At 43.8% G+C, this 72,089-nt stretch overlaps 1 protein-coding gene across 1 annotated transcript; it reads right to left on the bottom strand.

Annotated features, from left to right (window-relative positions):
* Window positions 1-21,961: 21,961 nt before the first annotated feature.
* On the bottom strand, window positions 21,962-50,609 carry HAS2 (hyaluronan synthase 2). Its single transcript, XM_075549315.1, has 4 exons — window positions 50,028-50,609; window positions 37,100-37,726; window positions 26,919-27,020; window positions 21,962-25,099 (listed from the first exon to the last, which is right to left on the bottom strand). The coding sequence occupies exons 2-4, from the start codon at window positions 37,724-37,726 to the stop codon at window positions 24,170-24,172; spliced, it is 1,659 nt and encodes a 552-aa protein (XP_075405430.1). The 5' UTR covers window positions 50,028-50,609; the 3' UTR covers window positions 21,962-24,169.
* Window positions 50,610-72,089: the final 21,480 nt, after the last annotated feature.

Here is a 72,089-nt window from a genome sequence, read left to right as displayed (position 1 = left end):
GTCATTTCTTGTTTTGTTTTGTATGCCTTTCTGTGTATGAAATCCAGGAGAGGTGAATCCATAGAGACAGTAACTAGGTTAACAATGACCAAAGGGGCCTGGTGGGGGATGGTGGCGGGAGAGGGGGCAGGGGGACGGGGTGGGCGGAGGGAAAAGGGAGCTGTCAACAGTGAGTAAGGAAAAGAAGAAAATGTTCTGAAATTGAGTATTTTGGTGATGGTGGCACCACTCTTCTTAATATGATTGGATAATTACATTGTACGATAGGTGAATTATATACCAATAAAGCTAATTTTTTATTTTAAAAAGTATTTTAAAACAAGGATAACAGTCCTATATACATTGTAATCTAAATATTATTATAAAAAAAATAAAAAGAGCAATTCTCTGTCTGAAGTGTCAGAGGCAACTCAGATAGTACGGGCTGCATCGCAGAGATTATGAAACAGAGACATAGGGCCACACTGAGAGCAATGGAGTACAGTGGACCCCACCCAGAGTACCCAACAAAGTAGAAGCCAAGGGACCACATGGTTAAGAGGCCAATAACCAGGGAGCAAGAGGGGGCGGGGGTGAGAAGAGGGTGCTGCACTGGACAAAAGAATTTAATTGAATCCTGATTTTTTTTTTTAAATCCTGACTTGTGATGATAAGCTGATAAAGTCCCTAATAAACCCCCATGATCGTGAGTGTTGTCTGTGAGTTGTTTGAAGCCCTTGCAGTAGATTATGGAGCCCAGCAGAAAAGCAGTCTGGGCAAAGGTCAGGCCATACGAGGGAGGCCTGGTGTCAGAACAATGCAGAGAGGACAGTGGAGCCATAACTAAGCGCTGCCTTATGGCAAATGGCTTTGGGTTGCTATGAAGTTGGAGTCTTCTTTGTTTAGGCAAAGGAGGTCAGGTGTGAGCCCACTGCCATCTCCTCAGGGATACTGTGCCTCAGGAGAGATTTGTGCAGGAGGCATTTTGCTCGCCGGGTGTGCTGTGTTGGCAGCCCCCTGCGCACACAAAACGTCCGTGAGAGGAGACCCAGCAGTGGTTGTGAAGGGCCTCTAGCAGACCCCAAGGTTCTGTCCTAAAGATATTCTATTGAAGGATACAGAGAGCTAGGTTTGGGGAGAGGTTTTTAAAATGATATCATAATGCAGTATCTTGAGGAAAGGAAAGAAACCTGCGACTGAGAAATAAGCAATTTAGGCACGATGGAAAAGGCCTTTGACTTACGAACTTACAAGGGTCTGTAGCTTGCGGAAATCATGGGGCCAATGTAAGGAAGGCTACAAGGCGTAGTTCTGCCGTACACAGGAAATCCTGATTTGGGATGTGGGTTTCAGAAAGGAAGACGGTAAAAGAGTGCCTTTCAGGCGAGGGGTTAGCTTTGTTATTTGGCAGAGTAGTTTTTACCAAAATATAGCCTGTTGCTGGGGTTTATGCAGAAGTACAGGATACTAGAATCCACCTAGGATCTTATCGCTCAGAAGTAACACTAAGCCTCTCAGGATCTGCACTTTCGATCAGCATGGCACAGATGTCGGAGCCCTGGTGGCGCTGTGAGCTAAGCATTTGGGCTGTTGACCACAGGTTTGTGATTCAAACCTACTAGCTACTTTGCTGGGGAGTAGGGGTGGGGGCTGGATATAAGCCTGTTGTTTCCATAAAAAATGTTGTCTTAGAAACCCAAATTTCAGGCATACTCTGTACTGTAGGCTTGCTATGCGTTGGAATCGAGGTGATAGCAAGGGTTTGGCTTTAGAGTTTAGGTAGTAGTTGGAATGCCTATCTCCCTGCTTAGATGCCTATATCCCCCACTCCCCCCTATGACGGCCAATCATGTTGGCTTATAATTAAATCACTCCTCAGGAATTTTCCTAGGCTGAAGGGAGCTAACTTGTCCCAAATTGAGTCGTCCCATCTGTAATAGTCTACAACACGGGTGGCTCTATATCCAATTACTGGCCAATGTAGGCATAGAGTCTATATTAAAGAATAATATATCTCATGCTACATGACTAAAAATAAAGACTACAAGTGTCATGAGAAAGAAGGACGGAATCACTAGCTCTTTATGATCCTAGAGAGACTTTACAGAGGACATTTATATTTTGGGTAGACCTTTCACGATGAAACAAAGTGAGGAAAGTTAAAGATGTTCATTAGCCATGGGCACATGGATAGGAACTCGTTGAGAGAAATTATCAACTCCTTTGCATTTTTCTACGTCTCTTTCCTCCATACCATTCACATCTGACATCTTTGGGGTTGAGGGTTGGGGATTCACTTTGTCAACGGATTTAGAGTAAACTCATCATGTTCGCATGTTCTCAGGGACCCTGGTCAAAGCAAACAAGAAAATGCAGATGGCTTCAATATAATGGCCTCGCTCCAGAAGCTCAGCTGTCTCAAATACACTCTGCAGAGTCAAACTTCCATGCACTGATTATCACCTAATCATTGGACTGCAGTCTGTCATCTGATTTACGAAGAAAGTGATTCAATTATGTGAAGAAAATATGGAAAATACCTATGGCATCATTGGATCTGTTCCTTGCCAGACAGTATCATGTCTATGGAGAGACATTCTAAATTGGATCTCTTCCAGGCTGGACTTCTAGCCACCCAGGGAGACAGCAACTCTACAGGCCCAGAAGGCAAGTTCTGAACAATTTGGAAGAAGGACATTTTTCAGAGTCACCACAAAAAGCAGCCTTAGTTTTAGGAGTACGTTCCTGGGGAGCAACAGGGCCCCAGCCTTCTTTGCAATTCTTAATTGCCTGCTGTATTTCTTTGGCCAAAATCGCTACTTAGATACTGACCTTATTCAGTATCCCATGTCAAGATTCTTGGCATCCTTGCTGGGACTCCTGGGTGGGGCTGAACATCGGGCCAGCTATAACTGTGAATATTAGTACAGACAAAATCAGTGTATTCCTCTTCCTTATGCTTTCTTTTCCACATGCTCAGATGCGAAAAACATTAATAGCTATCAAAGAGAGTTCGTTGTTTAAATAAAACCCTAGCCTATCTGCTTAAGTACATGTCCATACAGTATCAACCAAAGCAAACACAGAACGACAAATAGAAGGGAAGAAGGAGAGAGAGAAAGAAGGAAGTGTTGAAGAAGTAATCTAACTCTACAGTCAATACAGGACCAAGCCGATAGAGTTTTATTAATTTTGGGGGGTGTGGGGTTAAGTTATAGGGATGAGTACTTGGTCTGTAGCATAAGCAGAGTAGAAGGAAGATAAACATCTCTTTATTTGTAAAAAATAAAAAATGTTATTACCCTGCCAAATCTTGATGCCCAAATGGCCTGTTTTATTCCTTGATTTTGTTTTTGGTTTTTGAGATTTGGGATTATTCTTTTTAAAATTATTGTGAATTTGATGACAGTTTACACCGTGAATTATCAGTTTCTATTGTTCAAGACAAACTGATGTGTCTTACAAGAAGTAAGGCCAGAGTGCTCCCTAGAAACAAGGATGGCAAGACTTGCATACTTAGGACACGTTGTCAGGAGAGACCAGACTCTAGATAATGGCATCATGCCTGGTAAGGTGGAGGGGCACCAAAATAACAGGAAGACCCTCAAGGGAATGGATTAGCACTGCAGAGGAACAATTATAAGAATGGTGCAGGACCATGCAGTGTTGTGTTCTGTGATGCATAGACGTACTATGGGTTAGCAGCAACTCGATGGCATCTAACAACAACAACAACATTGTTCAGTTTGGGTAGTCCATCCAAGATATATACCATGATCTTATACTGTCATGTATTCAGCCATGTATACTAAGCACTTCCATATGTCGAGCGTGTCTCTAGGCTCTGAGATATAGACTAATTCCCTGGCTTATTCAGATGCTGGGGCAACCACCAAGTGACCTGATGAATAAATCTTATCATTCCCAGTAATGATCAATGCTTCAGAGGGAATGATGTCCTTCTGCACAGGAAGGTTGGGGTAAGAAAGGCCTCTAACTTCATAGAAGAGAGTGTTTCAGGCCAGTGAAGTGTTATTAGTTTTTAAATATAAATCTGGATGTTTGTTATCAATACATTTTCATAGTTTAATCATATAAAAGTAACACGCAGGTTTTACTACAAATATTTCCATTCTCTCTCTCTCTCTCTCTCTCTCTCTCTCTCTCTCTCTCTCTCTCTCTCTCTCTCTCTCTCTCCCCTTCCCCTTCCTTCATCCTATCTTTTCTTCTTGTATCATTTGAAGTGGGTTTCTGTAGATTTCTTTTTCTTTTTCTCTTTCAAACCATGTTTTTAGAACCTAATCCTGACATCACACCTACCATTCCACAGCTCAGTCATATCAAGTAGGGGTGTACAATCATTACTACAATTCATTTTTAAACATGTTCTTCCTTCGCTTACTCTTTGAGATCAGGTCCCTCTTACCGTGCCATCTCTCCTGCCGTACACCTCAGGGACCCATATTCTTGTTACTACCTTTGCAGACCGATCCACATGGATTTCACATACCAAAACACATAGAAAAATGCACAACCAAGAGTCAAAAAGGCTACCAACAATGACAAAATACAATGGAAGTAAGCCCCAATGTGAAAAAATGCACAGAAAATATTAATAATGAGATCAAGCACAACGTGTATCAAAAGAGAGATCAAATGTCAGGGATTTAACCACTCAAGTCCCATTTATCATTTTAATCTATTAGAATCATCTCTACATTACTCTGATCACCAGGTTATTCCCTTGCCTCAATTATGGTTAGAGGGAAATCGCCATTCGCTTCTTCCCTGTGTGGTTCTGCAGATGGATTTTAGATTTCCGCTGTCATTCATAGTCTTCTGCACACCGCCAGCATCTCATAATTTAAGCTCTGACACAATTCCGTTCTTCGGAGTTGGATTATATAATTTATAATCCTTGGATCACAAATGTCGGTGGGCTTCTCCTATTTGGGCTTACTTGACATTTTACTTCGATGGCTGCTTGTTTGAACAAGGCTTTGTAGTGAAGAAATTAGACAGTCCCCAGCTATCAGAAAGAATAACATCTGGGGCTTTAAAGACTTGCTTTCAAAGTGTGTTTTGAGGCAAGGTACTTTAATCATCATCCCAATACATCAAGCTCATTGTTGAGAAATGATCCCTAGTGGCGCAATGATTAAGAGCTTGGCTAATAATCAGAAAAGGTTAGCAGTTGAAACGCACCCAGTGGCTCTGTAGAAGAAAGACCTGGTGAACTTGTCCCAGAAAGATTACAACCTAGAAAACCCTACGAGGCAGGTCTACTCTGTCACATGGGAATGCTATGGTCTAAAGTCAAGTAAGTGGCTCCTACCAACGCCTCGGGCAGGGAAGCAGCCCAGAAACTGCACACTGAAGCTTGTCGGTGTTATACAGCAGGGCCAGCATATCTAATTGAACAGTGATGGGATTCCCATAATTTCACAATCAGTTCGCTGCCCTAATGACCATTTTGAGAATAACGAAGATATACTGAGAGGTCGTTTATTATTTCATACAGTTAAATAAGAACGATAAAAGAGGTGCACAAACTAGATTTTTGTAAGAAAGAGTTTTAAAATATTAATGAAAAATATTAATACCTGACAAAAATAATAAAACTATTATTTAAGATATTTCCAACTCTTCCACCCTCTTCTCACGGCTTGCTGTGCCACTCTGTGCCACATTGCCATGCCTTGCAAAATTGAAGGGATCAAGGACTTTCTGCCCACAGCCTGGTGAAAGGATGCAAAATCTGTCAAGATCAAGAAGAACAAGGATGGCATGAAGTTCAAGGTTTAAGGCAGCAGGTACCCCTATATCCTGGTCATCACTGACAGGGAGAAAGCTGAGACACAGTGAAGAAGCTGAAATAAACTCAGCTTGCTGGGGATAGCTCTAATACAGTAGTTTAAACCACCTTTTAAAAAGATAGTTCCATAATTCTTCTTGATTGGTGCCCTCACTTGAAATATGTTTCCCTTTTATCCATGCCTCCTTGGACGTGTAATTTATCCATCCATCTTTCCACTGCAGGAGGAGGATCCCGTTCCTTTAGGGGTAGGCCAGTTAGACATGTTTGATAGATTACCAACAGGCGACTTCTCTCCTCTGGACATATTATGCTCATCTTTGAGAATCCCCTTCCTTCCTCTTCTGAATGTACAGCAATTGTTGTGACCATATGTTTAGTTCTTTGAACACGTTCAGGAAGCGCGTGGTTCAGTCGTACTATCTGGTGGGAATCTGGGGCACAAGACAAAACTGAAATGAGTGGCAGCCTGTCACCTTCTGGTTCGGCACTTTTTATTTTCTGTTAGACGCTTGTTTGCTGAAGCTACAAACACAAGGAGATAAAAATGTAGTATTTCATCAAGATGGAACACAGTTCTACCTAATTTTTATATTTTATACTGATTGACAGAATGAATATTATTTTTTTCATTTCTGAATAAAATTTATTTATTTATTTATTTTTAAATCATTTTATTGGGGGCTCATACAACTCTTATCACAATCCATCCATACATCCATTGTGTCAAACACATTTGTACATTTGTTGCCATCATCATTCTCAAAACATTTGCTTTCCACTTGGGCCTATGGTATCAGCTCCTCATTTTCCCCCTCCCTCTCCACTCGCCCCTCCCTCACTGACTCTTGATTTATTATTACTTTGTCATATCTCTCTTATTTTAGGCATTTATTTTTTTAATTGGGCTCATACAACTCTTATCACAAGCTATATGTACATTAATTGTGTAAAGCACATTTATACATTCGTTGCCCTCATCATTCTCAAAATTCGTTTTCCGTTTGGGTTCCTGGAATCAGCTCCTCATTTTCCTTTTTTCCCTCCCCTTCCCTCCCCAGAGCCCCCTCCCTAATGAACCTCTAATAATTTATAAATTATTATTTTACCTCATCTAGCACTGCCCGGCTTCTCCCTTCACCCACTATTCTGTCGCCCATCCCCTAGAGAGGAGGTTATATGTAGATCCTTGTGACTGGTTCCCCCTTTCTACCCCCCTTCCCTCCCAGTATCACCACTCTCAGTGTTGGTCCTGAGGGGTTCATCTGTCCTAGATTCCCTGTGTTTCCAGTTCCCATCTATACCGCTGTGCATCCTCTGGTCTAACCAGGTTTGCAAGGTAGAATTGGGATCATGAGATTTGGGAAGAGGAAGCGTTTAAGAACTAGAGGAAGGTTGTGAGTTTCATTGTTGCTACACTGAACCCTGAGTGACTCGATGTCCAGTTGTCTACAGATGGGAATTGGGTCCCCAGCACAAGCTCCCCTCATTCACAATGATATGATTTTTTTCCCTCCGCCTTTGGTGCTTGAAACCTGGTCCCTTCCGCCCTTCATGATCACACATGTTGGTGTGCTGCTTCCATGTGGGCTTTGTTGCTTCTGGGCTAGATGGCCGCTTATTTACTTTCAAGCCTTTGAGTCCCCAAATGCTATATCTATCCATAGCTGGGCACCATCAGTTTTCTTTACCACACTTATTTATGCACACATCATCTTCAGTGTTTATGTGGGGAAGGTGATCACACAATGATGGTTTTTGTCCTTTGGTGTCTGCTACCTGATCCCTTCAACACCTCGTGTTCACACAGGCTTGTGCATGTCTTCTCTTTGGGCTTTGTTGCTTCTGAACTAGGTGGCCGCTTGTGTGCCTTCAAGCCTTTAAGACCCCAGATGCTATATCGTTTGATAACTGGGCACCATCAGCTTTCTTCACCATGTTTGCTTATGCACACGTGTCTTCAGCAATCATGTAGAGAAGGTGGGTTTCATGAAATGGCCATTTAGCTGGGTAAGATTCTCATGTATTAAGGGAATGCATGCGAGGAGGCCCAATGTCCACCTGCTACCCTACTACTAAACCTATAATTATATGCACATAGGTCTTTTCCCCCATAGTCATAAATATATTTACATATGTACATGTCTGTATTTAGGCTTCTCTGTATGCCCTTTGCTTCCTACTCCTTTCCTCTATTTCCTTAAGCTTTCCTCCCATCCCACTACCATGTTCAGCCTTCATTCTGGTTTCAGTCATTCCTCTCAGTTACCTTGCCCTTGGTCACTCCCTACCAGTCCTCCCAGCCCCGTCCTGCCACTGGTTTTGAACAACTCATTGTGCCCTTGTCCCTGGGCCAACACCTCCTCCCTTCCCCCACCTCCCACACTCTCATGTCCCTCTGGGACCGTTGGTCCCATTATTTTCTTCTCACATTGTTTGTCAGCCTATCTTATCTTGGTGGACCTGTAGATATAGTAATATGTGCATAAAACTGCGGATGGCTTTGACAGCACCAAAGTGGCACATAAGAACATGGTGATGACAGCAGCAACACCGACAAGTAAACAAACAAAAAAGCCACCAACATACAAAATGTAAAAGAAGAGAAAAAAACAACAAAAAGAAAGAAAGAAAAGCCTGTTAATAGTTCAAGGTCTGTTTGTTGACCTTTAGGAGTGTTTTCCGGATGTGTCTGATGAGGTGCCATGTCCTGGCCCCAGATTCCATCCTTTATACTCCCTCGGGACCTCCTTGCTCTACTTCCACCACCGCTCCATTACACACCCCAAGTGTTTTGCCTCAGTGTGGTGGGGTCGGCTCAGTCGCACATCCCACATTGTGTCTCCAGTGCTGTCCTCTGTAGGGCCTTAGTTCAGTGCAGGCTTTCACATCTTGCTGTGGGGCCGGCTATATGGCTTCCTTCTGGGTGTGGTGTGGTAGGTCAGTTCCCTTCTCACACCAGACGATCTATTTTCATTTTCTGTGATACTCCCTTCCATGGTGGGGGTTGGGATAATTCTGGTTAGGGCCCGAATATGGTCCAGTCTTTTTGTGGATTCCTACGTTGCCCTCCTGGTTTGGAGTGTCATCTAGGGGTCTGTATGCGCATTCCAGTTCTGTGGGGACTCAACCAATACTCTCTCCCTGGGTGGGTTAGTTCCCTGTCCCCCTGTGGCATCAACTCAGTTTCTCCCCACCCAGCTTCTCCCTCCACCTGCCCACTCCCCCTTCTTTACGTTGGGCTCTCATGTACCTCCCTAGGTGTATGGTCTGCCCTCCCTCCAACTATCTATGCTTCCACCCGTTTATTGTGAGATAGGTGTTTATTCTTCTATTCCTGGCGTGCTGATTGTACTTACCTCAGGGGACTCTTGTTATACCTGTCATTTTGAGTTTGGCTTACCTCGCTTAACATGATTCCTTCCAGCTATTCCCACAAAATGACATGATTCGTGTGATACTCTGTGCTTTTCAGTGCTGCATAGTACTCCATCATGTGTATGTACCAGAGTTTACTAATCCACTCATCTATCGATGGAAACTTAGGCTGTTTCCAAGACTTTGCAATTGTGAATTGTGCCACAATAAACATTGGAGCACAGATGGCTCCAATTTGTTGCTCCCACTGGGTATATGCCCAGTAGAGGAATGACTGGGTCATAAGCTAGATCAATTTCCATTTTCTTTAAGTATCAGCAGATTGCTTTCCACAGTGGCTGTACAAATCTACATGACCACCAGCAGAGGAGGAGGGTTCCCTACTTCGCCACAGCCCCTCTGATTTCCTGATGTGGGCTAGCCTCAGGGGTGTTAGGTGGCATCTCATGGTTGTTTTGACTTGCATTTCTCTTATGGCTAATGACCTGGAACACTTTCTCATATGCTTATTGGCCATATGGGTCTCCCCCCTAGTGAAAGTTCTTTTGCCCACTTCCTTAGGGGGTTCACTGTTTTCCTCTTTTTGCAGGTCATGAGGGTGTTGTAGATTTTAGTAATAAGCCCTTTGTTCGATGTGTCATTACTAAAAATCCTCTCCCAGTCTGTGGGTTGTCTTGTCACTCTCTTGGTGAAGTCTTTCGAGGTGGACAGGTACTTTATTCTTATTAAATCCCATTTGTCAATTTCCAGTTCACCTGTGTGTGTCCCCTTCCCTGTTGCAGTGAGCCTATGAGCTCTTGTCAATTTCCAGTTCTCCTGTGTGTGTCCCCTTCCCTGTTGCAGTGAGCCTATGAGCTCCCTGGGCCAGTGCTCTGAGGTTAGTCCCAATTCCCTCCTTGAGGTCCTGGTGGTTTGGGGTTTAACTTAAAGGTCTGTAGTCCACCTTGAGTTTATTCTTCTGCATGGCATGAGGTAAACGTCTTGTTTCAACTTTCTACATGTGGATATCCATTGTTTCCAGCACCACTTGTTTAAAAGGGCATCCGCTGCCCACTTGATGGTTTGGGGACCCTTGTCAAAGATCAGTTGTCTATATGCTGATGGTTTTATTCTCGGGCTTTCTATTCTTTTCCAGTGGTCTGAGTGTCTGTCATTGTGCCAGTACCATGCTGTTTTGATCACTGTAGCTGTGTAATAGGCATTAAAATTGGATAAAGAGAGTCCTCCAACTGTGTCCTTCTTCTTGAGGAGTTCTCTGCTAATTCTGGGTTTCTTCCCTCTCCATATGAAATTGGTGATCAGTTTTTCAAATTCTTTGAAGAAGGTTGATGGTAGAGCATTGAACTTGTAAAGTGCTTTAGGTAAGATTGTCACATTTACTATGTTAAGTCTTCCAATCCATGAGCAGGGGGTGTGCTTCCATTTGTGGAGGTCACTTCTGATTTCCTGTAGTAGGGGCTTATAGTTTTCCTTGCATAGGTCTTTAGTATTTTTTGTAAATATATTCCTAGGCATTTCAGTTTGTTCTTAGCTACTGTGAAGACCACTTCCTTCATAATCCCCTCTTCCATGGTCCTTTCCGATGTGTATAGAAAACCTACTGACTTCTGTTTATTGATCTTGTATCCTGCCACACTTCCATACTCCTCTATCGCTGTAACTACTCCAGCTATGGAACTTTGGGGCTTTTCAATATTCAGAACCATGTCGTCTGCAAATAGCGACAGTTTCACCTCCTCCTCTCCCATTTGGATCCCTTCGATGTCCTTCCACAGTCTTATGTTGTTAGCCAGAATCTCCAAAACGATATTGAATAGAAGTGGGGACAGGGGTCATCCTTGTCTTATAGCCTTTTTCAGTGGGATTGTTTTTGTCTTTTCTCCATTGACTATGATGTTGGCCATTGACCTTTCATAGATAGCTTGTATCAGCTTGAGGAACTTACCTTCCAATCCTATCTTCATGAGTGGAATGGGTGTGGGATGTTGTCAAATGCTTTTTCTGCATCTATGGATATTATCTTAAGGTTTTTAACATTTTTCTTCTCAATGTGGTGTGTAATATTGATGGATTTTCAGATGTTAAACCATCCTTGCGTCCCTGGGATGAATCCTACCTGGTCGTGGTGGATGGTATGTTTTATATACTTTTGTATTCCATTGGCCCATATTTTGTTAAGGATTTTTGCATATATGTTCATTAGAGATATTGGTATGTAATTCTCTATACCTGTGGCGTCTTTGCCCTGTTTGGGTATCAAAGTAATGCTGGCTTTGTAAAATTAATTTGGGAGTTTGCCACCTTCTTCTATGTTATGGAATACTTTGTGAAGGATCAGTGTCAACTCTTCCCTGAATGCTTGGTAGAATTCTGCTGTGAAGCCATCTGGCCCTGGGGCTTTTTTTGTTGGTAGGTTCTTGATGACCCTCTCTATTTCTTCTTTCACTATGGGTTTTTTGAGGTTCTTGATCTCTGTCTGAGATAATCTAGGGAGAGACTGTTTTTTCAGAATATTTCTCCATATCTTCCATGTTTCTGAATTCATTAGAATACAGACCTTCATAATACTTTGTGATTATCCTTTTAATCTCATTAGGGTCTGTTGCTATTGCCCCTGTTTCATCCCTCATCCTGGCTATTGATGTTTACTACTTTCTATCCTTGGTAAGCTTTGCCAGAGGACTGTCAATTTTGTTAATTCTTTCGTAGAACCAGATTTTAGCTGCATTTATCTTTTGCATTGTTCTCTTGTCTTCCTTCTGGTTTAACTCAGCCCTGATTTTAATTATTTCTTTTCTCTTGCTGTTGGAGGGGTTGTTCTGCTGACTCTGTTCTAGTTGTTGGAAGTTTTGTGTTAACGTATCTGTCATACGCCTCTCTTCTTTTTTCATATATGCATTTAATGATATCAAACAACATCTGATAACTGTCTTTGCAGAGTCCCATAAGTTTTGATGTGTTGTATTCTCTTTCTCCTTAGTTTCTAGAAACTTCCTAATATCCTAATATCCTCTCTAATGGCCTGTACCCATTCGTGTCACAGGAGATCGTTGTTCATCCTCAAATTGTTGTCCCTTGCTTTTCTGGACATCCTCTTATTAATCTACAACTTTATGGCATGGTGATCTGAGAAAGACGTCTGGACAATATCTATGTGTTTGAATTTACACCTGGCAGGGCTTGTGTCCAGCATGTGGTCTATTCTTGAAAAAGATCCATGTGGACTTGCGAAGAATGTGAAATCCTTTGCATTTGGATGGAAAGATCAATAAATGTCTATCAGGCCCTGTTGCCTAATTTCATTGTTTAGCTCTCTGGCCTCTTTGCTGAGCTTCTTTCCCAATGATCTGTCTTTCTCTAATAGTGGATTGTTAAAGTCACCTACTATGATTGTTGACTCCGTGATTTCTTTTTTCATTTTTTAATAGTTTGTTTGACGAATTTCGCTGCACTATTATTAGGAGCGTAAATATTCCGTACGCTAAGTGCTTCTTGGTTTACTGAGCCTTTGAGCATTATGTAGTTTCCCTCTTTGTCTCTTTTTATGGTATGGATCTTGAGGTCTATTTTGTCGAAGATTAAGTTAGCCACCCCTCCCTTTTTTGAGTTACAATTCGATTGGTAAACTTTCTGCCAACCCTTTATGCTTAGCATATTTCTTGTCTGTGTGCTTAAGATGTGTCTCTTACAGGCAACAGATTGATGAATTATGTTTTCTGAGCCAGTCCTCCAGCCTTTTTCTTTTAATGTACAAATTGAGTCCATTGGAATTTAGAGTTATTATCACTGTCTGTGAATTCATAGTTGCCATACCCTGTTTTGTGTTTTGGGTCTTTACCTGTCTCACTTCATATCAGCGTGCTGTGTTTGAGTGGAGAGTTCCTATCTTGTCCTCTTTTCCATCTGAGACCCTGTTGTCTTGGTAATTGTTGTCATGTTGGCTTCTAGATGGAGATGCGCTATATGGAAGACTCTTATCTCACCATCTATCTTAATGGATAATTTGGCAAGTTATAGGATTCTGGGGGAGGTCGCTGGTTTACCTTCAGATCTTTAAGACCCCAGATGCTATATCTTTTGATAGCCATGCACCATCAGTTTGCTTCACCACATTTGTTTATGCAGAATGAACATTATTATGGGCACTTAAAATAACCCTGTTGCACAGATAGCTGTTAGAAAAGAGTAAAGAATGTAAATTTGTGATGTCCACATTTTGCACCTGCCCAGTTACCCTCCTTAGAGAGAACCCTAATTACAGGTGCTATTTTAATAACTAGCTCACCAAACTTAGAAAAATAGGTATTGGTTCTATAAATTGGTGGAACCCATGAATTCCACCCCTGCATTTGCGTAAAGGAAACTCTGAGACTAGCATCTTGGTTTATAACCTGCCTGAAGCTTAGAGCAGGGCTTAACTGCATTTGTTTTTGTATTGATTTGCCATAAAGAGTCCGGTCTGCTTCGCTCCTGATCTCTTCTTCTCTACCTGGACTTCTTCCAGCACAGTTTGAGGTAGCTCAGCTTCCTTCTGTTGTTGTTTTTACAGTAATTCTATCACAAACTGCGAAAACACCCATTCAACCATTGATTCCCTAAGATCTCTTTGTTTCTGAATTTTCTCTTTCTAATAGCACTTGTCTTTTCTTTTCTTCTTAGACAGGATGACCCTGTCTGCAGTGGGGAACGCATCCTTTTCCCTAGGTAGCCTCGCAGCACCTCGATTCTTTCTCACCGTGAACATGTGCTCTGTGTTGGGATTCTCTCCTGACCTTGGTTAAAAAAGAATTGCCCTGATTCTGTACTCAATCCAAGATAAAGAAGATAATGCAAACCTTCCCCTATGTTATGAAGCTGTCTTGCTTCTTTCCAGGCCCTGTGCTCCTAATTTGGCCAAGTTGTTCCAAAGGTTAGGTTAACTACACATTTTTCCAATGTATCGAGATGAAATGCTTTGTTGCCCTTCGCAGCAGAGCTCAAACAAGGCGCTCGGTTTTGTGTGAGGAACTGTGTGGGGAGCTTTCTGACAGCACATGGCTGGATTGAACTCTTTCGAGAGGAGCCTGGGCTGTAGTTCGGGCTCTGAGCCAAATGAGCCCGAAGGCTTGGTTCCCTCTTGCTCAGCCCTGTGGTGGCAGCACCTGGAACTGATTACTCAAGTAATAAGGAGGTTAAGCCCTGGATGTTGTTTGTGGGTCTTGCCTGAAAACAAATCCAACTTGTGATGTCATTAGTTACCTACCAATGGTGCTTAAACTATGTTCTGCAGGATGAAAATGTTCATCCAGATTTTAAAAACTTCCCCCCTTGGAAAGGGGACTGTCCCCACTAAATGTGGGGATGTCTGGACACAGGAAGTTCTTCTGCAGGTTTATAAAGTTCACCTGGGCATGAACGATTCCCGAGAGCTTCTTCAGGGAAGATGTACTCTTCCCTTTCCGAGCACCAAAGGCTGATGCTTGGTAGGAATTTGTTAAAGGTTGAAAAGCAAATAAATATGTGCATCCATGAAGCCATACATGTGGATATGTTTTTATGAACAGGCTTGTTTGCAAACAGCGTTTCTCTGTAGAAACATACTGACCTGCATGCTCTGAGAGGCTCTCTAGGAGGTATTGAGAAACTCAGATGATGGTGGAGGAACATCATATGTGGAAGGGAAAGAGTGCAGGGTACCCATGAAATGCTACTGAACTCAGATGGAAGGTCAGTATAGATTTCTGGAGAAGGTGATATCTGAACTGACTCTTATAGAACAATACAAAAACACAAATGTACTTCCAATGAGTTGATTCCAAACCGATAGGACAGAGTAGACTGTCCCTTAGACTTTTTAAGACTGTAAATCTTTACTGAAGCAGACAGACACATCCTGCAGAGCAGTCTGTGGATTTGCAACATTGCCCTTGATATTCATTACCCAGTTCATATTCCCTGTCCAGTACTTCCTTACCTGACTCTGCTACCAGAAGCCTTTTATAAGAAGATAAGTAGCAGTTGAACAGGCAAAGACGCGATGATGCAAATCTATCTATATGATGTGCATACATGGGAAGGTCTGTGCAGGTACTTCATTTCAATAATAATTTAACATACAAACACTGGAAAGCTTCACAGAGTCCATGAGGAAAATGGGATGAAAGGAGGATGGAAATTTCCACAATATTTTGGAGCCCACTTGCAAAAAAGGTCGTATGTTTTTTAGGACATAATTGCTGTCAGAACACCTTTGCTAGATGCGAGAAATTGTGTTAAAATTCCTGAAAACTAGGTAACATTTGTCAACAGCACCAAAATTATACCGAAGGAAAACATGAACCATGAAACAAAACAGGAAATGTAGCATTAACTATTTAAGTTAGTAACTTACTGTGTCTAGTTTTTGTGAGGTTTCTGCCCTCCTTCAGAAAGAGCCCTGGTGGCTCAGTGGATTAAGTGTTAGGACACTAAACATAAGATCCACAGTTCAAATATACCTGCTGCTCAATAGGGGAAAGATAAGACCATCTGGTCCTGAAAAGAAGCATAGTCTTGGGCGCAATGTGGAGCAGTTATAGGGTCATTATCCGCTAGAATGGGTTGGGTTGGGTTCCCCTTCATGATAGGAATTTTAGTATATCCTCTTTCATTCCATCTTTATTACAACTAAAGAACAGATTCTCATCTATATCCCCTTTCCCTAAATTCATGAAACTCCCACTGGCTTCTCTTTGTGGAATAAGTTACACACCTACCCAGGAGTATAGGGATTCTTTACCAATGAAACATTGCCACTTTCTTTATAACTGAGGCTCCCTGCTGTTTCTGAACCTCGATTGCGAGTTTCCATCCTTGTGCCACGTCCTCTTCTGAATCTGGCTTGAAGTTCTTTTTATTTTTCTTTAAACTTTTATTGGGGGCTTATACAACTCTTTATCGCAATCCATTCATACATCAATTGTGTAAAGCACATCTGTACATTCAATGCCCTCATCATTTTCAAAGCATTTGCTCTCCACTTAAGCCCTTGGCATCAGTTCTTCTTTTTTCCCGCTCCCTCCCCACTCCCCCTTCCCTCATGAGCCCTTGATAATTTATAAATTATTACTTTGTCATATCTTGCCCTGTCCGACGTCTCCCTTCACCCTCTACCCTCCCAGTATCACCACGCACACCCTTGGTCCTGAAGGTATCATCTGCCCTGAATTCCCTCTGCCTCCAGCTCCTATCTGCACCAGTGTACATCTTCTGCTCTATCCAGACTTGCAAGGTAGAATTCGAATCATGATAGTGGGGGGAGGGGGGCACAAGGAAGCATTTAGGAACTAGAGGAAAGCTGTATTCTTCATCGGTGCTACATCGCACCCTGACTGACTCATCTCCTCCCCTACACACCTCTGCAAAGGGATCTCCAGTGGCCGACAAATGGGCTTTGGGTCGAAGAAAGCTGATGGTGCCCAGCTATCAAAAGATATAGCATCTGGGGTCTTAAAAACTTGAAGGTAAACAAGCGGCCATCTAGCTCTGAAGCAACAAAGCCCACATGGAAGAAGCACACCAGCCCGTGCAATCAAGAGGTGTGGAAGGGATCAGGTATAAGGCATCATCAGAACAGGAAAATCTTACCATAGTGAATGAAGGGGGAAGTGCAGAGTGGAGACCAGCGTAAATTTCTGTTGGCTCCCTGCTAATAATCTTCAGGAAAATTTCATTTGCATGTGATACTGATGATATCGCTTGATAATTTCCGCATTCTATTGGATCACCTTTCTTTGGAAAGGACACATATATGGGTCTCTTCCAGCCCAATATCCAGGTTGCTGAATTTCGAATTTCCCCATTTAGACACGTGAGTGCTTCTAGTGCGTCATCAACTTGTGGAAACATTTCAATCGGCATGCTGTCAATGCCTGGAGCCTGACTTTTCACTAATGCCTTCAGTGCGGCTTCAGCTTCTTCTTTCAGAATCACTGGATTTTGATCATTTCCTGTCTCTTGAAATGATTGACTGTTGACCACTTCTGTTTGATGCCGTTCCTATGTGTCTTCTTTTCCTTTTAAGACGAAGGGAGGGGAGCATCTACATTTCAGAAAAGGCACTGAGATTTCTGTTGGTGGGCATAGTGGGCAAATGTGGGGGCCGCAACCTCACAATGGAAAGGGATGTGAACATCAGTATTCATAACACAAGACAGAAAGAAATCTAGATTTCGTAGCAGATATAAAAGAGAATGGGGGGGTTGTCTCTTTAAGCTGAAATATTTGGGGAAGTCTCCGTAAAGGAGATGGCAGTATAATTATGCCTTGACTGAAGAATAGGGAAGGATTTTGACAAATAAATATGAGTGTCAGGGATGGAGGCAATCCATCCCAGATAGAGACCACAATTTGAGGGGAAGGAAAATATGTATCAAAGGAATCAGAACCATGGAAATATAATAACAGTTAAGGCCTGAACGATAAGTTAAAACTAATTGGCATGCATCATGTATGCTTTCCTAAAGAGTTCATCTTATCAACATTGAGAAGAAGTTAAATATTTATTATTAAATATTCAGTATGAAACCTTAGAAGGAAAAAGTTGACGTAAATGTGGCGAATTCATAAAAGAAAACAACAAAAAAGTGTGTGTGTGTGTGTGTGTGTGTGTGTGTGTGTGGCTGGCGTAGAGGAATTGTCCTCAGTAGTTCAAGAGATAAAGAAGGTCTTTATCAGGTTGGGAGAGAAGTTTGAGTTATATTTTCTAGATTTAAGTCCCAAATTTTGATCAAATATAACCTACACCTTAACTAAATTTGGTGCTTCTGTTTAAAAGTCCACATCACAAAATCACACCTGTAACAGCTTACCTGTAATTACACCCTCTGCCTGGGAAGTTATGGTAGTTACACAATTTCATGTCAACTTGATAAAAAATAATAAAGGGGTGGAGTCTATCCTGTCAATCAGGTCACAACCTGATGATCCCTCCTTGTGGGTATGGCCTTCTCATGAGGATTCTGGGAACTCTCTGCCTCCTGATTCTGCCATCAGAAGAGGTAGGTCTCTCTCTCTCTCTCTCTCTCTCTCTCTCTCTCTCTCTCTCTCTCTCTCTCTCTCTCTCTCTCTCTCTTTCATTCTCTGCTGTACATTCATGTTGACAAGCCACATGGAACCATGCTAATGGCAGCCAGAGCCCTGGAGATGTATCCACTGCCACTGGATCCACAAGACTTTCCACCTGTGATCTGTGGCCTGTGACCCTCCTGCATTTCACATCATTGCATGTGGTACATGGGTCTGAAGAGGAATTTATGGACTAGTGTCAGACATATGGGTTAATTAATATTGGATTCATGGACTTGATCTAGACTGGCCTGGGATGTTTTCTTAATATACAATTGTTCTTTGATATGAAGCTCTCTCTTACACACATGAGTGTCTCCAGATTTGTTTCTCTAGCCAACCCGGACTAACACAGAAGTTCTCAGTTTCCATTTAAGTTTGCCCTTCCTTAGAAAATCACCCAGGTACCACACTATCAGGGAGTCTATCTTTACGGAACTAGTCACATGTGTTCATTCTCTCTTTATAGCCTGTGCCACCCTTTTTATCCCTATTATTCTGTTTTGCCTTAAATCTTTGTGCAATTATCATACCCGCATAATGAATTATAAACTTTTAGTATAAAGAAAATGTACACCTCTCCACTTCCTATATATAACAGATGCTCATTAAACTTAATTAAAAGCATATTTGCCAACATTTATCTGGTTATTCATTGGAGTTGAGTGCTGTTGAGTTGTTTCTGACTCATGGCAACCCATGTAACAAACTAAAGTGGCTCCACAGGGTTTTCTTGGTCGTATTCTTGACTGCAGCAAACTCCCAGGTCTTTTGCCTGGGGAGCTGATTGGTGAATTTGATCCACTAACTTTCTGGTTTAACAGTTTAGCTCTTAACTCTGTGCCACCATGGCCAATGCCTGTAAGTCACATTGTTAGTTAAAAGTTCATTTGGAAAAAAAAATATTAATTGACTGCTATCTCAGAAATTATACTTAAAAAGGAACAATGTAAGGTCATGGATCAGAGCAAGTTTTCTCATACTTCAACGTGCATGCAAATCATCTGGTGATCTTGTTCAACACAGATTCCCAATCCCAGTCTCATTAACTTTAATTCAGTCATTCTGTGATAGGACGGATGCGTTTGCATTTCAAACACTCTCTCTTATCTGTTGTTATTGCTAGTCTGTGGACAACATCCTTGTCAAGTAGCCCTGATTTACGGGGGACCAAGATTGTCAACAGAACAAATGGGCTTAAATTCTACTAAGGTTTCCACAATTGACTAGCTTATTTAACTTTTTTATGCCTCAATTTCCTCATCTTTACAATGGCAAGCCTAATATGCTGTTGGCCTCACGCAAGGATGCCGGGGCAATATACCCCGCAGCCACAGGTCTTTGAGTGTCCTGCCAGGCGGGCTCCCTCTCTGCTCCCTTCCCTGACACTCATCCTGTTGCCTAGGCCTGAGGGAGAGGGTCTCAGGATGCCCGCCCCTCCCCTGCTCTCATGCCCGCATAGTGTAGGGAAGCCTCGGGACTGATCGGTGTCCAGCCCAAGTCCCCCCTCTGGAGCCAAGCCGGGGTGGCTGCCGACTGCCGAGCTTGAGGCTGCCTCCACTCTGGCTGTGCACGCCCTGCGGGAGTGCTCCCATCGGACTTCACACAGCACGCGGGGCTGGTGTGCTGCTTACCCAACCCCTCCATCCTCAGCTTTCATTGACTTCAAGATGCCTCTTCTACCTCTGCTGGGCAGGGCGGGCCAGGGCTCGAGGGAGGGAGGGGCAGGTGTGGCAAGCAGACCGCAGGGCAGCGTGGCCTGAACCTGCCCTCAGTCCGTCACAGCCTTCTGCTCAGAAGACCCATTTGGCACAACTACAGGCAACTGTGAGGTGCCCACCGGGAGCCGTGGTAGCTCTGTTCTCACGTCACGCAGCTTCCAGCCCACCTGCATGGCGGTGCATCGCCCGGGAGGCACTGGACAGTGCAGACCTGAGCTTTGAGATGAGTCTGGGGGAGCACCCTGGGGATCTGGGCAGGAGGGCCATGTGATGGACACTGGACTGCGGTGGAGACCGGCCCCTAGGTGTGCGATGCTGTGGTCGTCTGAGGACACGGGGATTCTGGGGAGCGAATCTTGAGGAGTCACTCGACTTCATTGCTCTGTAGCCAACTGCATCCAGGCCTGAGACTGCCAACACCTGACACCAGGGGACATTCATTTAGTGCCCACTTGTACCTTGAGCGAAGAAGGGGCAGGGGGTGGGGGGGGGAGAATACTGAGTGCCTGCGGGCGCCTACTCTGTCTTCACTATTCAGAACTTGTAACTAAATATTTAAAGAAACTGACTTTACGTTGCAATTAAAGAGCAAATGTTTCAAAAAAAAAAATGGCAAGCCTAGTGGCACCATTTTGGACTGGTAGGAGAATTCAAACACCTGGTCTATAAAACATGCTTGTCATAATCTGTCCTAAAATATATATAAAAAAGGGAGGAGGGGTAACATGAATATTTAATCTGATAAATAAGGAAGTTGATTCCTAAAGGACGGTGGTCATTGTACAGTCTTAGTCCAAATCTGATTTACTGCTTTTGCTAATGCCAGTGAACAAAATATGACTTCCATTTTGAAAGGGCTTCTTAGTATGTTTTAATGATAATAATACTTAGTCATTTGTGAAAACTATATATACTTCAAATTTGAGTATCAAAGTTTTCTTTGAACATAGCCATACATCTATTTACATATTGGCTGTGGATGCTTTGTACTCAACAGCATGGGCATGACAAAGACATTAAGACCAGCAGAGCCTAAAATATAGTCTAGTGATTTTCTCCAATAAGAGGTTACAACTTCTGATAGAGCACCAGTGACTTAATGCATTATCAGAACTAGAATCCAATGTTCAATGACATTAGTTCATTAAAATGTAACTCTACCAAATTATGAAAGGATTCTTAAGTACCAAGAATTGGCAAGTATGAACTTGGGATAAATATTCAAATGAGATCATTAGCATCCAAGATTCCCAACCCAGGAAATGTTATTAGCTGTCCTAACCCATTTTATCAAAATCAATATTTATTATCTTGTTCTCACCATAAATATAATACATGTTTTGGTATTTTGAAATACAAGGATGTTTACAGTATATAAATTGGTCATATTTTCAGTATTAGAGATAACCATGTTTCAACATTTTTAAAACAAAATAGGGATGTTACTGTACAAAATGATTGCATAACAAAATGTATTTTTTCTTATGTAACATTTCCCCAATGTCCTCATAGTCTCTGGAAACATTGTGCTTACTGCTTAATGATCGCCCACTGTTTGGTATTCTATAATTATTATTGCCTTATTTCTGGAAATTTATTTAAGTTTTGGATATTATATACATGATATAAATTTCCTACAAATCAGATATTTTTCTGTTTGAAAAAGTACTTTAATAACATAACTTTTGTCTGATTTAGGGCTACTTTCAAGGATGATAGAGGAAAGAAATTCAGAGACAACTGGGAAAAAAACAAGATTAGCTGTGTCAGTCTCTCTCGTTCTAAAGTGTTCCAGATTTCCAAAACACAAATTTGGGGCGATTTCTACATTGAAAAAAGCAGTATTAAGTGACTTATTTATATAACCATGAGTTGACCAACCATGAGTTCTCATTCTTAAACACCCCATTCTTAGATCCATAGCATTGCAATCATGAAAATAATTGTTTTAAATTCCCCCTTCCCTTAGAAAAAAAGGCAATGATCTTATCAAAAATATTTTATTTACAAAAGTATCAATTACACTATACATCCTATGCTGGAAATAACATTGAATAATTGGAATACTTGCTAAAATAAATACAGGCAGTTAATTCAACCTTTTATAAGAATGAGAGAATTTGACATTTGAATGTTATCAAAGCTTAACTTAGAACATAAATAATTAAAAAGGAAAAATCAAGTTTTAGTCTCATGGATTGGCATGGCGTTTGCTTCCCACAAACTCTCCCATCAGTGAGAGGCTGAGTTTTTGTTCTCGGAAGGTAGAATGTGCAATTTTGCCTTCGGCAAGATTGTTGTAACATGAATATCTGCATAAAAAGCAGGGGGGCTGGGAACATTGTTAACACTTCTTCTCTAGTCTCTGCTTCAACATCAATGCTTCTTGGCAATTATTCATGTCCTCGTATTTCTAGCCAAGTCTACAGAGCACCAGCTACAAGATAACATTGACGTGTCAAAGCCAAAGTCACTGCCATCCAGTCACTCTGACTCACAGTGACCCTGTAAGCCAGGATAGAACTTCTCCTATGGGCTTCTGAGACTTAACTCTTTCTGGCAGTAGAAAGCCTCATCTTTCTCCTGTGGAGTGGCAGGTGGTTTTGAACTACTGACCTTAGGTTTGCAGCCCTATGTGTAACCCATTATGCCACTTGGGTTCCTTGGTGTGTCCAAATTCCTGCTGAATAACCAGGACCCAGGAGGAGCTAAATTGTCAAAGTTCAGAGTGTGTGGCTTACGGATTTTCATATGTGCCAATTTTTAAGAGTTATTAAACCTTGATATTATTTCTACTATGTAAACATAGGAGAGATGAAGCAATTTATCTGTATAATTTAGAGTAAATCCCTTTGGAAGTAAAAGAGTACTTTCAGCTTGAATTTTCCAATTGTGAATCTGCTTGCTTTATATTTATTATAATCAACTTCCTCATGTAAACCTCTCTGAAGGCCGGAAAGGCAGGTAAACCATGTTCAGTAAACAAATAAGATCTGTATAATTCAGGCCACAAAACAAAACCTTTGATGAACTACATGGTTTGACCAAATTATATAGGGTTTTTTGTTTTTGCTTTCACTTTCTGTTTAAAGACTACACTTTTGGGGATCATTTCTAATTTGTTAGTTTCCATTTAATCAGCCCAGGATAGCATGGCCAGAATGTCCAAAGAATATTCATCTTTATGTGCACGTTTTGTCTAATGCTGTGTTCTCTGTGTTTTCTTTCAAGAATTAGCTCTCTCTTTTTTTGGGAGGGAAAAATTGCACTTTTCTATCCCTTTGGCCTTGATTTTCATTTTTGTTTTTGTACACACATACGAATGCACTTTTATTCCAAGTGTGACAGTTATACTGGCCTTTTTGAAAAGAAGTTTTAAAAGATTTAAAATATTCAATGTTTAAATAGTTTGTTCGTTTGTTTTCCACAGAAATAAACTATTCCATTTTACAAAGTAGAGAGAGAGAGAAACATTTTATTCTTTCTATCATGAACAACATGATTCCACCAAGTTTCACATTTTGGGTAGGATTATTTTTTTTTAAGTATGACTTTTTTCAAAACCTATTTTATTAAAATAAAAAAAGGAAAGACAAGTGTATTTTGGCAGAGAAGTAAAATATAGAAGATGCAAAACTTGCTTTAAAAACTTCCATACAAAATTTCAAAACACAGTACAATTATATAAAAATTACAGCACAGCCTTTGAAATTTCCTTTGGCATTTCATTTGGTAGAATAAAACATAAAAACCATTCCTTTAAAAAAAAAAAAAGCTATTGAAACAGTCCATAAGTTAGGTTGTATAGGTTGAAAGAACTTTTTCCTTGAGTTTCTAAAAATCCTTTTTCTTCTTCTTCTTCCATGATAACCCACATAAAGCATGGCTAGTGAGGTATGTCGGGCAAAACATTGTCAGGCAGATGCACAGTGAGAAAAAGTGCACAATCATAAAAACCATCCCATTTTCATAGAAATCAAAGGCTAGCGAATCTGAGTTCCTTCTTGTCTGATGGATCATTACTTTGGCAGAATCAGCATGGATCAACAGAGCAGTGTTCTTGCTCAAGACCCAGCAGCAGTGATATGTCTCCTTTGGTGGCATAGTCTGAAGTCACGATACTGTACGGTTCGCCGGGGAACCAAGTGTGTGTGTCTGCACGTGTTAACTGTAAACCCCCCACAAGGGGAGATCATACATCCAGCACCATGTCAAAGTGTTGCCCCTTCTTCCGCCGGCCACACTTATTGATGAGGACCACATACAGCATCAAAAGCATAACCCAATAGCATGCATAGAGCAAGGCCCCCACGATGAGAATGGTCTGTTTGGATTCTGAAAATGGCTTTTTGGATTCCTTGTAAATGGTGAAAATCACCCCACCCAGGAGGATGACGGACCAAACCGACACTGGAATGAGACCTATGAAATTGACGACGATGGTTTTCCTTCCAGAGGTGCCCCACCCGGCTTTGTTTATGGTGGCAATGGCAAACATCTTGGCGGGAAGTAAACTTGACATGTAGAGCACGGAGTAGAGAGACATGAAGACCATGACGATATTTCCTCGGAGGCAGCTGGCAAAGGACGATTTGATGAGGCCCACAAGCTGGACGGTTAACAAGAAGAGGAGGATGTTCCAAAGTTTACCCCGGTAGAAGAGCTGGATGACAGTGGCGATGAGAAAGAACGGGAAGAAGCCAGTGATCACTGCTTCGTAGGTCATCCACAAGTGGTGCTTGTGGAACCACATTGCGTTGTACAGCCACTCCCGGAAGTAGGACTTGCTCCAGCGGGTCTGCTGGTTTAACCACCTGAGATACTCAATAGGGGTTTCCGTGAGGCACTTGGATCGAGCTGTGTATTTTGTGGCATAGCCCAGACTTAGCACGCGGTTCGTGAGATGCCGGTCATCGCCAAAGCTGCATTTGCTGCCCATGAATTCCTGATTGTACCAGTCTTCTACAAATTCGTTCAGCAAGGAGTTTCTGTACATGCCCAGAGGTCCACTGATGCACTGGACGCACCCAAAATAGGACTGACAGGCTCTTTCGATGTTAAAAGCCATCCAGTACCTCACACTGCTGAGGAAGGAGATCCAGGAGTCGTACTTGTTTAAAATCTGCAAAACAGTAAACACACAAATAAATAAATGGTCCGCTTTATCCCAGAATATTAAAAAGACCTGTCCCACACCTTGAAGTTACTACCTAGAGTGAGGTTTGTTATTTACCCTCCTAGCTTGAGTTCCCGGCCCTTTTGGACTTGATTTACGTCTGTTTCATTTCTTTTCTTGCCCTTGATTCTGAGTGATTAGATGAATGTGATCGCTTATGTGAGTGTGTATTGTGTACGCACACTTGGAGGGCATTAGTTTTCCTCTTCATCCGTCTCTATTCTTTTTGCTGTTGTTCTTGCTCCTTTATTATGATGTTTCTTTTTTTAGCTTTTAGTCCTCAGTTCCCACCTACATTAACCAGATCCTCTCCTAGAAGATATTCTGTGTTGCTTTGCTGGGCTGAGGGGCATCCCTGGTGCCACCGTAGAGTTAACAGAAAGGTTACCAGTGTGAGCCCATCAGCCGTTCTGAGGGACACAGGATGCGGCTGTCTGCTCCCAGAACTACAGCCTTGTACATGGGACACAGGATCCCTATGAGTCAAAAGCAACTCTATGAGCAGTAGGTGGGATGGTTCGGAATCAACTAGATGGGGATGGATTTAGTTCGGGGTTTGGGGCTCCTGTATTGCTTACATTTCAACTCATCCAAGTCCTGGTGATTCTAGCTTCCCTTCTCCTCCCCCTACGCGTTTCTGCAATGCCAGTGAGCAGCAGGTTTGGTGTGACCTTCCAAAATGTGAATCCTGGAAAGACGGTCTCTATATAAAGGTGAAAGAGCCTTGGCAGCACTGAGGAACAAGCGTTGGGCTGCTGCCCAGTCGCTCCAGAGGAGAAAGAGGAGGCTGTCTGTTCCCAGGAAGATTTACCATCTGGAAAGCCTATGTAGGATTCCTGTCAGCTAGAATTGACTTGAGTTGACAGCAATGGGTTTGGGTTGGGTGTTATACACAGGCCATTACAAACTATCAACTATGTCCCTTGCATTCTCTCCTGTCCCATTTTGCTCAATTTTATGTGACTTTTGGAAGTTTTCATTCTTTCATTGCCAGGTTATTTCTCCACTCTCCCTCGTGTGTTTCTTTGTCATCACTATCAATGTGCGCAGCAACAGAACACCTACATTTTCACCCCTACTTTCCAACGGGCTTTGCACCTTTTGATAAAATCTAATCTTACATTTGCAAAGGACTCCCTGGAATTTTCATCACTTCTTTTCACTTATTTATTGTTCTATCCCCAAGTACAAATTATCCAATGGATATGTATTTCTTTCATTATTTCTCCACTGATAGACAATTAGGTGTCATGTTATTGAATCCGAGATGCAAGTATGTCTTTGCCTTTCTCTCTATTTATTTTCTTCATTTATTTTCTAACTTGGGTTGTTGATCAATTACATATCAGCTTCTTTTTAAAAACAGATGGAAGATATAGAATGCACCTCATGTCATAGTTCCATTTCATTCCTCTCAACTGAACAAATGCTTAATATCAAAGCTTAGCAGAACATCACTTTGCTGGAGGAGATATGGTAGACATGATTATATAGCATGTTTTTGATAACGATGAGTCCCTATAGACATGTATTTTATTTTTCAAGGGCTAAGCTAAGAAGCTATTTCAAATAAGTCAACAGAAGATGGCATGCAGTGGGTACAAGGCATATTCTAATGTATGTCCTCAGCCAAGAACAATACTAACACACAGTTAGTGTATAATGTATACAATGCATTATACAAGATATACTGTGTTCAATGAGCCAATCAGTAAAAATAAGTACAACTAAGAGTGTCTGATGCAAAAAGTGAAGACGTATGCACCTGGACATCTCCCCCAACTCCTCCAACCATGGGGTCTTCTTCTAAAACTTTAACCATCTCCACAGACGAGGCAGGGTCCAGCATAGTATCAGAATCACAAACCTACAAAGAAGAAAGTCGAAAAGCAGTTAAAGACCTGGAAGTGTTTATCATGTTGCAAACCTGAGTACGTATGAGTATGGTATACCCTTAGTTATAATGTCATGAGACTTCAGTAAGCAAGTATCCCAAGGATGACAGAAGGTTTAATTATATCATAGCAAATACAAATGGTTGGTGGTTAGCAAGCTCGATAATTACACGGAAAGTTCCGAACACCATTTTAGTCGACAGCAATGGACAATTGAATTTAAGAGCAGAGGTAAAGGACTTTAGGCCATTCTAGGTATGTGTATCACCATCCTTTTAAAAAAAAATCCGTGTATGAGTCACAGCAAAGCATTTTGAAAACCAAGCCAACTTCAAGACTATTACTGGGATCCATCAGCAACAGGGACAGCCATTCTATAGACAAGGCCTTTCAGGTAAACCCCAGACACATTTCTTTTGAGGATCACTGTGGGAGGGATCAAAAGGCCAACAGTTCTTCCCTTTCCAGCCTTCCTTCTGAACCAGTTTGTAAACTAAAACATAAAGCCAGATGTAGAACCAACAATATCACTATTAAAAGTCAGCTTTATTTCTGATGAAGCTGATACAGAGAAGAGGGCTAAGTGTGAAAAGAGGCTTCCTACTTCTGTTCCCAGTCTTCCTCAGTCCCAAAGAGCATCCAAGTGGAACCAACATTTCCCAGCATATCCAGTCCTGTGCCTTTCAAACTATGGCAGATGCTACTCCTATTGATCTTTTCTTCCAAATCGCCAATTGGACCATGTTACTCCTCTCCTTTGGGTGAGAAAGCAGTGAGACAGCTGGGGAAGACTCAAGGAGGTGCCCCATGTGAATGGAGTCTCCACTGCATGCTCACAGAGATTTAGGCAGAAACAAGAAGTGCCCATCTCCCTAAGCTTACAAATCAGAGATCGTCTTCTAGTCTACTAAATGCAGCAACGCAGAGAATCCTCCAACCAGCAGTTCTATAGTGAACAGAGTTGGCAGGTGATGAAACAGCTTGGCGCCTTCTCCAGACAATGAAGGACATGATGGGAGGAGAGTCGGAAATTACTGACAATTCTGCCATCTAGGCTGACTACCACAGTCGGATTGAATCGAATGGAACCTACTTATTTATATCAAAAGCAACATCTAAGCCACTCTCCAAATGATACTTGATAATAGTAGTCAGGATTTCATACGCCAGTCTTAAATTTTTAAAAAAACTAAAATTAATAAAATAAGTGGTAGAATCATAAGTCAGGGTTGGCAAGATCTTTATATGCATGTAGCATGATGAGCCGCTCACATTTTAACTGAGACACCCCAACATTTCTAAAAAATAATATCTGCCTCCTCCCTTTAAAAAAATGAATCGTTATGTTTTTCTCCTGAAAGGGTTATCTGTTAGTGAAAAATACTGGTGAGAATTGCAATTTAAACACAAAAAAATGGAATTTATGACCTAAGAGTAAATAAGGCATTTGTTTATACAAAGTGAACTAACCACTCCTCCAGATTTCGCTAATGATAGCAAACTTGGGGGTCATTTTTGAACATTTTACTTTGCTGCTTTAGAAGTACACACATTTCAGTAGCTTTTGGGATCCCTTTGTGGTCCAGCTTGGCTTCATTTTAGAAGCAAATAAGAGGCAGAAGCCAGGCACCCATTTTTCCTGGTACAAAAGGTTGCTGTTGTGAAGTGGTGGTGAGATGATTTGGACTCATGCTGACTCCAGCGTCGAGCCGCGGAGTGGCTCAGACTAGGAGTCTTTGGGTTAGCAGTCCACCACTTAATCGCCGTATGATCAGAGCTCCTTGTGGCACTCTGCTCATTCTTGGGTAGTAGAGACCAAGTGTCTCAAGCCAGAAGAGCATAGTAAATTCCTCTAGAGAAGAAGCCGTGGCCCCTCCCGTGGTTGCCCACCACTGGTCTACCAAGCCGGGCAGGAGCCCTCAAACAAGGGTAATGAAAGGTGAAGTCACAAACCCAAATATCCAAACCACCTTTAGAGTTCAGTATCCTGAGAGCTCATGACCACACCCACCTCTCTTGACTGGGAAAGGTAAAACCAAAATGCTAAAATAAGATGAAGGACAACACGAAGGGGGCAATCCAGAGTTCGTGTTTAAAGAACCCCACCTGCTTCCAGCATACCCCGTCAGAGCACTGCCCCTGAAATGGCTGAGCATGAACCACACAGCTGAGGTTCTGCACATGCAAATTGGTGCCTGCCCCTCCCGTTTCCAACAGGGAAGGGCCAGGACTGCTCTGAGGGAGCTTGTTCTGAGGGAGCCCTCGCAGTGTGAGAAGGGGATAGCGCTGAGAAAGGCCACGGAGAGGGGTCTGTTCTCAAGGGATGTGAGAGCTTTCCCAAACTCCAATTCCCGGAAACTGGTGCATAAAAGAGGACCAACTCCAAAGCCATGGTCTAGGGCATCTACAAAAAGCACCTGTGTCCATGAATACAGCAGCACTTACTTATTAGAGTCTATTAGAATGTAACTGTAGGCCGCCTGAAAATCAGTAGAGGCAGGTTTGCAAGTTGTCTCCTCGCCAATTAATAATAACAAGCATATAAATGCATGAATGGTGGTTATTTGGCTGTGGGCGAGAATGTTTGGGAGACAGAACCCGAGTCCTGCGGAGGCAACCTCCACGCAGAGAAAGACTACAGGACATATCATCTGCACAGGGGACATTATCAGAGAACAAATCAAGACGGCATTCTGGTCACACTCAAGAGTCTCCCTGTCATTTGTTTAAAGCACACAGACACTAGTCCTACGAGTCCTCATCCAATTGAATTAGAAGGCTCTGGTAGAGAGGAAGACAAATAGGCACAGAACTAACAAAAATCATAAAAGAGGCCAGGCTTACTAGTCAAACAGAGACTGGTGGGAGCCCCGGGAGACTGCTACTGCCTATCTTTCAGGTCTGGGACTGAATCCACTTTCATGTTATAATAAATCAACTGCTTATGATCAAAGGGGCAACATTTACAGAAGGGGAAGTTCAGAGGGTTAAGAAAGGAGGAGGGATGGAAATGGGAAACACAGGGAGGAAGTGGGATAAGTGAAGGCACAGGGAAGGGGCTTCCACAGATGAGTTGAATCAGAATGTGTGCAGATAGGTGAATGGAAACCTAGGATCGGCTCTGAAAACCTTCTCCTAATTCATAATCAAGAATTTTTAAAAAAAGGAAATAGCTTTCTCACCCAGAGATGTGGAAATGAAGCAAAGTTGCCAATTTTTTTTAGTGGACTATAAAAAAATACCAGGAGAAAATGATTAGGTAGTTAGGGACCAGCACCTAATGGGCATCCGTTATAAATAGCAGTAAGTAGAAAATATTACAGAACTGGATTTCCTGTAGCCTAAATTATCATATTAGAACACGTGTTCTGAGAATCATGAAGCCTGGATCTGATGCGTCGGATTCCCAGCCTTTCTCCTTCCCAAGTTCAGCCAGGTGTTTGCACCACGCCCCCTTCTCCTCCCTACAACCTAAAGCCAGGGGCAGAAAACTACCACCAGAAGGCAAGCCCAGATTGTCACCTGTCTGATACTGCCCACGAGCTAAGAATATTTTGTTGTGCTTGGGGGGGGGGGGGGTTATATTTTTAAATGCCTGAAAATAGCCAGCAAATGAATATTTATGAGATGTGAAAATTATATCAAATTCCAATTTGAGTCCTGAAATACGGTTTTGTTGGGAACTCTTCCATGTTCATTCCTGGCGGCTTTCTGCCTACAGTAGCAGTCGAGGAGCTGTGATATGGCCCACCAATGCTAATATTTACTCTTTCCCTTTACAAAGTTTGGTGGCCCCTGGTCTACAGGTCCTTGGGAGAGGGTTCTGCTTTCATAAGACATTGAAAATTAAATAGTTTCCATCCCGGTTTTAACCCTGACGGTGTAAGGAGTTGGACCACTAACATGGTAAGGGTGTAAAGACTCTGGCTGCCTTCAATGAGGACAAGGAGGAAGCAGGTGGAAAATAAATCAAGACCTCGTTTGTTGCCACTGCTTTCACTCTTTCCCTGCCTTAACCTTGACCCTTCGACCCAAACCTTGGCCTAGTACAATATTTTCTTTCTACAATGAGGGGACCTTATTCTTTTCCTGATCTGCTACCCTGCTTCCCTGCCACAACTGAACTGCACAGCAAACAGAAAGTCCCTCTAGTGAGACTGGAGTAGGCACCAGGCTAACATTTTTTCTCAAATAGCAATGTACTTGCCAACACAAGATACCAGTCTCTCTGAGCCCTGGACAATACAGCATCAGGGTAAATGGCACTGAGAGGAAAAGAAAATACAGTCATAGCGATTAATCCCAGTCTATCATTTACCCATTTCAAAAAATTGATCTAGTTTCTTAACCTTTGACATTCTTAAGCCTTTAATGAGTAGTTATGCATAATAGTGACTACCTCAGACATAAAATCAGTGCTAACTCACAGCACCCTATACAAGGTTTATGAGACCCTTTCTGTATATGTATGTGTTCCCCACAGGAGCGGCAAGCCTCATCTTCCCCCTTGGGAGCAGCTGGTGTGTTTAAACAGCTGATCTTGCAGTTCGCAGCCCGATGCCTCACCCCCAGCACGACAAAGGGTTGTTTCTTCAACAACTTTGTGGCAAGAGCTAATTTACTGTGCTTGCCTTTCTGGAAAAAGTACTTTAGATATTATACAAGGAACTTGTCTGATACACAAATATTTCCTGCTCTTTCCCAACTGACAGCCTGGTAGGTACAGAAAGGGATGAGTAAACAATTAGATTCGAATATGAAAATTATACAGATTTCCACATTCACAAATAGGAGTGGAAGTGATTTCTTACATATAAAATGTCTAGTTTTAAAACCTCAAGCCTCCCTCCTCTAAGAAAAAGACAAAAGCCTCAAACCCAACCTCCGACTAACAAACTCAGGCACGTAGATGCTGGTGTCTGTGCTTTTTTTTAAAGCTTTGGGGAACCAATGGTTCTACTGAAATTTTAAAAAAATCTCTTTCCAAAAATGTTGGGCAGAAACTCGGTGCCCCAAAAGTATTTTTTAATGACATTTATCGTCTACGTGCAAAACAATGAATAATACTCTAGCCACAAAATGAACTCCAATGAGACATAATTATTCAATAAATGGAAGTCAGACAAACACAGGACACCAACCCAAAGACAGAGAAGATTCTTCCTATTATTAATGCAAATAAGCTAGCCTCCCCCTTAGAGCAGGAAACCAAAGTCTAGTCCAATGCTATGTACCAAGGTACCCATCCCTGGGGATTAAAAGCATTGACTTCTACAATGAAAAATGTTAACATCCCAAGATTGGGCTGTTCACTTGGAAAAATAGAATATTTAGAGAAGGGTTAGTGTCTGATTCTGCTCTGTGTATGGCCTAGAAGGCATTGGTGAAAGGCAGACCCTGGGGCGATGGACACTTGTACAAGTTTGCAGCGCCCGCATTTGGCTTGGCATCTGTTCGTTGACATGGGACCTGCTCAATATGATGCTGATTAAGACAGAGATACAACCTTCAGTTCCGGAGGGGCATGGGTGACTGTGCCACTTTTTAAATGGGTATCATGATGACATGCTTGGCTGCTGACCAAAAAGCCAGCACTTTGTACTCACCAGCCATTTCTGACAGGAAGGATGGGGCAACAAGATCTATAACCTTGGAAACCCTGTGGGACAGCTCTGCTATGTCCCCAAGGTTTTTATGAATGGAGTTTGACTTTATGGCAATGAATGGACCCTGAGACCTGTGTGGTCTGGAGAATAGTAAATGGGAGTGATCATTCATGTGGCACTGTGTGCATGCATAACAGACAGGGGAAAACCAATGAATCAGAATATAAAGTAACCTGCACAGTCGATCACTGTACACAGTTTAAAATTTACAGCCAGTCAAAAGTCCATAGTGTAGGGTCTTTAATGATACCACAATAAATTGTAGGACTTCACCAATATTATCATGATACTCATGTCATAAACTAACTTTGATTTATCGTACTTATTCCTATTTTAAATAAATGGGTTTACACCTATTCCAGCAGCTAAGATCACCAGGCTTTCACTCAGCCAGATATCTGAGTGATGGAAGGGATCTAAAACCTTAACATCTTAGGAGTTTAGAACTTCAAATTCTCTGAAATTCATAAACAAGATCACCCCCATAGGAAGAGAGAAATGAAATGTCCTCAAGAGAAAAGAAAAATATACCATATATACTGGTGTATAAGCTGAGGTTTTCAGCACACTTTTAGTGCAGTTTTTGTGGTAAAATTAGGTGCCTCGGCTGATATTCGGGTCAGCTTATACTCGAGTATATATGGTACTTTCCTTTTGGAAAAGGGTTAATGCATCAAGAGAACAATCCATCTTATTGTCATTTGGTTTATGGCACCCAGACGCTCAAACTGTGTCAACAGGAAGTCCTCAAGAATGAATCAGAAAGATACAAGCTTTATTTGGTAGAACGCATTACCTAAATTATTAGAGGGTAATTCTTGCCGTCAGTCAACCTAGGCTAGGGTCTCTTCCAAGACTTGAGAGAAAAGAAAGGAGTCATCTGTCCCCCGTTAGGAAGGCTGGACCATGAGCGCAAGTGACAGGGTGCCAAACAAAGGTGACAGTGCAGGTGGAGAAATCGGAGACCAAATGTGTGTCACCTTGGAGGCCTCTCATTCCAAATGGTTGCATTTCACGTTCAAAAGAATCATGAACCCACAGTCACTGATTCTAACTCAGGCAATAACGAGGATATCGGAATTAAACCTGAGCTGCAGGGTTTTCGACGGTCTATTCTGTGGGAGGAGGGAGAGTTGCAGGCCTTTCTTTCCAGGTGCCTCTGGGTAAACTCAAACCTCTAACCTGTCAGCTAGCAGCTGTACATGGGGGGTCGGGTGGGAGAGGTGTAAGCAAGTGATAAAGGCTGACCCAGAGGGCCTCAGAGGGAAGGGAGAACGGTTACCATGGAGGCAGGAAGTGAGGTTAGGTCAGTTTGAAACTGCAGGCAGGGGTGAGTAAAGAAGGTGCTGAGAGCCTTCAGAACTAGGAGTTCTGAAAGTAGAAACCTACTGCAGCAGGAGGCATGGTCATCTCTTAAGAGTTAAGGAGGGAGGGGTTGGGTAGGGCCCTTGGAGTGGTGAAGGAATGATATAATAGGAACACAATAATCAAGTCATCTCTTCAAGGTCAACTGAAGAGCCATGAGCTGTGCCAAGGACCCAGCTGCAACTTGAAATCTTTTTGGCCATCTCCCCCACACAGTTGAGCGGCCTAGTCCTGCCAGGTTCGCAAGTGTGTGAGGAAGACAGGCCAATGCCTTGCACCAGCACCCATCTCTCTAGTGTATTACACGTGAACTTTGCCTCCTCCTCCTTCTCCTGATCAACCTGCGCTCCAAGTCTGACCACAGGAAATGCTCACTAGTCAACACCCTCCACTTTCTCTCCTCTTTGTCTTCCTGTGAGGCCCTGCTCAGCAGCTTCAGAACCCTCCGTCCAGCAAAGAGAAGAGTGCATTAGGTTAAACCTTATGAAATGACGAGAGGTGTGCAGACTTGTTTGAGTTTGGGGAACTAGCTGAGAATCCCAGAGATGTCTAGACGGTATCATCTGCCACTGCTCAGCTCAGTGTACTCAGAAGCTTCTATAGAAAGAGGCAATCCCACCACTCCATCTTCTCCATACTGTGAAGGAAGAGTCGAGCTCTCGCCCTTGACAGTGTAAAGTGGCCAAGGGTATAAACAAACATTCAAAACAAGACTGAAGAGAGAAGCGGGGTTGGGAGAAGCAGGTTTGAAAATAAAATTTAAACAGAAAGTGAAAAGAAAAAGCACATAATGAGGGTATGATTATGGATGACAAATGTAGCAGTTATTTTAACTAGAATGAAAAGCAAATGATCAAAACAGATGTTTTCTCATGGCTAGCCCAGAACATCACTCTTCAGACCTGCTATGTGTTCATTAACCATCCCTTCCTTCAAAAATATGGCATTGTTCGTGTGGGCCTGACGATGCACTGTGTAAACACCAAGTGCCTCGTCATACCTGAATGACCTTAATTGTGAAAGAGTGCCAATTGAGAAACTGAAGACACTTGAGAAACTCAGTCATTTTCCCAAGAAATGACATGATTATCCCATTTTGCATCAACTGAAGAAAACTCGAATTTCTTTATTATCAGCTACACTTAATCCTACAGTGGCAATGAATAAGTATGTATTCCGATTCCCCAGTGAAAACTAGATGATGCTTTAGGCTACACATTTGGCTAGTACCACAGGGCTGGTGGCTCAAACCCAGCGCCCTCTCCGTGGGCTAAAGAGAAAGCTGAGTGCGCATACATATTTGGTACAGGAAACCTTGCATAAGGCTGCCATGAGTTGGAATTGACTTGATGGCAGTGGGTTGCAATTAAAAAAAAAAGTCAAATCAGCAACTAGTTACTGTCTGATCCATTCCCATGCCTGGAGCCCCGTGTACATTAGTGGGTTGGTGCTCCACGGTGTGGCGCACAGCCGACTTTCCACAAGTAGATCAGGTCTTTCTTCTGACACAGCTCTGAGAAGGTTGGAACCTCCAATGGTTCCATTAGATGCATAGCAATAATATTAAGAGGAAAAAGCACAATCGCATCCACAATGCCATCAACATCTTTTGTTAAGCACTTTAAATATATTACTTGATGTGATCACCCCAAAATTCCTGCGAAATTAGCTTCCTCTATCCAGAAAACAGGCTCAAGGAGGTGGTCTTGGATCAAGGTCAAACACCTCACGATGCCTATCCTTAGATTTGAATCCATTGACCAGAAACACCAGGGTCCATTCCTACCTATTACAGCAAAGGACTCACGGGGTGTAATGTGGGGGGCAGTTTGTTGTTAATGATGTTTGTTGCCTTTGAATCAATTCCAACTAATGGCAACCTGCATATACAGAAGAGCTGCTGCCTAGGGCCGTCAAGAGCTGGGACTTTTCAGAAGCAGATCCATCGTCAGATGTATCTCCAGAGGCACTAGAGTGGGGTCAAACCACCAACCTTTTGGCTAGTAGTTGAGAGCTTAATGGTTTGCACCACCCAGGGACTTTGTGTGGCTTAAGACTGCCAGAAACTAGGATTTTACTTTCAAAGGGAGAGAAAAGGCATCCTTGTGGATTTTCTCAAACTAGGATATTTCTCTTTTCTTGACATGATCGTGACAAAAGGCTAGTGAAAGGATCTGCAGACACATACATATAACTAAGAAAGCTCACAGGGGCACAAGGAGTACCCTAAAAAAGGAAACACCCTTAAGAATCAGCAAGCAGAGACCTGGACGTGAACAGCCAGGGAACTGATGGGGAACACAACCTGTCTCAATTTTCTGCAAGCAAACACCCTCCCCCCACCCCCAAGCTACCAAAGGTCAAAGTGCACTGAGTGAGGTAATGCTGTTCAGGGAGTGAAGTAAACATTACTAACTTTGCTCTGAGGATTTATTCCACCTCACCTCCCCCCCCCTTTTTTTTTTTTTTTTTTGCTTCACCCTCTCGATTTTGAATTGTTTTCCTTTTTTAAAATAAGAATGGCTCTCTCCTCCCTTACGGGTGCACGTCTCTTTAAAATACAAAACTAAACCAAACCATTTTTTAAACCCCCCTTCTGTCAGCAGACTTCCTCAAGACCCGTTCTCGTGGGCGGACAGACCAGAGGTCTTAAGAGTGTGGGAAATGACGTGGGATTTGTCTTGGCACAAGGGTGTGGGGCAGAAAAGGTAAAGGGGGAAGAAGGAAGGGGAGGGAGGGATTCATGTTCAGAATAATCTTGATTTCCAACCAATCATGCTGAACCAGTTAAGCATTTTCATAGACAGTCTTAGAAGTTTCACAAGATTTTCTCTCTCTCTCTCTCTCTCCTCTCACTCGCTTTCCAACTGTGCTTTCAACAGTCCTGCTGTTTTCAAATGGACTGAAAGAAGCACTGTGTTCAGAAGGGACCAGGATGGGCTATAGCATATGACTGGGAGAGATACAAAAGCGGCTTTATTGAAATGTATGTTTGCACTGGCGGTGATGTGGAGACCTACCTGCACATAATCCACACTCCGTCCCAGGGCTCTGAAGGCCGTGTACATGACTTCTCTTTTTCCACCCCATTTTTGCATGATGCAAATACTTTTGTTGGACAAAACCAATTGGGTGACGTAGAGGGCACTTTCTTTATGGGACTCCTCTGTCTCACCCGGCCCCTTTTCGTGGAAGTTGTTCTTCCAGATGTAAGTGGCAGATTTGTCCCTGCCCATGACTTCACTGAAGATGTCCATCATGTATAGGTCGTCATCCGAGTTCCCATCGATGACCATGATGACTTTGATGCCGGGATAGGTGATCCTCTTCACAGATTGCAAGCATTTCCTTAGGTAGGTAGGGTCTTCTTGATAGGCAGCAATGCAGAGAGCGACTGTCTTGTTCAACTTAATTGGGGTTTCTAGGGATTTTTTCATTTTTCGGTGCTCCAAAAAGGCAAACAGGCTCTGGATAATGAGGTGTGATGCTAAAAAGGCACCATACAGCCCAAAAGAGAAATAGTAATTATCCGTGTGGATAAATTGGTAGCCAACAACATAAGCAGCTGTGAGTCCGAGGAGGAGAGAGACTCCGAACAGTGTGGTCCCAATGATTCTCAGGATGCTTAGAAACCTCTCACAATGCATCTGTAATAGAACAAAGTGATAGGCTTGGTTAACCAGTCTTGATCCCCCACATGTGACATACACTTGTGACGTACACAGTATCATGGGTCAGATTGGACCAGAAGCACCCAGATCTAAGTCTGCATTTTTTTGTTAGCAAAAGAGCGCCTCCTGTAGGGAGCTCTGATGGCATTGTGGTTATGAAGTTCAAAACCACCAACAGCTCCATGGAAGAAAGACATGGCTTTCTACTCCCATAAGGGGTTATATTCTTGGAAACTCGCAGGGGCAGTTCTACCCTGTCCGACAGGATCGCTAGGAGTCGGTACCCACGAGACTGCAGAAGGAATTGAGTTGTAGGGAGCTGAGATAGTTAAGGTTTATTGTGTCAACCCGGTCGATAAACACATGTGGGATTAATTAAAGGGCAGCGAGAGAAATGGCTCAGTGAGCTTCCCCTTTCTAGTTCTCGGGTCTCTTGCTTTCTGATGGTCGCCTTAGGGTGTAGCTGCCTTAAACAGTTCCCTGCTTCAGCTGGCAAGGCTCACTTCCTGCAAGACATCCCTGAGGAGAAGCTGCATGGACCGACCCCGATGCTGCCCTGGGTGCTGGAGCAGCTGTGTGGAGACCTCTGCCAGCGCTGAGATGCTTACACATTCACTGACTCAGCTTTCCTTCTGCAGGTGGTGTCACTGAGTGTGTTTTGTGAGATGGAGGAGGACTTTGTGGATTGGTGTCAAACATATGGGCTAATGTTGGACTTAGGGCTTGGACAGCACTGTGTTGGGATGCTTTCTGAATGTCCACTTACTATTTATATAAAACTCTCTCTTATACATATGCATTTCTCTGGATGTGTTTCCTTAGTTACCCAGACTAACACAGGAGCTCTGGTGACCTAGTGGGTTAACACCGTGAGATGCTAACCACAAATTCAGAGCCATTGGCCGCTCTGTAGGAGAAAAATAAGGTATTGGAAACTCACAAGGGCAGTTCTATTCTCAGCTAAATGATTGATACGAGTCAGAATCAACTCTGAATCAGTGGTTTTTGAGTGCCTTTTTGTATTTCTGTCTGCTCATCAGCATCGTGGGAATAAAGGTGTCCTCCCAGCACATCATCGAGGACTATGCCAATAAGGACATGATAGTGCAATGTATTCTTGGAAATCGTGTGTTAAAGAATAAATGCATGGCTGTGTTATTGTCAATCACTTATCTATGCCTGTGCTTTGCAGATGTGGTCGCCCTAGAGCACCAAGTTTCCAAACTCCCGGGATGATGGCTTTTCCTGCACCTCTGCAGTTTACTCTCAACACCGACCATTGAAGGCTTTGCTCTGTTTCTCATTTATAATTTTATCTCCACGCCAGTGTGCCTCTTTTGAACGTCACCCTTTCCACGGAGCCTTTGGAGGCTGGACATTGTGATGCCCGGGTTCTAGTTCTAGCTCTTCTATAAACTAGCTCTGTGATCATGAGCGGGTCACTTAACCCTCTGGTGGATATTGGGAAGCTCAGTTTTTAATCTGAGTGATTAGACTCAAATGTTTCTAAAATGAGATTGGTATTAAAAACGCCCCATCTCTAGGGAGCCTGCACAGCTCTCGATTGAATCCCCTGTAAATGACCCTCCTCTCTAGATGTCCAACTCACAACCGTCACAACCCATCAGGTGGCAAGAACCTGAGCATTGGGGACCTGCTGAGTTCAACTATACACCCCTCTGGTTTAGCGTGCTTCCTGAAGCATGCGAAGTGCATAAGTATTTGTGGATGTTGATTCATACATTAAGGAAATAAAATTTTAGAGTAATAAATAAATCATCAAATAAAGGAAATAACATCACATTTGATCTCAGCAGTAGAGTTGCCCATCTTCTCGAAAGTCGTAGCAGAATAAACCTGAAACAAACTCTAGACCTCGATAGTAATCAGTTCTGTACTCCTCCATGAAGATGGTTTTAAATCACTTGAGGGTAGGACACTGTCCCTAAAGCAACTTTAATACTGGGCCTACGAGCAACTTGGTAAGCCTCTTGTGTATTATTTACTTTTTCTTTAAACTGGTTGCTTTCCTTTGCCATGGAGGGCCTATTATCAGAGACATAAATCTGGGTCCCCAACTTGAGTAATTCACACCCAATTCACATTTAGTCATGCTGACACATCATTAGCATGTCATTAAAATTTCATTTAAATAATTGTGAACACCAAATTGTTTTCAAAGGAAATGTATACTAAGCTGAGGCCATGGGGGGAAATCTCCATATAATCTTGGTTCATTTGGAAGGTTGTTTATGCTCTTTGTATTTTCTGAATCCACACTAAAACTTAAAAATTAAATGTCCACCTAAAATGGCCAGCAGGATTACCTGTCGCAGGATCACCCTGTCGCACTCTTTCACGCTCTGCTCCCTGCAGTTGTACCAGGGAAGGGGTCCTGAGTGGGCCTGCAGGAGACTCTGAGGAAGCATTCGTGCAATTGCACCCTTGGCCCCCCTGAGCAAAGAGCAGCCGGTGTGGCTATGGCTCCAGCCTTTGGTAACTTGAGAGACACACCTCCAGTAGGGATTTTAAAGAGTGAGGGCAGATCTCTTCCCATCTTTTCCCCTCCCACAGCCTTGCCACACAACACTAGGGGACCACAGAGTGCCACGTCTCCCCGAGGTCCCACCCAGTCCCATCTAGCTTCGTCTCTGAATTGGCACATGGAAGAGCGCCATCCACCACTGAAGGCCACCTGCATAGACTCCTGAAATACTTTTCGTGAGTTTCATTTGCTTGTACGGTTTGCTTGCTGGTTTGTTTACCCACCATACACTTGAAGGTTTGGTTCGCCCTAATGAAAACCACTTAGGTCAGATGAAGCAGCCCGGAGGCCCAGGCTCTCTTGTAGTCATCACTTTCTTTTGTTAACTAGAGAGGGTCTTGTTTGTCAAAGCCAAAAAGTGCACTAGTGTGTGTGAGAGTGCTTGAAAAAAGCCAGAGACACAATATAATTTAAAGCATCTGCTCAGTAAGAAAGCAAGCAAGCAAGAACCCAACCTGATAATATTGAGTCAGTTCAATTCTTGGCAGCCCACTGTGTTACAGAGGAGAACTGGGCTTTTCTCGCCTGAGGTTTCTAAAGAAGCAAATCACCAGGCCTTTTCTCCGGGGTGTGAATGGGTTGGTTTGACCAGCAGTGGAGGACACTGTGCCAACGAAGGTCCTCGCTGCTGCCTCGAACAAGGAACAGGCTCACTGCCAATGAGTTTACTCTGACTCATAGCCACCGTTATCCGAAAGGGTAGATCGATCCCTCTGGTTTCTGAGCCCGCAAATCTTTCGGGAGTAGCAAGCCTCATCTTTCTCCCCACCGCACAGCTGGTGGCTTTGAACTGCTGACCTTGTGGTTAGCAGGCAAATTCAGAACCCACACCACCAGCAGGATTCCTAGGAGACAAAAGCAAAAACATCCAAACAAAAGTGGGTGATCCCCATGTTCAGCCACTCTGTAGGGCGTCACACTGTGTCATATGTGAGCCTGATGTTCCACACATGGAACCTTCAGGCTGCTGGGGAATGGAGAAATGCTGACTTCACAGCGAAAGGCGAGAGAAGCCAACATCATCGTTCCTTCATTAACACAGTGGAGGGGTTGTCTGGCACTCCCCACGGGTCCATTAAGGAAGGCCTAAAGGTGCTGGGAGCACCAGCCCGAGGAGCGAGGAGCGGCCCCTTTCCAAGATGTGAGTCATTCTCACAAGAGTGAAACATTTCAAGGGGACCTAAACACTTTGCCATGGAGAAGCCTAAGGGTGTGCGTAGCTGTCTTTAAAATCACCGCAGCCAGCAAAACACCGGCCTGCCATTCTTTTCCATTATTCACATTTTCCTCGCTTTTATCAGCACACATGGACACAGCCAGCACTCACATCGCATCTGCTGGCCACAGCTGGAGTGGAGACACCCTCTTATGTCATAGGCATCTCCAGAACGTCCTTTTGAAGCCTGGGAAAAAGTCCTTAGTAAACTGCAGCAGCCAGGCGAGAACTGAGCTCTACGTTGCTGCAGGGAATCTCCCAGTTGCCGCCCGCCACGGATGGAGCCTCTCAGCACGGGTCAGGGGGCAAAAGGCACGTCTTAGAGCCAGCTCTGTGCAGGGAATAATACATTGATCTCGGAGACTGACACACAGGATGTGTTTCTCTAGAATCTCCCCAGGGCGATTTCATAGCTATGGGCACCATATGTGTTGGACTTTGAGACAATCCCCAATTCAGATGATGTGTTTTCCTAAGCACACTCTCCTGGTCAGACACGTGGCTCGGCTGTTAAACTGGGAAATACAGTGAGGGCAATCCTAAACCTCAGAGCTCACTACTCCATAGAGAGACAACTTCACAAACATTCAAAATACAAAGCTTGCCGTTGTCTTTTGTTCCATTGTGCTCCCCACCACCAGTATATTAGCCTATTAATTTTAAAATTGCAATTGGACTTCATTCCAATTACTCACAAACTACGGTTCTCTACAGACTTCCAGGCCAACAAAGAGGTAGAGCGTGGGGGCATGCACCCTAATGTCAGCTCCACACTCCCATTGATTTTTGTTTTTTACAAAGATCTCTTTTCAATTGTGCACACCAGGGATATACAACACCGAGTAGATTATGGTTGCTAATAAGGATTTGTTAAATGAATGAATGTAACAATTTATCATCATGATGGGAGTTAACATTGACTCGGCATTCATTATGTTCTAAGCACAGGGAGTGCTTCACTTGCATGGGTTTTTTTTGTTTTGTTTTGTTTTAATTGTACAATCTTATTGAATCTTAAGGTATGTAAATCATATTGTTAATCTTGTGTTACAAATGGCCTAGACCTATGATGCAGAAATGAAGACTGGGAGCATGTCAGCTCCTGTCCAAAGTCGCAAAACTATGAGTAGAAGCCATGTTGGAGGTTGGGTGATTAGGTTCATTTCCTCAATTATGTGTTGAATAGCGTTGGCTCCTCGTGACAAATAGCAGCATCTTTGCCTCTCCTGAGGAGCTGACGTAAGACCCCACCGGTGGCTCTTACAAACCAAAGGTGATTCTATGCTATAGACCCTTGGGCACCAGCGCCTTCTTCCGCCCCTTGGCTTTCTATTAGCCATTGGGTAAATGGTGGGTGATGGAAGACTGGCTGTTCCAAATCTCACGCTTCCCCAGTGAAGTGGAGGGGAGATTTGAGTTCCCATCATTCCCAAAAGGTGGCCCTTCGGTTTGGGATCTGGGAGGCATGGAAGCAAATCAGATTAGAAAGACTGCAAAGATCAAAGGATCCCCCTTCAGACAGGTCTTAGCTGACCACTCCCTTGTGGGGTAACTCCCTAGCCTTGCCCTCTTTCTACTCTCTGCAGCCTGTTCCTTCCTCTGCTATTTTCCAAGTAGGCCTGATGTGTACTCCGTGACCACAGAGACGACTCTGGCTCAATTGGCTGCTGCACCCACGTGCCCCAAACAGATCTTAGTACCCATTGATTCAGGACTCAATAAAAACCTTATGAATCAATGAGTAAGCACATCTGAACACAATCAGTGTGATTAAGAGGACTTAGGTCTCTCCCCTATCTTTGACCCATGCCCCACTTGACCCTGAAAGCTCCTGTCACCTAGCATGTTTCCTTCTTCATTTTTACCTAGCTCTCTAATTTCTTGTCCAGCAATCTCCAGGTAGGAAGATCCTTAGACAACAAAGATAGGTAATCCCATAAGCATTTCTAGTCAATTCTGAGTTCTAATCTGGACAAAAAATTGGGGCATGGAAATTGATTGAATTATCCATGATATTGCATATGTGTATATAAGTGTGCGTGTGTGTCTCATCTACTTTAACTGGAGAAAGCATCTATGCGGTATTAGCCAGATCTGCAGATGTTTTGACTTCTGACATAATAAGGAATGCCAATAGGAAAGACCAAAGCAGCTGCTATCGAATCAGTTCTGACTCTTGGGTGTCACCTTTTAAAAGCAGACCAATAAGCCTTTCTACCACGGGCCTTTGAGTGGATTAGAACTGCTAAGTTTTAGGTTAGCTGTCAAGCACTTTTCTGTTTCTGCCACCCAGGGACTCCAAATTCAAGTCCTACCTCTTTCATCTATCATGGATTTGACCAGGAAAAATTGGCTGCTAGACTCAGTCTTGGCAATGAATCTTGGCTCTTTCATTGCTGGTTGGGTAAACTTGAGCACGTTCCACCGTACACAGTTTCGTCATTTATAAAATTGAGCTAATCATACTGATTTCCCATACTAGGTTACGGGATTAAAATATATTTCAAAATGTATTTTTCACAGTTAGAATTCAATTATGTTAGTTCCCTGCCAGTGACTACCTCATCCTGACCCTGCTCCACTTTGAAACTGTAAGTTAAACAGCGACAACTCGAACCTGAAGCAAGGGACAACAGGTTTAGGAATCAGAAGAAATCTATTCAATGTTCAAGTAGGTCACTTGAGGGTTTTATTAATGTTGCTGCTGCCGCCACTCAAAGCTGAGAGTACACAAGAACATGTTACGTGATCCAGTCCAATAGTCTTCCTCGTAGGCACCTGGAGACTTTGGGAGCCCTCTGTGGCTACGATATATATATTTCCTCACTGCCAAAGGGGAATAATTCCTTCCTCAAAGGGTTATTTTAACTAAGGGAAATACCTGTCTAGCCCAGCAGTTGAAATACAGTATGGATGTCCTCATTAATTAGTTCTCCAAACTTTGCTGTACACTGGAATTATTTGGGGAATCTTTAAAAACTACTGATTTGTGACACAGGCAACATTATCCAGTAATATCTAGGGTTCAACCAAGGTGTCAGGGATTTTTTTTAAATCCCTCCCCCCAGATAATTCTAATATGCATTCAAGTTTGGAAACCATTGACTTAAAGTCAAACAAGCTTTCAATGACTCCAGTTGACTTGATGCACATCCTGTCTGTCTTTTCTCCTCCCTGTCACTCTGTTCCCAAGTAGGAATAAGAAACTGGTGAAATTCCAACACTTTCCCCCATTCTAGCACATTACCCTCTGGGGCACAGAGTGAGTGGGCTTGGAGCCTCCTCTCTCCCATCTTCTACTGTTGACTTCTCCTTCTGATGGTAAAGTCCTCTTCTCTCTATTCCCGCCGGAAGTGATCCTAACAGAGACCCGGGAGCCACACTATTTAAAATAGGAGATAAGCTGGGTTTGAATGCAGTGTTCCTGGTTTCTGGTTTCCCTTTCTTGGCATCTATATTAATCAATTACATTCCTAAGATGTCAGTTTTCTCAACTGCCCTTTTGATTCCTAAAATTCAGCATCCTAAATTTAGTTCTATAGGTCAAAACTGTATGTGCTCATATGTACTGAGGCTTCCTGAAATCTTTCCAAATCAGGCTCAGTTAGATATTATTTCTTAAACTGAATTGCTATTAAAGTTAGCTAATCCAAATATAGCTTAGTTCAGTCCAGGGGCATGCGCAGAAAGTCCAAGATCAAATTCTATTCTTACCCGTTACTAACAGAGTGCCTATTGAACATGTTGAGGCAAGCTTTATTTATATAAATTTAATGGGTTAGGAATATAGCATGCGTAGAATGTGCATCACACTTTAGCATCTAATAAGCAACAGCTAATTAATTTACCTCTGGACCCGATCAAATTTTGACTTACAATATGATGATTGAAAGAGTACTCTGAGAACACTTCTTGTGTGATAGCTTCCGTCAACGTGTGAACTCGGTCTTGTTTACAGTATCTGCCCTTAAGGCACAGTCAATAAGTATTTATTTCATTTAAGCTTAATGTAATAAAATATTTAACCGTGATGTTGATCATCTAACTGGTTACTGCATGAATGTTTTTCTAGACTGTACATACCAAAAACCCAATTCAAACTCGCTGCCTGGATTCGATGCCAATAGTGTAGAATCTGCCCCCCACCCTTCACCCCCTCCCCACCTGGGTAAGTTTCCAAGACTGTAACTGTGTGGGAGGACAAATCAATTGGCTGGCCGTTTCTAACTTTGGAGCTGGGGTTAGCAGCTCAATGCAGAGTCAAAACTCCACCAGAGATCTGCAATTGTGTGTGTGTGTGTGTGTGTGTGTGTGTGTGTACATGGTACCTGGGCGATGCAAATGGTTAAGCTTTCCACTATTAGCCAAAAGGTTGGCCATTAGAAGTCCTGCAGAAAGGTCACTGCCCAAAGAACCCCAAGGAGCAGTTAGCTCTACTCTGCACAGAAGAGGGAGCCTTCAGTCAGAATCTACTCAATAGCAACTAACAACTCTCTGAGGGGGCTTCAAAAAGTTGGTGGACAAATAGAATTAGAAGATAATGGAATTATTCCACAAGCTGTGTGTATATATGTATATACACATGCATATATATAATTCATAAAGTTATAGATATAGAATTCCTAGGTGGATGCCACTCAATATTTGAATATTTTAAGGTTATATGCTGTAGGTTGATGCAGATTCTATGTAAATTGCTTCAACAGAAAGATCAAAGCCACATTGAAGACATAGAATGTTTTTCACAGGGAGTTTTTCCCCAACCCAGCTGCCACCTAGCCTGGGTATGCAGTGATAAAAGGAAAATCCCAAAAAGAGACTGGGTGGTGTGTGTGTGTGTGTGTGTGTGTGTGTGTGTGTGTGTGTGTGTGTGTGTGATGCTCTGTTCTCCTTTACCATTAACTCATCATCCCACTAGCGATGGACTAGTGAAGGAACAAAAGTACTTGTTCTTGGATTAAACATTGGACTACAAAATATAATCTTGCAAAAGAGGATCTCCACCTCAGTCCATCATCAAAAGTGCTACTGTTGGTCCCCCTTCCCTGCCCCCCTGAAACCCACTCCAAATCGCCCCCCACACATAATAGATAATAAATGGCAAGAATAGATAATAAATAAATGTCAACATGCATTTGGAAATAAAAGCAAAATTTGTTTCTCTTCTTTTAATTTAGCAGATAAGAAAATCATATGGGAGAAAAAAGTCACAGGAATCAATACTATGAGGTGGTATTCTATAGAACTACATGTTCCAAGCTTTTAACTTCCTTTCCAGTAAGGATTTTTTATTCATTTGCTGCATAACCCCTGTTTTTCCTGGAAGGTAGCTGACTGAACATTTTCTTTGCTTTATGGAGAATGACATACAAATTTGATGCTATCCACTGCCTCCTTAAGCCCTTGAATTTTTTATTAAGTTACTTAACTGGGTGAAGTAAGAGTTCACTTCCAACTCCAACTACATTTTTCTATATACTCTACTTCACTACTACCCATCTACTGCCATCCAATTGGTTGTGACTCATAGCAACCCTGTAGGGGAGAGCAGACCCAACTCTGTCTGTAGCCAAAGTTTTAAGTGTTTACAAGCAGAAAGCCTCATCCTTCTCCCAAGGAGTGGAGGTGGGTTCAAACTGCTCACCTTGTCATTAGCAGCTCAAAAAGCAACCCACTAGGCCACAAAGGCTCAATATTCTCAACTCCAGTGTTAGATAATTAAGAAAAAGAAGTATCGTATAGTTACAGTTTTAATAATCAAATGTTCACCTAGACAGTCAATTAGTTATTTTTGGTGCCATGATTGGAAACACACAAGTAGCACAGTGAGCTGGCTAACGGCAAGGCCGGTGCATTGAATGCACTGCTGGTTACCCCCTGGAAAACCCTATGGAGAGAGTAGTTCTGAATGCAAGTCAAGCCCACAAGTATGTTGCTTGTTTTACAATCAGTTCCTCATAATTCTTCGTGTGAAAGTATCACTGAAAACATCCAGCAGAAAATCATGGGAAAATAACACTCGGAAGAGTCTGATGACTCTGGAAAAATGGGCTTTCTGCTGCCTTCACGGTGACAGATTTGAGAGCCCATCGGGCAGTTCTACCCTGTCTCACAGGCTAGACGTGGATTAGAACACACTTACACTGGATGCCAGTGAGTTTGTGGTTTGGGGTTTTTTGCTCCTATATGCAGAAATGTGTTCACCCTTTCGAAAAGTGTAGTGAAAAGTGATGAAAATGAATGTGTCAACTGCTGCACTTCAGAATGACACAATGTTTAGAATTTAAGATTTTCATTCAATTCTGTAAATGTGAAATTAATAGGCACATATAATTGATAAAACAACAACTCGTTAGCATCTCATTCATCGTGATTCCAGAGGACATGGCCCCTGTGGGTTTGCCAGGCTTTTAGAGAAAAGGAACAGGTGGCGTCACCTTTCTCCCTTGTAGCGGCTGATGGGCTCAAACCGCGGACCTTGTAGTTGGTTAGCCAACTCAGCGCATACTTGTTCCACCCATGCTATGTAAAAATATTGTTTCAATCGGCCACCATCCGCACCTTTGAACACAGATGAACTGACAACACATTTTTCTTAAAAATCACAATCAGGTTTGCCCCACGCAGTCTAGTCGATTCCAACGCATGGTGACCCTACAGGAAAGAGTAATTCTGCCCCTCGCATTGCCCTTGTCCCCTCAACTGCAACCCTTTTGATAACCAGTCAAGTGCTTAACCACTGTAGCACCAGGGCTCTGATCATCAGGAGTAACCCCCCACCCCCACCCCCAAGAGGTCCATGATCAGATGCCTTCATTGCACTGAGGATTCTGAGAACAAGTCTTGAAATTGACCATGGTCAGCCAGGGAAGCCGTTCGGCCAGCACCAGCCGCCTCCGCCTCCGCCTCCACATAACTTCTCTAACGCTGAGCCGAAAGCTATATGAACTCTAGCCGCCAACTCCGGGGGAAGCCCTTTGTGGCCAATCAGCGCTTCCCGAGCTGTTGCGTCACACCTCCCGCCCTGGGTGTGACGTCAGAGGCAATCCCAGCCCAGCCACGTGGGTTGTAAGAGCCCAGTGTTTCGGGGCAACTAACTGCTCTGGAGACGCTTCCGGCAGCATCCGCGCCAAGGGTGGGGAGCCGAGACGCGCAGGGCGGGGCGGGGCGCGTCGCAGCTGGCCGGCCCCAAGGGCGCGCGGCGTCCGAGCGCCCAAACCGTGCGGCCGGACGTCTGGGGGCTGCGCTGCGGGGAAGCTGGCACCTTGGCTGTGTAACAGGACCCGCGTCTCGTAAGCCCTCGCCCCTCGGCGCCGCCTCTCGGGTCTCAGCCCCGCGCCCGAGCCTCAATTATCCTTTCAGCGCCCTGTCCGTGGCCAAGGGGAGAAGCCGCTTTGGCCTCCCGCTCCTGGCCTTCACACAGACCCTCCTTTCAGACCCGCCCTTCAGTTCACTGGGACCCGTTTCGGAGCCCTAGTTCCTGCTGGGCGGGACCCCGCGTGACGAATTCCGCCCCAGGTGTTGATTCTCCGTCCCGACCCAGCCTCTGGCTCGCCGCCCACCTCCGCTCAGTTCCCGCCGCTTGCCCCGCGCCCGCATCCTGCCCCCATCCCGGGAGCGGGGCGCTGGGATGCACCCTGGAACCCCCACGCTGCGGTGCCCAGCGCTGCAGCTCCGGGAAGTCGCGCCGGCCGGCGTGCTCCGTGCCACGTCGGAATGGGCTCTCCGGGCGGAGCAGCTGCGGGCGCGCGGTACCCAAGCTCGCCTTCTCCGCGCGCCCGGAACGGGGATGCGCGCGCCTCGGTGCGGCTCCGACGGCCGGTACCACCGCCAGCGTCAGGGACCCTTGCCCGAGCAGGGCTTCCGGAGCCGCCGGAGCCGAGACCCAGCCTGACATTTTAATGGGAGCGGGGGGTGCAAAGCAGGGGAAGTCCGGAAAAGAGGGGGGAGTGGCCGAGCGCGGCCGGTAGCTGCGGGGAGGTGGCAAGCGCCCTCCTCCTCCTCCTCCTCTGGGGTCCCAGAACCTGAGCTGGGAAGCGGAATCGCTTAACCCTTTGCATCCCAAGTAAGAGGCGGATCTCGCACTTAAAGCTGCCCCGCGCAGGGCTGTGCCAGAGTGGTCCTCAACGTAGCGTGGGGGAAACAAGGGCAGGGGCAGCTGTGCGGAATGCATTTCCCTTACGCAGTGGGCATTTTTGTTTGCTAACTCCGGAGCCCCGGTGGAATGGAAAAGTACATCCCGGGATGTACCGCCACGGCCGGGCTGGGAGGTTACCTGTGTGCACCAAGGCGGTGGGTTTCTGGGGAGCGGGGCCCAGGTGGGGGTGTGCTAATACGCCTGACAGTGAGTTGGAACTAGCCCCTCGTTTTCAGCCTATGAGAAATCTTAAGACATCAAACTTTATATTTAAAAAGGGGACTCTTTTTTTTTAAACCACGTATATAGATGATTTCGTCCCACTCCCAAGCTCTTTGAGTACCCTTTTCCTTCACCAAAGCGCGCCAGGGTCACGTACCTTGTTCAGCTTTTGGTCATAAAGTCGTCTTCAATCTATCTGTGTGGTCCCGGAGGGTCGGTGGCGAGCAGTTTCCAAAATTGAGGTAATAGAGATCAGATGAATTTGAGACGACCGGCCAAAAAGAATAAAAAATTTAAAAACAACATTTAAGAAAAGAAAAAAGAAAAAGAAGGATGGAGGAGCGTTCAATGTTAGGTTCTCCCTACTTTTCAAGGAAATTTCACTGGGATTTTCTTTACGATTTCCGTTACACTAAAGTCTTTCCTCCCCTTTTTTTTCTTTCTCCTTTTTTCTTCTTTCTAGTTTTTTCCCCCTTTTCTTCAGTCCCTCTCCCTTGAGAAAAGTTTTTTAGTTGGTTGTTTTTGTTTTTCCCTGATATCACAAAAAGCTGGGTGAAGGCAGATTCAGTAGAACCCAAGCTGCATCGGGAGATAGTCTTTGGCTGGGGCTGGTTCAAGTCCCTGGTTCAATGGACTGCTCTCAGCCAGGACTGGGTAATTCTTTCCAGACGTTTTGACTTCTCCTTCCGCGCTGTGGTTGCCTTTCTGCCTCCTCCAACTTAAGGGGCTGGTGGGTGTTTTAATAGGGCGGAGTAAGGAGTGGGGGTGAGGGGAGTGGAGGAGGGAGGTGCAGGCCGGGGAGCCGGGAGGGGAGGGCACTGGGTGTGGGGCGAGAGGGAGGCGGGAGGGGAGAGAGGGAAAGAGACATTGGCCATTCAAAGTCTTCGCTGAGCTAGAGGCCGGTTCTAAACTCCAATGGATTCAATTAACTCGATTGCTAACGTGTGCCGAAAGAGGCCTTGCTCTGACGCTGGCCACCAGTGGGTCCTCTTCGCGGCCGAGCAGGAAACCACGCTTTGTGGAAATCTCCAAACTCCTGCCTGAGTGACAGGGATTCGGTCGTCACGATAAAGTCGTGCTTAAGAAATGGCTTGAAAGCCAAAAGGTGCCGCCCGGGCCAAGGGATGGCCGGGGGAAGGGAGAGTGGGGAAGCGTGTGTGTCCCAGAAACGGGCGGGTTGCCCGCTAAACAAGGTAAGCACGGGTTTGCTTGTGCGCGTTTACTCATCTGCAGTGGACACGTTTCCCGTTTTTTCATCACATCCCATGTGAAACGATTCTCTACAGATTCGTAAGCAGGCACAAGCCAGCCCCTGTGTATCTTCGGAGCTGGGAAGTCTCCATTTGAAGCAGCATGGACTCGGCGGGGAGGTGTCCTGGGACCCAGGGAGGGACAGATGCCCTCCTTACCTAGACGCAGAACCTTGGACGTGGTGAATAAATGTGAAAATGTCTACTAGACAATAGGAGATACGCACAAAGAAGCCAGAGCTTTCCCTGGTCGCCTGGGTAGTCCTACAGCCAAAGCGCTTCAAATTAGCAGGCTCTACAAAGTTGTGACGAGTCTACCACCTGTTAACCCTTTCTTCCCTTCCAATCCGCTTCTGAGCTGGTGTCTAAACGCCCGTTATATTTGACGTGCCTACTTGGGGTGGGCTGCAAAAGTGGAAGAGAAATTGCATTCGTTGCCCAAACGGGCCTTCTAAAGTTGAAAAACACATGCAAACACTGAGCATTGTAAATAGAGTCCGCTTCAGGAGGACTTGTAACAGCACGTATTTTAAAAAGAAAGAAAATGAATGCAGTCCCTAAGGAAATGGCTGAAGTGGTCTTTGCCTTTTGCAAGTCTTCGACGAAGGTAGCGAAGATAACGACTCAAAATACTTAGCTTTGCTTCCGCGGCCTTTTGTCATCTTTCTTCCAATTACCCAAAGTCTGGTAGAGTTAGACTTAGTGTTGTTCTCCGTTTCTTTCTTTTTTCTTTGGTTCTTGCCACTAAACCTCCTGATGGCTTAAAATGGACAGTAGGTGGCGCTGTGTAGGAAAAAATGAGAGCTTGCAAATTAAACTGGCTGGGTTTTTGGCGTTGCCAACTGAAATTATTAGTGGGTCAAACGGATTTATTTTCTTTTTTCTTTCCCTTGCACGGGTCCCCCGAAGTGATGACTGCATTTGGACTCACCAGGCCTTGAAAACTGGGTCTTGGCCCCTATTACCTATATTGGGCAATAATAATGAACAAGTCCCAACAGAAAAATTGAGGAAACGGGGCGCAAGAAGAGCAGGACACATTGTGCAGGGCGTGGTGTGTGGGGCGGGAGGGTGGACAGGGATGTGGTTAGGGGTCAAGGATTTTATTGCAATACCAGGTAGTCTGGGCAACCCAGTCCCCAGAAACCAACTTGGAAAGTACCCACATGCATGCATTTATGCTCTCTCTCCTGCCCCTCCCCCCAAACAGACCGAGAGAGAGCTTTTACACCTCTGGGAAGCATTACCTTGGCTGATGACTTCACACCACTGCAGGGAGACCCACTCAGTCATTTCCCGCAACATACCTTCAGGGCTTCAGCCTTTGTTTGAACCTTTTCTGTCTGAAGTGGCTCAACCCTGGAGGGACTGGCTTAAATTTCAGAGCTCCATTTCATCCCACTTAATCAGACTCAAGCTTCCTGGTTTGTGTTTTTATGGTAGACTTTAAAATACAGTATCTAGCATCTGTTTCCCGGATGAGACAGAAGTTAAATGTTCAGCTTCTAACCCAAAGATTGTCCGTTCAAACTCACCCTGTAACTAGGCGCGAGAAAGGCCAGTCATTCTGCTCCTGCACAGAAAGACTGCTTGGACCAGGGCATGCTATGGGGCCGTTCAACTCTGCCACAGGAATAGAAAGTGTAAGAGTCACGGGAGTAGTAACCAACTCTATGACACCCCACGACAACACCACCTTTGGATCTAAAGTGCATTAAAGGAATATAGTCCTTCTGCAGACCTTTAACCTTCCAGCTCTGAACGTCCACGAATATGAAGTGGCAGGAGCCAAATATGATTCAGTAGCATTTAACTGCACTAGGGTAATGGTTCAGGCATGAAGAATATTTCGTAAAGGTGGGTTTCTTTAGTATTCAAAAAGTGATTTGTGTTTCTTTCCCTGTATTTAGAATTTGTGGCCTGGGTGAAATGTTGCTTGAGAATGGCTGAACATAATGCACCACCTAACACTTGGCCATCTGTCTTCCCCATGCACCCACCCACCTCCCCCAGGAGAATAGAAAAAAGAGTAACACAATTGAAAATCAGGGGTAAAGTACTTGAAGGCAACGGATTGCAGTCATCTGACTTTGTTTCTCAGAGAGGAGGTGCAGAGAAAGGGACCTTAATTTCAAATCCAAGATGATCCTCGAAGCCTGTTTCACCTCTGTGGACGTTCATTTCCTAGTTAATAGTGGAAGTACCCATCCCTCCATGTGATGTGTGCTGCTTGACCACGGTGTTCGATATATCGTGGGTACCTATGGAGCATCGGCGTCTGGCTCTTTACTAAGCTATGCCTGGTAAGCACCAACCACCTCTTCATTCACTTGGTTGTGGTTGTTAGACACCCTGAAGTGAATTCCAACCCATAATCACCCTGTGAATGACAGGCCCAAACACTGCCCGGCTTGGTGCCATGCTCACCATCTTGGTGAGGCCTCAGGCTTTTATGGCAGTCAATGTGTCAGTCCAGCTCCTTGGGGGTCTTGTCTTTTCTGGCTGGCATTCTGATACTTCATTCTATGATCTGTTATTTGACTAACTGCAATATCCCCTCACTGACTCGCAAAGGTTGAATTCATCGGTGAGTATAGCCACAACTTCACATTTAAGCCAACTCTTTTTCTAAGTCCTAGTGGGACAATTCATAAAGTCCTTATGGGACATAGGAAAACTGCCTCCTTGGGTTTCCTAGGCTGTAAATCTTTACAGGAGCAAAAAGTCTCAGCTTTCTCCTATGGCGGATTCAAACTTTTGACCTTAGGGTTAACAGCCCAACTTGCAACCCACTATACCACCAGGGCTCTGATGAGTTAGGATCACTTTGGTAGCAGTGAGGGGGTTTTGAGTGGCACATGGCTAAATGCTTGGCTGAGGGTAGCATGGTTGGCAGTTAGAACCCACCCACTCTGCTGAGAGACAGACTTGGAGATCTCCCATAAAGACTATAAGCTCAAAAGTCCTATGGAATAGTGCTCATCTGCGACATGGGGTCACCATGAGTTAAAATCTATTTGACAACAACTAAAGACCACAGCCACCTACAAAATGTAACTCCCAAACTCCAAGCTTAAGAGACACAATTTCACATACACACACACACACACACAAAACAGGAGCATCATTGGTTGAATGACATTAGACAACTAAATTTCAACTTTCTTCAAGCAGGAGCTGTTTGGTTTAGAGGATGGCAAATGCTCCTTGAAATTCTAACATCCCAAGACATACCTTATTCATCCCATTCTTGATAATGTTTTCAGTGCCACAAAACAGCCTTCCCTAATAGCCCTAATGAATAGAATTGATGGATAGACAGAGAAATTAAAACCACCCAGAATAATCTTTACTAGAGTCCATTATGGTTTCACCACTTGCCTGTCAGTTTGTCATTCTCTGGTGTCTTGCATCTTATTTCAGCGGTGCTGGAAGCTATGTCACTGGTGTTCCATGTACCAGCTGGGTCACCCATGGTGGGTAGGTTCCAGGAGGGCTTCCAGACTAAAATTACAGACTAGGAAGAAGGAAAAAGCAGTCCCCTTCTGAGAGATTTCCACTAAAAATCCTATGACTAGCAGCCAGAATATTGTTGACTATGGTGCTGGAAGATGCGTCCTTCAGGTTGGAAGGCACTTGAAATGTCTGGGGAAGAGCTACTGCCTCCAAGCAGAGTTGTCCTGAATGACATGGATGGAGCAAGACGTCTGGGATATTCACTTGCTGATAGAGCACAACTCAAAATGAGAAGAAATAGTTGCTAACATGCACAAGTCATTGGAATGTTGAATATGCACAGTATGAATCCAGGACAACTGGAAGTCGTCAAAAATGAAATGGAACACATAAAGATCACTATCTACTCACCTCAATTAACTGCTATGCAGTGAATTCAGACTCAATAGTGTCCCTATAGGACAGAGTAGCACAGCCTCTGTGGGCTTCTAAAGATGTCAGTCATGTTGGAGCAGAAGGCCTATCTTTCCCAAAGAGGAGTGACTCACAGTTTTGAACTACTGATCTTTCAGTTAACAGTTCAAAGCATCCCTCACTATGTTAACCTGCCATTAGTGAGCTGCAATATTACTGCTATTGGCCATTTTGAACCTGAAAATCATCTGATTTACTATACAGAGAATGACAAATTGAAAAGGCATGGCATCACATCATTGAAAAGAACTAGATTTTAAGAACTGTCTTGAAGAACAATGCTGTCTATGAGATAACATAGTATCTAAAGTTTGCAAGAAAAACTATTTAATAGAATGAGTTTTCAAATGCATGCGCCCACCACTGAAACCAATGAAGAACATTGAAAAGTTCCATGGGTCAATCAGAAATTGATCAAACACACAATCAAGATACAGTGTTAACCAGGGAATTCAGGGTGGATTATACCTTCAGGACCAGTGGTGAGATTGGTGATACAGGGAGGGTAGAGGGAGGGTGGGGTGGAAAGGGGAAACAGATTACAAGGATCCACATACAACCTCCTCCCTGGGAGACAGACAATAGAAAAGTGGGTGAAGGGAGATGCCGGACAGTGTAAGACATGACAAAATAATAATTTATAAATTATCAAGGGTTCATGAGGGAGGGGGTGTGGGGAGGGAGTGGAATCATGAGGACCTGATGCCAGGGGCTTAAGTAGAGAGCAAATGTTTTAAGAATGATGAGGGCAATGAATGTACAAATATGCTTGACACAAGGATGGATGGATGGATTGTGATAAGAGTTGTATGAGTCCCCAATAAAATGATTTTTTTAAGATATAGTGTTAACATGGAAGGAAAATTTGAAAATTAAGAAAGGATCAGGCTTTAGCGATAGAATGTTGGAAACTGTATAATAGAATTTTGCAAGACCAATAATTGTATCATTGAATAATGCTTTAACACTGTAAATGGAAACAATATATGTGGACCCTGCCAGATAGAATATACAGGGATCAAATCGATGACACTTATATGATGCAACTATATGATGAAGGTAAAGATCATCAGCTAAAACAGTCCAGGTGCCATCTCACAAGAACAAGTTGAAGCAGAAGAAAATTAAAACAAGTCCATCATGGTCAAAATGCAACATTAAGTACAAATGATCTAAACTTAAACATCGTATCAATTATAGATTTGATGCAACAAACACTAATTATCAAAGACCAGACTAGTGGGATAACATCAAGAATATCACAGTTGATAAAAGCAAAAGGTCATTAAAAATACAGGGAAAATTGAAAAACAAAATGGATGTCAAAGGAGACTCTGAAACTTGTTCTTGAATTTTTAGTAGTTGGAAGAAATGATGACGTAAGAGAGCTGAACAGAAATTTTCAAAGGCCAGCTGGAGAAGACACAATAAAGTTTTATAATAAAATGTACAAAGACCAACAGAAAAACAAAAGGGAGGACCCTACTTAACATTTCTCAAGATGAAAAAAAAGAAGAAAAAATAAAGTATCTAGTTGCACTATTGATGAACTTGCACTATTGATGGATTCTGTGGCTAAAACACTAAATGATGCAGGAAGCTTCAAAAGGAAATGGAAGAAGGACGCCAGTCATTGTTACCAAAAAGAATTTTGTCCTGGCCAGCTAGTTCAAGAAGTAGCATATGATCAGGAACTGATGCTATTGAAGGAAGGAGTCTAAGCTGCACTGAAGCTGTCAGCTAAAAGCAAGGATCCGGGAATTGAGGGAGTGTTAGGTAGGCTGGGGTAGGGGTGGGGAATGTCCATTTATGCATGCCCAGAGAGCCAAGCTACGGAAACAAAGGAGTGGCCCACTGCACATGCTCAGAGGCTCAGGTTTCCTGGAGGTAGGCATGGGTGGCTGCTGAACCTGGATTGGCCCACCTAGGCCAGGTAAATTCAATTCAGCCAATGGGGTCGATCAGGGGTCGTCCACCACAACTCCCCGTGGAATATTTGAAAAGGCAGGAGCCCAGAGTGGAGCGACACTATTGTCTGTGTGACGCTGAGCAGCTTCCGCCAGGCTGCCTGGTCGGGAGGAGTCCTATGGGTGCCATGTAAACCGGAAACTTCTTCTAACTCTCATAAAACTCACTTGGATCACGACCCAGGTTTTGGCGTGAATGTTTTCTCGCGCGGGGCCAAGGACTGAGGTGTAACTCTAGGTCCAGAGAGATCTAACAGGAGTACCAATCGCAATGCTTCAACAGGCTACTACAGCACCAGAAGCACTCATTCCTCTATTCCAACCTGGCCCAAAGACTGGGAAAAGGTTGATCTATTTTGTGCGGAAGTTATTGAATAATATCATTATTATCACATGCAAGTAAAATTTTGTTGACGATCAATTGGGAAAAAATTGTGGCAGCACATTGCCAGGAAACTTCCAGAAAGTCAAACTGGTTTCAGAAGAGGATGTGAGATGACATCAAGTGGATCTGGGCTAGAAGCAGTGAGTACCAGAAAGATATACACCCTAATTGGGTTTTACTGACTATGGTAAGGCATCTGATTGCGTGTATCATAAGAAATTATGGATAACACTATGGAGAATGGGAATTCCAGAACACTCAAACATAACTAGTGTGAGGATACAAGATTGTTTTGTCCTGTTGTGCATAGCACTTTAATGAGTAGAGCCGACACAAGGTCACCCAAGAACAACAATAACAATTGTTGCGGAACACCCTCCCACAGCACAAATCAAGCGTTCATAGGTGTGTCAGTCAAAGTACTCAGGGAAGGAATTTAGTGCTTTCATAATATTTCATGTAGGTAGTTCTCAAAAAAATTTTTATCATGAAGAACAGATGGTGTAAGACATGACAAAATAATAACAATTTATAAATTATCAAGGGTTCAGGGGGAGCAGGGAGGGAAGGAGAAAATGAGGAGCTGAGACCAAGGGCTCAAGTAGAAAGCAGGTGTTTTGAGAATGATGATGGCAACATATGTACAAATGTGCTTGACACAATGGATGTATGTACTGATTGTGATAAGAGTTGTATGAGGCCCTAATAAAATGATTTAAAAAAAGAACCTCTTGACACAATAACTATTGAGGACCTCAAATTTTTTACCTGGATTATATAAATTTCTAATATTTGCCATATGCAAAGTTAAAGTAGCTGAATTTTTAAAAAATAGTTTGACTCGCATAATAAGAAATTCGTTACATCATCTCGTGAAAACTTTTTTTGTGAAAATAACTTTTTTAAAAAAGACAAATTTTTTCTTTCTCATTAGAATAAAATTGGACCACATGGTATTGGAAAAACTAAGGTTTTTACCTTTCAAATATTTAAATAACAAGCATTGATTCTAGGTTACCTATAATAAACTCTTGACAACTTTAAAATGTTGTGGAAAGCCACAAAAGAACTATTTCTCTTTCATAAGGAGAAAAACGCTAAAAAATATTGAATTACATGAAACTTGTCCAATTAGAAGTGCCCGTGTTTTGTGTGTGTGTGTGTGTGTGTGTGTGTGTGTTAGCAGAAACAGAAATAGCTTTATTCAGTGGGGGGGAATTCCGGACAAGGAGGGGACTGCACACCTCCATGATAGGATCGCTGAAGACAAATGGGTGCACAAGCAAATGTGGTGAAGAAAGCTGATGGTGCCCGGCTATCAAAAGAGATAGTGTCTGGGGTCTTAAAGGCTTGAAGGTGAACAAGCGGCCATCTCGCTCAGAAGCAAATAAGCCCACATGGAAGAAGCACACCGGCCAGTGCGACCACGAGGTGCCCAAGGGACCAGATATAAGGCATCATGCAAAAAAAAAAGATATAAGTGTGTGTATGTATGTGTATATATGTGTATATGTATATATGTATGTGTATATATATATTATATTAAATGAAGGGGGAAGTGCAGAGTGGAGACCCAAGGCCCAAGTGTCGGCCAATGGAGATCCCCTCATAGAGGGGCTTAGGAGAGGAGATGGGTTAATTAGGGTGTGAGGTAGTATCGATGAAGAACACAGCTTTCCCCCAGATCCTGGATGCTTCCTCCCCCCAACTACCATGATCCGAATTCTACCTTGCAGGGCTGGATAGGACAGAGGCTGTACACTGGTACATATGAGGGTTGGAGGTACAGGGAATCCAGGGTGGATGATACCTTCAGGACCAAGGGGGTGAGGGATGATGCTGGGAGAGTGGAGGGTGAGTGGGTTGGAAAGGGGGAACTGATTACAAGGAGCCACATGTGACCTCTTCCCTGGGAGAGGGACAGCAGAGAAGGGGGGAAGGGAGACCCCGGATAGGGCAAGATATGACAAAATAACGAGGTATAAATTACCAAGGGCATATGAGGGAGGGGGGAAAGGGGAGGGAGGGGAAAAAAAAAAGAGGACCTGATGCAAGGGGCTTAAGTGGAGAGCAAATGCCTTGAGAATGATTGGGGCAGGGAATGTATGGATGTGCTTTATACAATTGATGTATGTATATGTATGGATTGTGGTAAGAGTTGTTTGAGTCCCTAATAAAATGTAAAAGAAGAAAAGAGAAAAAAAATGATTAGGGCAAAGACTGTACAGATGTGCTTTATACAATTGATGTATGTATATGTATGAACTGTGAAAAGAATTGTATCAGCCCCAATAAATTGTTAAAAAAAAAAAAAAAAAAAAGGTTTGGGCCCGGCCAGTCGGCAGTGGACTGTAAGGGTGAAGAAGCTGACTGACGGTCAGGTTGTGGATATTTTTCATCCGTTCCTGCAAGAATCAGAAATCGCTCATTCAGACAGGCTCTGGAGGTTGGAGAGGAGAGGAGGGATGGGCTGTGTCCCAACAGGGCCGGGACAGCACAGAGCCCATGTCCCTACCTCTCCTGGGTTTTGGCTCCAATGTAAAGGCGAAACTGAGGAACAGGGAGGAAGACAGACATGACAGGGCAAGGGAGAGCAGAAACAGAAATAGCTTTATCAGCTGACGGGAGCTCCTGGACGAGGTTCCGGAACCTAGGCCAATAGGTCAGGGAGGTCGTCGAGAAGTGCCAGTTTTGTCGGGCTATATTATGTGTGTTAGGTTGGATTCTGTTGAGAAATAAACACACTGATGCTTGTATGTGTTTGTATCTAGAGAGAGATTAATACCAAGAAGTGGATCGCACCGTTGTGGAAGCAAGTAAGTCCAATCTGGTTCAAGTCAGACTCCTCCTGACTGGTGGAACTGATGAACAGCAAACAGGATGATGAAGCGTGGTGCTGGGGAGCTGGCAGATGCAGAGGTGAAGGAATCTGAAGTCAGCTGAGCCAATCCACCACATGGGTCCACTGATGACTGCCGAGATCGGCAGGCAACACAACAGAAGATTGAGGAACCAGATGTAAGATTCAGCTCCAGCAGAAAATTAAGGTCCAAAGAAGATTCCACTCTGCTCAGTCTCTTTCTTATGCAAAAGGCCACCCCCCAATGAGGTGTCATCCGGGTGCGACCGGATTAACAGGTTGGTCTCCACCTGCACCCTTACCCAGGAGTGTCTAGTTGATATATTCCCTAACGATCGCAGTAAATTGGCCCAATATTAAACAGTATGCACCAAATACAGTGTTATAATTATACTATTCCAAGTTAACTTGATATAACTTTATTTTTCTTTAAATCTAGCCTTATCAAGTCTGTCATTTTAGCTGAGGAATTCATGTTTCACTCGTGGGTTTTACTACTATTCGGTTGTTTAGAAATTTGGCGATTTGGGTATATTCTCATGGTATCTGGTCTCTATGCTGTGATGTGAAGACAGAGGAGGCTATCAGCTCTCATAAAGATTTACAGCCTCAGAAACCCGATGTATGGTTGATTAAGAGTGGAAATCGACTCATCGGTCCTGGGGTATGGCATTATGACTGAAGAATATTATGTGTTACATCTGAAGTGCTTTGAAACACAGTTAACCATTACATTTAGAGATATTTCTACGTCATATTTTCTTTTAAATTGACTTTGTTACTTTTTATTTCATAGAAAGGTCCACTCTCAAAAAAAAAAAGTTCCATTGTCACTTTTTTTTTTCTTTACAATTTATTGTGAAGTAGGGGGAGGTTTACAGAGCAGATCATCAATATTCCATTGAACCATTCATACACACTTTGTGTCAACTCAACCACTGCCACACCCTCAATATGCCATCGGTTTCGCAGGGATACACTTTCTCCCTTTGTTTCTTGCTTCAGTTGGTTTTTCTTTTCTAACCCTCTAAATTTGTACTTGGGTAAATGCTGACCCTTGATTTTGAGTGCTCGATTACTCTAACGCAGTACTGAGTTCAGTTCCAGCCCGGAAGGATGACTAGGAGTCATGGCCTTAGGGGTTTCACCAGTCTCGATCTGACCAGTGAGACTGACCTCTTATAATTTTGAGTTTTGTTCCACAATTTTGCCCCACTCTATCCAGGACCATGTAATATGCAGTTGATAATGGGACCCAGGCACCATCTAATTCTTTGGGTCCCAGGGTTGCCAAGGCTGATGTTTGCATGGTCTATTATTAGCCCATTGGATTATTGATTGCCATATGTCTGAGGATTAATTCGGGGTGGGGGTGGGGAATGAAACTTGAAAAGGTATGGCTATAATAGCTTCTGATCATCACTAGATTGGGAGTTGTAGATAAAACACCTAAACCTCAAAAACTAGAATTTAAAAAGCAGAAATAATCAGAAGACTTGTTGATTCAATTCATGAATATTTTTGTTGTCATTAGGTGCCATGTAGTCAGCTCTGTCTCATAGTCATCCTTAGTACAATAGAGCAAAGCACTTCCTGGTCCCTGCACCGTCCTCAGAGCTGCTGCTAGCTTTTTGTCCATTGCTCCAGCTACTGGACCAATCTAGCACATCGAGGCACTTCCTCTTTTCCACTGACCTTCTAATTCCTCAGGATGATGTCCTTCTCCAGGAACTGGTTCCTACTGATAGCATGTCCACAGTGGATGAGCTGAAGTCTCACCATCCTTGCTTCTAAGTAGCATTGTGGTCGCACTCCTCCAGGTGTTACTTCCTCCAGGACACAGTTGTTCTTTTGGCAGGCCATGATAATGTCAGTATCTTTGTGAGCACCATAATTCAAATGTATTACTTTTCCCCTGGTTTTCCTTACTCATTTTCAAGAGCACTTTAGCCCACAAAGCAACATCTTTGCTCTTTAACACCACAAATAAGTTGTATGCAGCAGATTTAATAAAAATAGAAGTTAATTCCATTTCCCATCTAAGCTTTGAAGATCTCAATATATCAGATATAATGGTAATTTACCAAACTTTGATCATTACAGATTAGACTCTGAATATTGCTTGAGGATTTTTTAAGGATTATGAAATTGAAATGAAAGGGAACAGAAATCCCAAAATGATCAGCCCCTCTATTGATAACCATTTCTAAATAGCCTTTCACAGGCAATAAAACCCATTTTAAATTATCATATGCCTTCTGCTAAACACCAAAATATGGATCCCCAAATATATCAGAGGCCAATGATGGGTATTTGATTGGGAAAAAAAATCTCAAGCACAGCAAGCTGGATTGTTTGAAACCAGTTTAAGTCATTTAAGTGCCCAGTGGTCCAGACACATTTAAGGAGCTGGAGTCTGAAATGAAACTTTAACTTTTAGATAATGGCCCTATTTTACATTTTAAAAGGATGCCCAGACCAAGCTTATTTCAGCTATGATGTGGGAAATGCTACTTTGCATATTACAGGAGACATGTTTACTAGTTGCAAAAGAAGACAAGGAACATGGTGAGAAAAAGAGCATCAGTGAATGAGAAATAAAGAGAACTAGAAAATATTTTTAAATAAATCGTTTATTGGGGGCTCCTACAGCTCTTATAACAATCCATAATCCATTGTATCAAGCACATTTATATATATGTTGCCTTTATCATTTTCAAAACATTTCCTTTCTACTTGAGTCCTTGATATCAGCCCTTCTCCCCCGCCCCCCACCCCACCTCACTCTCTCATGAACCATTGATAATTTATAAATTATTTTCATATCTTATGCCATTCTCTGTCTCCCTTCACCCACATTTCTGTGGTTCATCCCCCTGGGGGGTGGGGGTGTCGATCGTTGCAATCAGTTCCCCCTTCTCCCCGCACATTCCCCCTACCCTCGTGGTATGGATACTCCCCCGGTATTGTTCCTGAGGGATTTATCAGTGCTAGAATCCATGTGTCTAGAGCTCTTACCTGCACCAGTGTACATGCTCTTGTCTAGACAGATTTTTGAGGTAGAACTGAGGTCATGAAGGTGGTGGGGGGAAGCACTAAAGATCCAGAGGAATGTTGTGTGTTTCCTCTGTGCTGTGCTGCACCCTGGCTGTCTCATCCCTTCCTTCTGACTCTTCTGTGAGGGGATGTCTACTGATGGGCTTTGGGTCTCCACTCTGACTCCCCCTCATTCGCATCAGTATGATTGTTTTGGGTCTTCTGATGCCTGATACAGAGTCCTGTTGACACCTCATGATCACACAGGTTGTTGTGCTTCTCCCATGTGGGCTTTGTTGTTTCCCTGCTAGGTGGCCACTTGTTTAACTTCAAGCCTTTACGACCTCAGACACTATATCTTCTAATAGCTGGCAAACATCAGCTTTCTTTGCCACATTTGTTTATGCACCCATTTTGTTATCAGTGATTATTTAGGGAAGGTGAGCATCACAGAATGTCAGGTTATTAGAACAAAGTGTTCTTGTGTTGAGGGAGGACTTGAGTAGAGGCTCAAAGTCTGTCTGCAACCTTAATACATAATATATAAATATATGTCCATAGACCTATATCCCTATCATTATATATTAATATATTTACATACATGCATGCCTATATTTATACAAAAATGTCTTTTGCTTCCTAGTTCTCTCCTTTATTTCCTTTTACTTTCCTCCTGTCCCACTATCATGTTCAATCTTCATTCATCTCTCAGTAATTTCTCTCGACTCTGTTGCACTTGATCAAACCCCACCAGAAATTCCACACAGTCCTCACCATCAGTTTTAGATCTCTTGTTTTTCCCTTGTCCCTGGGTTTGTTGACTCCCCCTCCTTTTTCCCCACCGTTTCCTCTCCTATACCCCCACCCCAGCCCCTGAATCGTCAGTCCTGTTGTTTTCTCCTTGGAATTGTAAACAGTTTTGCCTATCTTATATATGGATATGGACTGGGGCGGGGTGGGGGTGAAGGCTATATAGAAATAGTTTCAGGTCTGTCTGCTGACCCTTATGAATGTTTTCTGATCAGGTCTGATGAGGTCCCCAGCCCTGCCCCGCCCACACACCCCCCACCCCCGGCCCCTCCAGTCAGAAGTCTATTTTCAGGATTCCTCAGTGACTTTGTTGCTTTGTTCCCCTTGCTGCTCTGTTGCACTCCCTTCCTGTTTCCCCCTGGTGTGAGAGAATCAGACCAGGCACAGTTCCCCACACTGGGTCTCAGTATTGTACTTGGTAGTGATGTGGGCCAGTGAGGGAGTGTCCTGTCTCAGGGTGAGTCTGGCCCTGTGGTTCTTTCTGTGCATTGCTGCTCTGAGCAGGAATATTGTCCTCAAGACTTGGTGGGCCAGGATTCCGTTCTCTATCTCCCTCCCCCTCCCCTCCTCCTCCTTCTCTCTCAGTTTGCTGCCCTGTGGTCTGGGCAGACCTGCCACTCTCCTCAGGCTGTGTACCTTCAGTGCTGTCCTCTGCAGTGCATTCTTCTGGGGAGTGGCTCAACATAGCTGGGATTCAGGTTGGCCTCGCGCAAGAAGAATGAAGAACATTGACATAATTATCAATGATAGATTTTTCTCAAGAATCTCCTCTCAAAAAGACAGATTTAGTCCTTACTACGCACAATAGAGCAATAGTCTTGCTTATTGCTTCAAAGTAATAATTATATTCCCTTTCATTTTGGTGAAACTCTCAATACTGGCAATTCACAACAGCAGAGCCATGCCTACCAGATTAATACATGTCATAATACAGCAAGGAGGACATTAAAATATTAAGTAGATGGAAGTTCCAGGTCACCGGTCATTGGGCACCCTCAGGGCAAGAGATTTGAATCAAAGTCCAACATCCACCAGTTCGATGCGCTGGACTAGCAGACACCTGCTTCTTTGCACACTAGGGCATGTCAGACGAAAGTCCAAGGGCTGCAGGTGAGCTTGAGGTAAAGCTCAGTTCACTTAGTGGGGTTTCTACACCAAGTCCTGCTGGGGTGGTCTATGAAGGCTGTCGTGCGCGTGGCCTGGGTCTTGAAAGAACAGAGTCCAATGTCCCAGCAGTCTATAGAGCACATCCTGGGTTACCAAGGGCTGCATCCAAAGACCACATCACCTTACCCCCTGCCCCATTCTGATGCCAACATCTGCTCCTCACCACCTGTTCACATCACCTCAAGAGAGTGTAGTCCCCCCTTCTGAGCCACTGTGTCCGCAGCACCACCTCCCCCCACCCTCCCCCGAGTCCCCTTCCTCTCTTGCTTTCACTGATTTGCAGGATGGGTGGCCCTGGCTCAACTCCACAACACTCCCAAAACCACTTGGTAACTTTGTTGGAGATGGGGTCAAGGGTGTGAGGGGAGGGGAAGAGGGTATGAGGGGAGGGGGGCTGTTTCCCAGCCTGGGCTGGAGAAGCTTGCTGTGCAGGGAGTGGGTACACACTGCCTGCTGTGCTGTGTCCTGCTTGTCCCTCACTTGAATATGTCCCTGCTGGACTCTTGCTGGGTGATCCTAACCCCCTCTGCCTCAATTTCCCCAGGAAACTCAATAACTCAGCAATTCCTTCAAGGTTTCCACAGCTGGGCCTGCTCTCTGCTCTTGACCTTAAACTGTAGCTGCTGGTGGTCACTTAACTGCTGACTCCACTCCTTCCCAGGTGGCCTGCCTCTCTCCCACCTGTGCCTTCCCACGAAGGGGCATGGAGGAAGCCTGAGAGGAATCCCAGTTGACATGGGATTCCATGAACTCTGGGCACCCAAGTGCTCCCTCTGAAGGCTCCTTCTGACCCTGGCCCTGATCCGTGACTCATCACTGCTGCCCTTCTCGGTCAGCAACCGGGACCAGGCCCCCGAATCTCCCTTCCTTCCCCCTGACCTTGAGGGTGGTCCATCCTCAGGACTCCAGTTGCTTCCTCAACCTCGGCCCTCTGTGGACACCCAGGGTCTGCTGGGCAGTGTCTTCACCGACTAGTAAGTAACACACTGGCTTAGAGAGATAATGTCCCCTCTCCACTCTTGGACGGTGGAATACAACGTAATAAGGCCTTCCTTTCTATAGGCATAAGACGCCCGTTGATGTTCGTTACTGCCACGCATGTACCATTAATGTGGAAATAGTTGGATAGTTCTTTTGGTTTTTACAATTGTTATCAATTTCATGGAGTACTAGTGTTTTAATGGGTTACGCATGGAGCCGCTAAACTCCAGGTTAGCCGTTTGAATCCCCCAGGGGCTCTACAGGAAAAAGCTGAGGCTATTTACTGCTGTAAAGATTGAAAGTCTTGGAACCCAAAGGGCAGTTCTACTGGGCCTTATCGGGTCATTTTGAATTGGAATCAACTCAGTGGCAGTGGGTTTGGTTTTTGAGTTCTGTTAACTGTGAAATACTTAAGTGAGATCATAGTCAATGGAGCTAGCCAAGTGGACATCATCTGAAGCAAGCACACGACTCTGTAGAAGGTTAATTAAATACTTTGCATTTTAATTTTCCCTTTACTTTTAAAATAACTTTAAGCTATTTATTCTACTTCTTCGGGTGGTAGTGTCTAGTAAGTTGGTGGTTCAAAGCCAGCTGCACCATGAGAGACAGCTCTGAGGTGATCTGTCCAAAGCTAACAACAATTGTGAGGATGTTGCCAGGGCAGGCAGTGTTTTGTTCTGTAGGACACAGGGCCGCTGTGCATCCAAAGGACTTCAAAGCATCTCACACCAACAACATCTGCTCCTGAAAAAATTTATAGTCATGGAAATCCTGGATAAAGCCCTATGTGACTTTGAGTTGACTATATGGTGGTGATTAGGGGTTTGGATTAGTTTATTGATTTTTACTATTGTATGTTTTGTTGTTGTTGTTGTTGCTGTTGTTTAACAATGTCAGATGATTTTTAAAATCGCCTTTGATAATTAAATTGAATAATCGTTTTATTCAAATTACAGAAATGATTAAAATCAATGATCATTGATTTCATTACCAACAAAGCTGGGCAGCAGGGGTCTTAGTTTCCCCAACTGACCAACAAAGGAGGAAGTGTGTCTTAACACCTGAGGTGTGAAATCAAAATCCCCTTTGATATCTTAAGATATTCATTGGAATGACTCAGGTGAAGACTTTGGGGCTGGCATGCTTGCCCACAGCAGTGACTAATAGTCTTGATATGGAGCTACATCAAGTAATGACATTATTTCAATGATCTTCCTTGGCAAAGCCTGGGAAGGGGAAGATGCTTTCCAATGAAAAAAAACAAAAGAAAATATACTTCATATCTACAAACTGATTGGTTCATGATTAGATGTTTACAAGTAACGCCAACCATGCCGACGTCCACCGAGTGGATTCTGACCAGTAGTGACCCTACAGGGCAGTGTAGAACGGCCCCGGTCTTTTCTCCAAGCTGCAAATCTGTGCAGGAGCAGCAATCCGGGTCATTTTCTCTCAAAGCAGCTGGTGAACTCCAACTGCTCACTTCACAGGGAAGCAGCCCACCATGCGCCTGGGTACCCCACCCGGGCTCGTTTTTCCAGGAAAAATCCATTACCAGTGACTTCACCTGGTGACAGCTCCATGTAGGGTTTCCCCAGGTACTGCTCTGTGGGAGCAGCCAGCCTCATCTTTCTCCTGTGAAGTGCTGGTGGGTTTGAACCATTGACATTGTGGTTCACAGTCCAATGCTCACCTGGTAAAGGGAGAGCTTTATTTATTATAATTTGGTGGTAGGTGGGGCAAAAAAGTAGCCATCTTCTCAGAAAAATTGATCTACAAGAATGTTCCACCACCTAATGTCTGTTCAAGCAAGGTTGAACTGCATATACGTTCATGGGATAGGAAGAGGGATACCAGGAGGTGGGTCCGGTGTACAGTTTGCCGGCCAAGAACCATAGTAACACAAGTTGCAGCCCTGGAGTCAAGGCAAGACTGACAGACGGCCTGAAGGACTGCCTCTGCTCCCTGACTGCCTCTGGTGCAGGTTAGTGCCTGCAGAGAAGGTGGTGGGTTATGGTAAACCCGGGGCTAAGGCGTCCTACCAGGGTCCTCCCCAGATGCTCAGAGAGAGCTGTGCACTGAGAGACAACCAATTGCAGGCACACGCTTGCAAACCCCAGGTGTCTGGCACGAAGAGAGAGCCAAAGCAGCTCCTGAGAGTGTGGCTTGGATATATGTGTATGGAATGTATACAAACATGTATACTACATATCCTGGGGTGTTTGCACAATTTCCAAATTACACAACGTCCTGTTTCTCAGAAAGAGTCATGGGCCTTAAGCAAAGTATAGCTGTACATTAAAAAATGTCCATAAACTGTCAGTGGATTCTGCTTTACTTCAAACAAGTCCACCTGAAAAGAAAGATTGTGCAGTCTTTGGAAAGTCTATGGGACCCTAAATTCCTCCCAAATAACAGGACAACACAAACATGCACTTAATTCTTTTTAAAGGTGATTTGCACTGTGATTTGCACTAATGATTTGCACTAGTTTTTTAAAATCACATCAGTGGGGGGTTGGCTCTCAAATTCACTCACTCACTGCCATTGAGTGGATACTGACTCATAGCGACCATGTAGGACACTAGGGCAGGTAGAACTTCCCCTGTGGGTTTCCCAGACTAACTCTTTACAAAAATAGAAAGCCTCGTCTTTCTCTTGAGGAGTGGCTGGTGGTTTTGAACTGGTAACCACTATGCTGCTGGGGCGCCTTGGTTCCCAAATTAAAGGGATCGGGTTCATCGTCATTATTCAGTGCTGTTCTAACACAAATATCACAAGTGGATGGTTTGAACAAACAAAACCTCCCCAGTTTAGGAAACGAGAGATCTATATTCAAGATGCTGCCTGAGGAGAACGCTTTCGCTATGGACTCTGGGGGAGCATTCTGGTCTCTTCTGAGTTTCTTCTCCTCCTTATGCAATCTTCATAAAGGTGGACTCCCCTTCTCTCTGCCAGTTTGCATTTCATCTCTTTTAAATATCAAGGGAAATTGACTCAAGATAGACTCTATACCGATCTCCCCTCATTAACATAACAACAAAACATCCCCAATACGATTATATCCACAGGCACATATAGGGAGATTTACAACACTTATTTCTAATCTATAACACTAATTTTTGAGAGTGTTCAGCGGAGTAAGGATCTGTTCATATAAATTTTTGTCCAAGAATCTTTTACATTTCTTTTGCCTCAGGAATGGAAATCTGATTTTTAGGACAAAAAGAAAATCCAAATACAATTCCAAGCCTTTAGGTTAAACTTGCCTTCAAATACTAGTAGCGGAATTCCTTAGTGAGATAAAACCGGAATCAATTAAACCAAGTGAGATTTCCTACCTTTCTCCAAGAGAGGCGTTAGCTCCAAGATCCAATTAGCAGAAGAACCATTCCAGTGGCGTGGAGGGCTGACCTGCTGCTCTCATTTCATTAATCATGCCCTGCCTTCCTTGAGAGCCATCCCAGTGTAACTTGAAGATGACAGTAGGGATTGTGAGGGTTATGGGGGGGCGGTGAGGAGTGGGGGGGTTACAATCCCTCAGATCCAAGAGTGTTCTCTCCCAGGCTACTTTCTGGTTGGTGTCTTGCAGTCCCAGTTTCCCGCAGCCTCGTAGAGATTTGGTTTGCCGCGGCTCCATGGATATATGATGGTGACGCAAATGACCGGGACCTACTGGGTCTGTGCTGGTGACTCACATGGCACAGACGGCACCTGTTGTTGGCCAACCCCAAATCTGTCCCACTTCTCATTACGCAATCTGGGAAGTAGTCTTGTTGTTTATTTAGAAAAGCCAGGTGGCTCAAGAAACAGCAGAGAGAAAAAATTTTTTAACTGTTTCCCACAGGGGGGTCGGTCATTTGGTGGGACATCCGTGATCATCCCCTGGGTGCTCTTTAAAGTATAAATTCCGGTGGCCCTTCTCCAAGGGGAGCCTTGGTAATGTAGTGGCTGCACATTGGGGTGTTACCTGCAAGTCCAGCAGTTCAAAACCACCAGCCGCTCTTCCGGAGAAAGCCAGTAAAGAGTTAGTCTCCGAAACTCCCAGGGGGCAGTTCCATCCTGTTCTATAGGGTCACTATGAATCGCATTGACTCGGTGCCTTCTAACTTTCTGGCCCTGCCCCAGAGTGGCAATGACAGGATTCATAGAGGAATGTGCTGATTTTGAAATCTCCTGGGGTGATTCCTACTCGCCCTGAGGCTAGGGAACTTCTGCCTTAGGGATGATGTTCAAGATAAAGTAGTAGGTTTTCCAGGGATCTTAAAACGGGATGTTTGAAACAACATTATGGCCTCAGAGCAGCTTATGGTCTCTCTCATCTGGATGATTTGATTCTGTCTTTTTCTGGCTTAAGATTTAATAATGCGTTCTCTATTGAAAAAAAAGGTGCGTGTGTTTTTTGTTTTTAAGTTTGCTTGCATATCAATAGTAAACAATGCCTCTTTTACACAATATCATTATAAAATCAAAAGAACTTCTCTGCTTAACGAAAACTCTGCTTTTCAGCACTTTGAGAGCTTGTATCATCAATAGCGATCTGCCAGTATGTTGTTAGGTTGCACCTGGTCACTTCCAACTCAGAGTGCAGAGACGCACAGCAGAAGGAAACACCCCCATTCTGCACCAGCCTCACCACTGGGGCGAAGGTTGAGCCATCGTGGTTGCCCCTGTGACAACCGGCCGGCTGGAGCTCTTCTTTGCTGAGCCTCTACCAAGTGTTTGTCCTCCAGGGGACGGCTCCCTGAGAACATGTCCAAAGAGCGAGCCACTAAGCCTTTCCATCTTTGCTTCTAAGCAGTCTTTCGGCTGTACTTCTTCAAAGACAGATTTGTTGTTGTTTTTCTTCAGACAGTCCATGGCTTATTCGCTTTTCTTTGCCGGCATCTTAATTCAAAGACAGCAATCATTCTTTGGTCTACCTTATGCACAGTCCACTCTTTTTCACGCACAGGAGGAGACAGAAAAGACTCTGGCTTGGGCTAGGTGCACTTTCATCGTCAAAGCGACGTCTTTGCTTGTTCACACTTCAACGACAATTTAACAGAGATCTTTCGCTGGAGATTTGCCCAATGCAATTGTTAGGTAGCTTAGCCTAGGGATTAGGAAGTCCATTGACGCATGCCCAGGAGAGCCAGCATAGGACAAAGCTGGATTTTCCTGCCTGTGGGCACGGATGGGCGTTGAACCTGGATCAGCCCACCTGGGCCAGGTGATTGCAATTCAGCCAATGGGATCGTTCACCATGCCTCCCCCTGGAATCCTTGAAAAGGAGGAACCGAGAGGGAGAGGGGGCTTGTCTTGTCTTGTCTGGTCGTCTTGTTTCTGAGGAAACTTGGGAGAGAGATCTTTGCATGACCCTGAGCAGTCTCTGCCAGGCCGTATGGTCAAAGGGAATCCTATGGGTGCAGCATAAAACCTGAAGCTTCTTTTAACTCTAATTAAATTCACTTGGATCACGAGCCCAGTTTCGGCATGAATTCTTTCACGTGTGGAGCCAAGGACTGAGGTTGAAATTTAGCCCAAAGAGAGAGACCTTACACAATGACCTTGATTGATTCTTCCGTGGACGTTTTTTGTGGCTACAAGTCAATGGAATTCTTGACGATTTTCGTATTTTTCTCCCTGTATTGTGATGTTGCTTGCTGGTACTCTTGTGAGAATTTTGTTTTCTTTAGATGGAGGTAATCCACACTGAACACTGTACTCTAGGCTGTCATCAGCACATGGTTCAAGTCCTCTTCTGCAGCAAGCAAACTTGTGTCACCTACATGCCACAAAGTGCTAATGAGTTTTCCATCTATCTTAATGCTGTACTGTCCTTCTTATT

This window comes from Tenrec ecaudatus, chromosome 5 (assembly GCF_050624435.1).
Source record: "Tenrec ecaudatus isolate mTenEca1 chromosome 5, mTenEca1.hap1, whole genome shotgun sequence".
NCBI classification, from domain to species: domain Eukaryota; kingdom Metazoa; phylum Chordata; class Mammalia; order Afrosoricida; family Tenrecidae; genus Tenrec; species Tenrec ecaudatus.
Note: the sequence above shows the minus strand (reverse complement) of the source record. Positions and strands in the feature narration are given on the sequence as shown.

Excerpts from the sequence above, each read along its gene's own strand:
- HAS2 (XM_075549315.1), bottom strand. The coding sequence starts at position 37,726 with ATGCATTGTGAGAGGTTTCTAAGCATCCTGAGAATCATTGGGACCACA. Across the intron at positions 27,021-37,099 it reads GGAGTGTGGATTATGTGCAG|GTTTGTGATTCTGATACTAT; the intron begins GTAGGTCTCCAC and ends TCTTCTTTGTAG. Across the intron at positions 25,100-26,918 it reads GAGTTGGGGGAGATGTCCAG|ATTTTAAACAAGTACGACTC; the intron begins GTGCATACGTCT and ends ACTGTTTTGCAG.